Raw genomic sequence first — 72,089 nt, 5'->3', positions numbered from 1 at the left:
CTCTTTGGGTCTTCCATGGTATAACAATGCTAGAAGATTTTTTAACTGTCTTTTCAGTTGCAACTATGTCAACAGCAGCTCTCACTTTAGTATAAAATTTTTCCACCTTACTATTTACATTATCCTCGCTATTATAGTTGACACTATAAATGGACTAATTGCTTAGACTGTTTGAAAGTTTTAAAGCTGCTGATGAGTCAAAGAAGCGTTTTTTAACAATATACTTCTCATGAATGTTTTCTATCATTATTTGTATATTAAATAGTAGATGAAAATGGTCTGATAGACCAATATCAATGATCTGCTTCACATCAGCTTTTAGTTCTTTGATAATTACTAAGTCTAACGTATGAGCTGCTTTATGTGTAGGGTGATTAACTAGCTGTTTCAAATCAAAACAGTCTAGGAGGTTCATGAATTCCTTTACTTTTAGGTCACACTGATTATCGATATGAAAGTTAAAGTCGCCGACTATTAAGAGTGCGTCATAGTTCTTAGATGAAGTAAAAGAAATGTAATCTTTAGTGTTTATTAGGCCACCAAGCAGGACACTAACAGATTAACCAAACCTGGACTTAGCCTGTGTTATTGCATGCAGCAAAATTGTAACTCATTAGTATTTCACAAATCTGTTACCATTTATTCATGGCTATTTAAGCCTTATTTTTTAAGGATCTAAATAAATAAAGATCCTTTCTGGAACCTTTCAAGTAAATAGGTCTTTTGGGAACCAAACATGGGTCCCCTATGGCATCGCTTTAAAGAACCACTCTGGCACCTTTATTTTAAAAAGTGCAGATGGTAAAAATGCACCTCTTGCCCTGAATGTCTGATTCTCCTGCCTGCCCCCAAAGCTCACTTGCATGCACAGATCCTCGTGTGCATACATAGACCCAAGTAGCTGCCACTCCCTTGCATTTCCTGAACTCACATCAGCATAAACCCACCAGTAAACCAAATTATACCATTCTTCTGTGTTACCAAATACTTTTACATGTCACTCACAACAAAGGAATAAATCACTAAAACCAGGGCACTTCTCCTTCAAAGACTCTTCAGAATTAAAAATGTTAGCTATTAACCTGGAAAACAGTTATAGTATTAACAACCTGCTTGTAGTATTTATAAAATGAATCTAAGAAATTGGCAATTAAATGTACATGTTACCAACCAACACAGTTTCAATAAAGAATATCAAAACAGAATTAAACACAGCACTTTGCATTAAGTTCTTTGTGTGCTTCTTTTATATACAGTGTACAGAATGTGTTTAATGCATTTATGCCATGAACACAAATTTAATGAGAATGACTGTGAATTAAAAAGGAGTTTGCAACTAATTTTTTCTTGCCAGACAAAATAATTCACACTGACTTGCAAAATGGGTTGTTATGATAGTTGTGAGCAAAGAGGAAACTTGTGAAATAACTAGCAAAATGAATACATACTGCAGTTGTGGTTATTAATTTGAACTCTAAAACCAATTTAAAAATCTCATGTTATAAGCAGTACTGTAAATAAAATGGTGTAAAAATCTTTTTTTTTTTTTTTTTGAGTTGCAGGGAATCTTTACCTGGAAACAAAACAGTGATTTGGCAAAACATTAATATGGTTAGTATTTATGGGAATAGGAGACAAAGGAAAAACGTAATAGCTGATATGTAACAATGAAAATATTCAATTTTTTTCTCATCATTCTACTTTATAAATAATAAAACTAACACTTTAAATAGCTATTTGTCTATTTATGGTTAATAGCAATAGCACAAAATATTTAAATTTGAATCTGTTTTTTGTCAGATGGCGTAGTGTTTAGGGCTCCTAGCGAGTAGTTTAAGAGGAATTTTTTGAAGTGGTGCAAAAATGTCTTCAAGACCCCTTTCCTGCTTTATTAGATATTATTCATCCACTATGGTTTTAAACACATGGTCAAAAAAGGTATAAAAGGTGAGATAGGAGTGAAAAGTTGCACTTTATTTATCTTTTGCATTTGAGGCCTTATCACTAGAATCCCTGAAGCCTATGAAAAAAATCACCTTAAATCCGTTTCCACCTCTCCATCAGCGTCATTTGTTTTGTAAATGTTTTGATCAGCACAAGCAGCAAGCAGCCTGCTATACCCATTTTGAGTAGAAGCTGCTCTTATTGTTACTATTGTACAATTAAAATATACATTTGATTTGAGTCTGTAACAGCCAGTGTAAATTTATGGTGCTTGTAAACGTTAGCTTTTTTTTTTTTTATTATTTAGTTTTATTCTCTCAGTCACGTTCATGCTCGCCCCGATCTAACACTGCTGTTATCAAATAAAGACGTGCTATAATAAGGTGACCATCTGTCACCATTTTCTGGGGACAGTCCCCTTTTTCAGACGACTGTCCCCACTCAGAAACATGTCCCTGTTTTGTCCCCGGTTTAAGATTTTGTCCCTGGTTTGAGCTGGTTCACGTGCATGGTGTTTGGACGGAGGTTATGCTTTGCCGCCTCCTGGAACTTTGGCGAGAAATCACGTGATAAGCTTTCACTTTGTACTCTGTAGTGCTTAGAGTCCCTACTCGTGCTCTGTAGATTCTAAGAGAGGCACGCCGTGCTCTGCCTCTGCCTGTGGCTGTGTCTACGCGTGGCTTGCTTCTGGAGCTGCGTGGCGGCTCTTTTCTTCCCTGTGTTGTTTCTGCATTTTAGCACAGTGATCCCTGTGATTCAACATGAGTGCTAAAAGGAAGTGTCAGTTCAATGATGGGCTTCAGCGTGAATTTTCATATTTGCGTCTGACCCCAGATGCTTGTTATGATCTGCAGCATGTGTGCGACTCAAAGTTTACTATCAGTAGTGGTGGGAGAACTTCAATCACGGAACACAAGGGGAGAGAAAAGGATAAAGTAGCTTTGCAAAGTTGAGCATCTTCAAAAGCAGTGACTCAATTTTTTCGAAGAGTAGAACCGTTAGATGCAGAGTAGCAGCTGGCAATTCATGAAGCTACGTTCGCGTTCCACGCGGTGAACCATAATCACAGTTTCCGATCCACAGGCTGTACAAGTAGTTTGCAAAAAAAAATTTGTGACAAAAGATTCGCTTGTGCCAGAACAAAATGTGAGGCTATAATTACAAACGTTTTTTCTCCATGTGCACAAGAAGAACTTTTGGCCAAAGTTAAGGATGTGAACTACATAAGCATTTGTGTTGATGTTTCGAACCATAAAAACACTAAAGTTTTGCCAATCATGATCAGATACTTTAAATACGACTCACCTGAAATTGTGAAAAACAAGTTACTAGACTTTGTCGAGTTGCCGGGGGTAACTGCAGAAATTATTTGAGAAAGTGTGATGGGAGTGCTTAAAAAATATGAACTGCTAAACAAAGTTGTTGCCCTTTCTGTGGACAATACAAACGCAAATTTCGGCGGACTTTTGAGAAGAGGCAAAGAAAATGTATTCACAAAAATGAAGTCTCACTTGCAGAGAAAAATTATTGGAGTGGGCTGCAATGCCCATATCATTCACAATTGTGCACAATCTGCCTTAGACATATTGCCCATAGACGTTGAAGGTCTGGTCCAGACAACTTTTAGGTATTTCCCCATTTACACCGTACGTGTGGAGAGACTGAAGGAGCTTTGTGATTTTGTTAACAAAGAGTATCACAAAATTTTGGGATACTCAAACATGCGTTGGTTGTCTTTAATGCCACCACTGCAGATTTTCCAATCATTAAAATCATTCTTTCTGTCAGAGAACCAATGCCCACGATTCTTCGAGGATTTGTTAGAGAATCCATTAGCAGAACTGTGGCTCTTGTTTGTGCACTGTCAAATGAGCCTGTTTCATGACACCATACTTCGTGTAGAAGGCAACCACAAAAGCGCAATTGAGGCATGCGCTATTTTGAAAGATTTGACCCAAAAGCATACAGCCAGGAAAGAAGACAAATTTATTCCTATGCTGGTTCGAGGTCCCCTTCATAAACTTGAAGATGATGGCCACATTACAAGGGAAGCGTATTTTAGAACATCAGATACGTTCTTTGGCATAGCAATTGAATACATTAATGCATGGGGCAAACACTTGGATAACCTTCACGAGTTAAATTGCCTGCTGCTGAGAACAATTCATGGAAGAAATGACATTGAGAGGGCAGTGGAAACACTGCAAACCAAATGCCCTATTCTCAACGTAAATACTGACTTAATGTTTGATGAATTTACGTACATAAAAGACTACCTGGCCATGAAGTTCAGTGACTGGACAAACCAAGACATAACAATGTTGCAGAAGTGGAAAGAAATATTCCAACACTTGAAAGAACAAGTTTTACCACATAGCAACATAGAAAACGTAATTCAACTTGCATTTTGTTTACCAGCCAACAATGCGACAGTGGAAAGAACTTTCAGTCACATTAACTTTTTCTGGACGCCACAGAAATCGCAAATGAAAGTGCATATAATGCGGTCCTTGCTGACAGTTAAATTAAACTTCTCAATGTCTTATGAAGAATTCTTCCAGAAGCTCTGTCACCCGGAAAACAAGGGGATACTGAAAAAGATTCATTCCTCTGAAAAATACATTGCAGAAGGACAATCCAATCAGAATACATAATAAAAGGATGAGCCTGTACTGCGTGGGAAGGTAAGACGTGGATTTCTATCCACTTTAATAAACAATGCTATGGTTTAATTAACAGTATTAATTAAAGGATGCTTACGTGTAACAAATTATTATTTTACAGTTTTGGACACATCACAGTGTCAATTTTGACATTTTTGAAGATGCCAAGAAAACAACCGGAATTGTAAGTTTAATGTCCATACAAAAAATTTAGTTTCTTGAACTGATGCAGACTATACAGAATGTATTTATGATTTACAAAACTGTCCACATTTCCAGTCCTTGCACGATCTTGCGTTAAGTTTTGCTTGTTCGTGTACGCTAGCACGTTGTAATGAAACTGCATTTTCACAACCAGGCATGAATTCTTATCGAGACGTATGTAGTCTCTAGAGCTTTCTTTGCTTTACCTGTAAGTGTGAGTGTTAATTAAGCCAGTTAGGAAACAGTGTTACTGTTAGCATGGACTGTTAAATATGTTTCCGAACAGGAGATGGCAAACAGTTCTCTGATCGTGCTTAAAGTGCATAACGTGCCTAATGTACGACAGTATGACCAAAATAGAGAAACATGAAACAAAATAAATTATCCTCAAACAGAACCTTTCTTAAACAAGAACTTTTCTTTTCTTCAATTCAACTTTTTTTTCTATTTTAATGTGAACTGTTTTGCTTTGAAATTTCACTAAAACTTTTAAAAATGAAGACATTTGGTCTGTGGAATTATTTGGAATATGCATCATTCCCTGAATCATCCTATGAAGCAAACTATAAACTACACAGCTTTGGTAAATTGGCACAAACACACCTGTATATTCATTTATGCTACATATTCTATAATGCAGAATTATAAATCAAAAGTAAAAAATAGGCTTGGTGTATACCTAAAAATTAGCTATTTCTTGCTCTTTTTTTATTAAATATATCTAATGACAGTATTCAAATTAAATGTTCTGGCAATATTTGATTGCTATATTCACAAGACATTTTTGAGACATTCTGGACCTTCAAAAATTCTTAATCAGATTCGTTTTGCTAATGCTTTCTCTGCAGAAGTTACTGTTACTGGAATTGTTAAAAGTATTTGTATGCTGACACAAACATTTGAAAACAGGTCACAAAGTCTGTAATTCTGTTAATATGTTTAATTGAGCTAATAGTTTTAACTGTGCATTTCCTAAATGTGCCTTATATACTGAGGACAAACCTTATAATTCTGTTACAAAGTCCTTATCAATAAGGTAATTCGGCATTTCCATTCAAGTCACTTTCAGACATGGTAAGATATTTTGAAATGAAATCGCACTTTTTTCACTGCATTGAATCTTACACTTAATTCCTGTTATGTGAGGATGTCACTCAGTAGTGGCGACATCCTCTGTGTTCACATCCAGTTGTCTTCTTTGTGTATATAGCAGTCATCACCAAAAATCCAGATTTTATATAAAAATTTTTATTGTCATCCTCTTCACTGTACCTTCATGTTGACATTGACATATAAGCTTTCTAAAGTTTGCCATTTATCGCTCATTTTATAAGAGCTGTCAAGTGCACACAATGAACAGTATCCAATACTGAAAAAAAACTAGCAACAAACATTTAGCCGAGTGATTTGTTATCATCTCACTGTACAAAATGGTGTATTTGGTGCTGACACATTATGTCAGCCTGAGAACGAGTCGCCAAAAGAATGAGCTGGCTTTCCACCATTCAAGTGAGTAGCAGTAGAGCTACCTGCAGAAGAAGGAATAGGCACATAAGAATTCAAACTATTGTGCCAATAGCAAGCAATTCTTCTGAAGACAGCAAACTGCCTAAAAGAGCAATGGAAAGAGTGAGAATCCACTGACATTTAACGCTGGCACACACCATGGCGACGGCACTACAATATTAAAAGAGCCAGTTATAATGATTGTGCTTATTGATGATGCTTTAAAGCATTATGTTGTATTAGGATTACTGAACAATTTAACAAACAAATGAGCTGCATATAATTTAAATACGTAGAACGACAGCATAAAGGACATAATAAAATAGTAAATCCTTCCATTTTTTTTGACCAATACCAAGATGACCATAAGCAATAGAAAAAGTCACTTTTGTTTTCTTCTCCATTTATCTTTATTCACTTATTAATTCATCTATTTACTTATTTTTACTAGCTTTAAGTTTAATTCTGCTGCCCATGCTCTCTTTCACTGGGCTGGGGGTTAATTTGTTTTCAATCCTATTTTTGTAAAATTGATCTATTGGTATGGAATGTTGTGTAATTTCAATAAAATCAATAAAATTATCCATCCATCATCCAACCCACTATATCCTAACTACAGGGTCACGGGGGTCTGCTGGAGCCAATCCCTGCCAACACAGGGCACAAGGCAGGACACAAACCCCAGGCAGGGCACATACAGCAAACACACACTAGGGACAATTTAGGATTGCCAATGCACCTAACCTGCATGTCTTTGGACTGTGGAAGGAAACCAGAGCACCCGGAGGAAACCCACCCAGACACGGGGAAAACATGCAAACTCCATGCAGGGAGGACCTGGGAAGCGAACACAGGTCTCCTAACTGTGATGCAGCAGTGCTACCCACTGCACCACCGTGCCGCCCCAATAAAATTATAAAAAAAAAAGAAAAAGTCACTTTGCACCACAAACAACATACATTTGTACTGTTTTCTCTATCTATATTCTTTCACTTCATAGCTCTGGCTTTTAGTCCAATCAGTTTGTTTATTCTGTCGATCATGTTCGCGTTTGTTCGTTGTGTGATTTGTTGTAATGTAAGCAGAACGCACATACACTTACATCTTGATTGACAGGCACAAACAACCAGTTGTGTTCATGTATTACATATAGAGAAAGGTACAGTGTACATAGCCATAGTTTTTAAATATTGATTTCTAAGGTTGCTGTCTTTCACGTAATTTTTTTAACAGAGTTTAAACATTTTTTTTTACAGACGGTTAGCAACCCCAGTTGTGTCCCCCCTCACACAGGGCCTGACTGCTAGCTTAGGACTACATTGGACAGATTTTGATTCTTGGCATAGTTAACATATTATTCACTAACTCTTCCTGTAGTTTTATATCTGAATTTCCCCTTGGGATTAATAAAGTACCTATCTATCTATCTATCTATCTATCTATCTATCTATCTATCTATCTATCTATCTATCTATCTATCTATCTATCTATCTATCTATCTATATTGTGTCTATAAGGTTAATTAGCAATACAAAATGTGTCCATTAAAAATAAACGTGGAAATATCTGTTGTCTGTGGTGGACTGGCACCCTGCCCGGGGTTTGTTTCCTGCCTTGCACCCTATGTTGGCTGGGATTGGTTCCAGTAGACCCCCGTGACCCTGTAGTTAGTATATAGTGTTGGATAATGGATGGACGGATGGATGGATATCTGTTGTGATAGAGAGTCATCTACTTTCAAGTCATTTTAAAAATCTGAGAGAAATATAGTTATATGCATCAAATTTTTCACCATTTACTCACCAGAAGATTGTTTTGAAGCTTTTTAAATTACATATAAAGTCTTCAAACTCATATCAATATCTACAGGAATAGAAGACCACTATACAAAGAATCACCAATTTGTTTTGTTTTAAAACACATTCTCTTTAGTATACACTTTAAAGATCTGTTCAGGGTTAGTAGGGGGCGAGGAGTCATTAGTCATGAGCAGACCTTGGCCATATATTTTGGTGTTGCACTCAACATGAATTGCTTGCAGATAGAACACCGTTTTAATTGTCATGCTTTAACAATATTTGCAAGGGTCATTTTCAGTCTTCACCAAGACCAATTCAAAGAGATTGCTACACTTCTAGTTACAAATGTTCTTGGTTCCACTCAAGAAAGTTTCAATTTTGTTCTTATCCTTCTAAAACTTTCTTCACCTTTCAAATTAGTTAATATTCCATTGCTTATTTCTTCACTTCATATAGTATGAAACACAGTATTTGAATTGAACTTCTTTTCAGACCCTTGTCTATCATTGTCTGTTTCAATGTTCTTTCTTCTGAAGCTCTTCATGGGTATACCTAAATCAATTCTGGGTCCTCTACTTTCTATAAATAAGTTTCTTAGACATTCTTATTTCATCGCATGGCTTCTCATGCTACCAATGATTCACAGATCTGTACTTATGAAAGGAATTAGTGCAGTTAATCGGGACACTTACCTTAAAATGAGTTCAACAAGAACATGGGAAAGAGCTGAAAACTTGGTAAGGGTACAGTTCACACAACAATTAGGAAGGTTTTCGTCACACAAGTCATAATTATTTAAAACCACACAAAGACTTTAGAATGGCCCTGTATTTTTATTTTAGGACAGGCCCTCATTTTTTATCTATTGTTGAAATTAAGGCAAACTACCGCAACGGCACTTACACAATAAGTGTGACAGCAGGTTGTAAATTTTTAAAATGTTAAATCTCGAACACAACACTTTGAACCATAAAATTAATTTTATAATTGTTTAGGTGGTTATATCCATATTCTACTGTACTTTAATATGTAAATGGTAGTTTCAATATATATATATCAACAAATAACAAGCAACCAGTTCAAATATACTTTAAAGTAACAACAAAATATGTAAACATAAACCATATAATTAATTTAAACATTCACATGAAATATGTATTTTCTGAGAAGTTATTTTTTTTTTACAAGTGCATATGTTGGATTGTTGTGTCCCTTGAGTCCCTAATGAAGATGGCGTTTATCTTTCAGTTGTTAAAAAAAACAGAAAAACAACAATATTATAGCCTGTGCTTTTATACTTCAAACATTTAAAGCAGATGGTTTAATTTCAGAAATCACTGCTTGTATGTGTATATAATTAGTTCCTCTGCTGCTTGTTAATGGTGAGTGATGAGAATTGCTGGAGTTGATATAGCAGAAAATATTATAAGTACTGCAAATTAATGCAATCTTTAGTAAGTTTTGGGTGAGTGCTAAAGTGTCATTATCACTTATTACCCATTATTTCCCAACTGAATCTGACATTTCAGAAAAATCTATTGAGAAATAAAAGAAAAAACTTTACTTAAACAATTAAATCTGCCCTCATAATGTTGGAAATTTGAAATATTTTTTGTAAACTAATGTAGCTGTCCAAACAGCTGCTATTCTTGATGAAATATAAAGTAAAAGATTTCAGTTTTTAGCATGTAGAATAAAGTCTTCAAACTAGCTGCTTCTTGTTAGGTTTTAACCCCAACATTGTTGTCCACAGCGTGCATGGAGATAATCTATGAATTCAATGGTTCCCAACCATATCTGTGCACTGCACCCCTAGAAAATGTTTCAAAAGTAATATCTAATTTGAAGATGAAGAAGTCAAATTTCGAAATTTTGAACCACAAATTTAACCACATACACTTCTGCTTGTCAAAACAATCGTACTTAAAAAAATAAGCTGTTAACTCAATGCATAAAATTTAAATATAAATTGAGCAATTTACCTTTATAAATCTCAATAATCTTGTAAATGTACCCTTAAGCACTTGACGATCTGGGGGTTGTGGTATCCCTCAAAGCATTAAGCCCCATGAGGAAATGACACACAATCAATGATTGGGTTTTGAGGATTGGGGACTCCCATGAAGCAACAGGCTCTGGCACACTGCTAAGCAGTGAAACACAGTTGACAAACTTTCTCCCCTGATAACACCTGCATTCCGATCCAAAAACAGACATGTCATACAGTCAAAATTGCTGTGCTACAGCCTGGACCGCCAGCAGGTGAGGTGGGCTGAGTGTAAGCAGAAGGTGTTTAATCCAATTAAGTCCTATTTATTCTCTCTGGTAAAATGTCAATCAAACCTTGAAATCTTTGACGCTTCATGATCAGGGATCGCACAGAAATGAATACTAGACCTTGCCCTTCTCTTTGGATTATTGCAAGGTCTAAATTCTATTCTCCCTTATCAATCGGGGTCATTTTTGCTAAATCGCTTGTAATTCGACCTCTCCAAATTAGAATCATTGCTGTTATTGAACTATCTAGAGTATAAACACATGTTTGGTCTCTTTGTAAAGGTAACATTCTCTAGTTTCACCCTTAGTAGTCAGAATCACTGTAGGTGTGACTGATCAAAAGTTATGCTCATTAGAACTCACAAAAAAAACAAATTTTTTTGTTCTCGCCTAAGTTTTTTTATGAAAATAAAGGAAAATAAAGCTGCAGTAGGTAGGTGGGGACAGAAACACACTATGTACCAACAGAATAACTTGTTGACTACTCAAATTTCAAATTTGAAAAGAATACCTGTAAAAATGACATTTTTTACACCAGTTTTTATGTGGGCATGCCCAGGGGCTTTTTAGAGGGACCATTATCCACATTTTGCAACATATGGGAAAAGTGTAATAACTTTTGAATGCTTCAACCCACATATATCAATGAGGGCTCTACTGAAAGCTTACACCTAAAGGAATCTATATCTACATACAGTGTCACTCTATTAGTTATAAAAATAATAAAAACAATAAAAAATACACATTTCTATGTAAAAATAGTCAATACAAGTTATGGGCCAAAAATATATTTATATTTTTATTTTTACTTTTTTTTATAAAATGCACACAAACTATATATATTTCTTTTACAAACTGTTACAACAGAGCTCAGCGTTTTTCCATGTGCCACTTGATGGCAGCAATCACTAGCAAGCAGAAAGCACAAGGGCGTGGCACATGTCGCTCTCTGCCATTACACGCCTCCTGGGCTGGTTGAATACTTTCGCAACGCGTACATGCATCTATTATTTAATCGAGCGTTTATTTACGTTTAAACTTCTACTTTTATTCATATTTAAAATGCGAAAAAACTTGGAGAAATCACAATAAACAACCACGCACCAACTCTGCAGACTGGCACAAATGCCACCTTCACGCAGCTCCGATCGTTTTGTTTACAAGTTAGTATGGCAAGTTACATATCAAAATGCTCGGCTGCTCATTGGCTGTAAGTTTTGAGTGTCAGTCACAGTGTCCAATCAAACTGGTAGATTCTACCAGAGTTTAGAGCTATACGTCATCCTCCAAACTTTCTGTGACACTGGTTGGCTATACGAGGTGCCAGTCAACCCCAGACCCGTCGTAATTGGCCAACTTAGGTGTCTTTCGGAAGCTAACACTTTCGTGTTTCATGCGGTAGCATGGTTATCGCCGACAGAAACAAATTACGTCTAATATGAGCAATATAAATGAAAAAAAAATACATAGGTGGTCTCAAGTTATGAAACGTTTTCTGGAGTTTTTGTCCCTTTGAGAATATATTGTGTGTTTTGGACCTAAATCGTATTACTGGATTATATTCGCTGGAGCCTTACGGACACAATGGGATCAATACTGCTCAGAAATATTGATGTTTGACTTGCAGGGGGTCTTCAAAGGTAGGGACAGTCAACTCTTAAAAGTATGTACTTCTCTGTAAAAAAGGCTTTAGTGTCAGTGCTGTGGTTGTTGTATGTCAAAATGGTTTATATCATCGGAAAGACGAGACTTTGAAGTTTCATTTGATGGGTAGGGTGTCGAGATGCATGGCAGATGGGCATGCACACATTACTGTAACGTTTTTAAAACGCTTAATTGTCCCGGGACCGGCACCTGTGCGCGTTTAAGTTATTTACTTTTACAAACTCTTCTCCCGCAGCAAGGAAATCCAAATTCTATTCTCTTAAAAGAAGTTATTCACTTTTACAAACTCTTCTCCCGCAGCAAGGAAATCCAAATTCCATTCTCTTAATAAAAGTTATTCACTTTTACAAACTCTTCACTCTTCACAGTTGTGCACATTTGCCCAACGACCCCCAAACTGAAACACTGTAAAAAATGGTCTTTCTTCAAACTTCCCTCGTACTGTTTTTTGCTGTTTTTGTTTTTTGTGGTTTTCAGTGATACCTTTTCCTTATTGCTCGTCAACATTTGAAAAACATCCATCAGAATTTAACTCATTGTCACCCTTCTATAGAACTGGCAGACATGAAAAAACAATAACAGTGTTAATGTTTGTGATGAGTAATCTGTTGGAATGAGAAATGCAATGCATATGTCTTTGTTATATGCAAAAAAAGAAGAAAAATCGCGGGTTGCAAACGTATGCGAACTGCTGCATTTGAAGACGTCGAAAAAGCCGTTTTTATGTGGTTCAGTGATGCTCATTCAAGAAACATTCCTATTAATGCGGCACTCTTTCAAGAAAATATGAAGTTTTTAAACTCTCTTGGGACCCGGACAAACAATCTCACACAGACGCGGCAATAGCGCTTCAGGACGCACTTCAGCGTGTCATTCCCGTTGGGTTGGGGGGAATCCCAGATCCCAAAAGAGTTCAGAAACCTCACAATATGAAGAAGAAGAAGAAAAAGATGATTTGGCTTCTGATTGATGACTGTGCTGCCCACAACATGCTTCCGCATTCAGATAATGTTCACGTTGAATTCCTCCCACCCAATTGCACGGCAGTGCCTCAGCCACTGGATTTAGGCATCATTTGCACCCTGAAAGTGTATTATCGCAAGGAAATGCTGAGAAAAATTCTCTTCAGCATAACTTGTAGACAGGAGGAGATTAAAATAACGCAAAAGAAGCTATCGAAGCTGCTTCCGTTTACAACATCCTGTCCTCCTGAGGCAGCGTTTTCTGCAGTGACAGCAACCAAAACGAGATTACGGAGTAGACTGAACATAAACAACACACTTCGCTTGTCACTATCTTACATCGACCCCAGATGGGATCGTCTGGTTGTAGGAAAACAATTTAGGGCTCTCAATTATTCTGCATTATGGTAAGCTGTATAATTTATATTACTAAATTATAACATAATAATAATAGAAATGTAATGTAAATTGTGCATAAAACTGCCCTACGAACCCGCCCATAATCACCCCACAAACTCCAAGCTACAGTAACTTTGTATAATAGTATTTGTTACAGTGCAGCCCGCTGACACACGTATGGCAGTCGAAGCGGCCCACCAATGGTAGTGAGTTTGACATACCTGATCTAAGGAGTTTGGTATTGTGGACCAGGATATACTGTACAAATACAAGAAGAGGACAATGGAAGTTAACCAATGTTCACAATTTTTGTTGGAAATCTGATAAACTGAAAGTACAAAAGTAAATCCTGTATTTTCTAACCTTTTTCCAGTTTCAATAACACAAAAATGTTTAAAACCTCTGTTAAATCCAAATAATGTACTCCATTTCAATTCATTTTATTTTTGTATGGCACTCTTCACTGAGTAAAGGTTCAGAGCATGGTAACAAATTGACAGGTAAAATATAAATGTTACAGATTACATAATATACACATGTAAAAATACAAATCTGGTTTAACATGCTCCAAAAAAAGTTTCAAACTGATTAATATAAATGCATCCCTAATATTATGGGGTAAATATGAGGGCCATGTATAAAAAGTGTTGTTATTTCTACATGACCAAAATGCATGTAAATACCATTAAATTAAATTCTGCACTATGCAGTTTACTCATGTCTGAATTGTTTAATTTGTAATTTTAAACTATGAAGCAGAGGGGTAACTAAAGGAAAAATGTGTCTTTATTGTAAACATGAATAAGGACACCATATGTTTGTAATATGTTGTGGGAAGCCATCATGACGCTTGTGCATTTTTTTGTTTTTTTTTGCCCTGAGATTGTGCTTTCCCTATTTTGGGTAATACAGATCTCATTATTTTGTTTTTTACATTAAGTCATATTTCTTAACACAGGGTGAAGTTTGCCATTATTCATCTGTAGTAATGATTAGTCTGAAGGTATAGTGAAAGTTTAAATAGCATCGTAACATATACTATTGTGGCTTTCAAGGTAATATGGCCAGTGAAGTGATATTATCCACTGGCTAAATTATTTTACATATACTGTGCCGTGGTTGTGCATAGTCAAGGATATTGCCAGTGTGACTTGTAATTAGTTTTTTCAGAGCAATTTATCATCATGATGAGTTTTAATGAGCAATAAGGTTATTCAGACATGCAACAGTATTTTGATAAACTGCCTTTCAGTGTTTTCTTAAAGAACACAACTTTGACTTGCAGAATCAAAGGCAACAAACAGGAAACATATTTGAATGCTTGAGGTGGAGTAGCTGATCTGCCAATTATTATTATTATTATTATTATTAAGGAACATTCATTAATTTTCCACCACTTATCTTAATCATTGAGATCCATACATCCCTTTTCCAAGCCATACTTGCCAACTCATACTGTAGGATCCCAATGTCTTCCCAGGCCATCTGGGAGATTTAATCCTCTCAGAAAGCCCTGGGTCTTACCCTACACCTCCCAGCCTACACAGGGAGATGTCATGGATGTATCTATATAAGATATATCTCTATCAGATGCCCATATCACTTCAATTGTCTCCTCTCGGTGCAAAGAGTTAGCGACTCTACTCCTAGTAGAAAGCCCAGCCACTCAGGCGAAAGCTCATTTCAGCTACTTATACCCACGATCCTGTCCTTTCGGTCATTACTGAAAGCTCTTGAGTCTAGGTGAGGGTAGGGATTTAAATCAACTGATAAACTGAGAGCTTTGCCTTCTGGCTCAGGTCCTTCTTCACTACTATGTATCAGAAAAGCAACTGTATAACTGAGCTTGCCACCCCAAGATAATCTTCATATCTATATACATATATACATATCTATATATACACATATATATATATATACAGTATACATACCTATCTACATCATATATACACACACATACTTGCATACACACACACAAATTATATATATGTGTGTGTGTGCGTGTGTATGTATGTGTGTGTATATATATACAATGTAGATAGGTGTATGTGTGTGTGTGTATATATATATATATATATATATATGCATGCAGTGGTGTGAAAAACTATTTGCCCCCTTCCTGATTTCTTATTCTTTTGCATGTTTGTCACACAAAATGTTTCTGATCATTAAACACATTTAACCATTAGTCAAATATAACACAAGTAAACACAAAATGCAGTTTTTAAATGATGGTTTTTATTATTTAGGGATAAAAAAAATCCAAACCTACATGGCCCTGTGTGAAAAAGTAATTGCCCCCTTGTTAAAAAAATAACCTAACTGTGGTGTATCACACCTGAGTTTAATTTCCGTAGCCACCCCCAGGCCTGATTACTGCCACACCTGTTTCAATCAAGAAATCACTTAAAAAAGAGACTGGGCAAAAACGGCCTGCATGGCAGATTTCCAAGACGCAAACCACTGTTAAGCAAAAAGAACATTAGGGCTCGTCTCAATTTTGCTAAGAAACATCTCAATGATTGCCAACAGACTTTTGGGAAAATACCTTGTGGACTGATGAGACAAAAGTTGAACTTTTTGGAAGGCAAATGTCCGTTACATCTGGCGTAAAAGGAACACAGCATTTCAGAAAAAGAACATCATACCAACAGTAAAATATGGTGGTGGTAGTGTGATGGTCTGGGGTTGTTTTGCTGCTTCAGGACCTGGAAGGCTTGCTGTGATAGATGGAACCATGAATTCTACTGTCTACCAAAAAATCCTGAAGGAGAATGTCTGGCCATCTGTTCGTCAACTCAAGCTGAAGCGATCTTGGGTGCTGCAACAGGACAATGTCCCAAAACACACCAGCAAATCCACCTCTGAATGGCTGAAGAAAAACAAAATGAAGACTTTGGAGTGGCCTAGTCAAAGTCCTGACCTGAATCCAATTGAGATGTTATGGCATGACCTTAAAAAGGCGGTTCATGCTAGAAAACCCTCAAATAAAGCTGAATTCCAACAATTCTGCAAAGATGAGTGGGACAAAATTCCTCCAGAGCGCTGTAAAAGACTCATCGCAAGTTATCACAAACGCTTGATTGCAGTTATTGCTGCTAAGTGTGGCCCAACCAGTTATTAGGTTCAGGGGGCAATTACTTTTTCACACAGGGCCATGTAGGTTTGGATTTTTTTCTCCCTAAATAATAAAACCATCATTTAAAAAATGCATTTTGTGTTTACTTGTGTTATATTTGACTAATGGTTAAATGTGTTTGATGATCAGAAACATTTTGTGTGACAAACATGCAAAAGAATAAGAAATCAGGAAAGGGGCAAATAGTTTTTCACACCACTGTATATATATATATATATATATATATATATATATATATATATATATATATATACAAACATACACACAGGTATATATATGTGTATATATATGTATGTGTCTATATGTGTGTGTATAGCTTTGGTCACTGAGTGCAAGGGAAAAATAATAAAATGTAGTCTATAAGTTATTAATCAGTAAAACATTAATGTTTTAAGAAGTACAGGTACATTGAGCACTACTGGAGTGGTTGCGGGTAAACTACATTTTAAAGACGGTGTAACAGAACAGGTAAGTAGTACTAACAGCAGCTAAAATGTATATGGATCATCTCTCGGTAGTTGATCCCTTTTGAAAGGCGCTACACGGCGGCTGTGGTATAGAAATTACATTTTCTATGTGAACGTCCAAATTTCTGTCTCTGGTAATGTGCCTTACCGGCATTTAAAGAAAATTAGTTTTGTGTCCTCTGCAGTGTTAAGAGAGAAAGGCTTTGGTTTGGGAAAAAAGGAAAAAAGGTGTAAAGAAAGGAAATTTGCCTTTTTCTTTTATATAGTATAGAGAGATGTGTTCGCTGATGATATGAGTGCCTTTTGGGGACAGTCGCAGTGGGTCTTGTGTAGACTGGTGAGACGTCCCTGCCATTAATCGGCTGTGATGGCACTGTCCGTCCTCCACTCCTGTGCGTGTCTTCATAATCCGAGCTAACGACCTCATAATTGTATACGTGCAAAAGAAAGTGCGAATCACCTTAATATTAGTTTGCCGCAGTGTAGAAAAGGGGTCCCGTGTTTGCACTTGTCTGGGTTATAGCTCAGGGGGAGGATGAAAAAAATTAAAAGTGCTCACTTTGACTTAAGGCAGAAGTGCAGTCAGCGTCTCAAAGGCCGGCACACCTATGCGCACGCGCCGGCTGTTCGACTTTTGCTGGGCAGGAGACCCCATTTTTTACAGACTTGTTCACGTGATCAAAAGTCTCAGCACTCTTTGGAGTTTATTCATATATATATATATATATATACATATATATATATATATATATATATATATATATATATATATATATATATATATATATAGAGCAAAATACCTGCGCCTACGCAGCGGAGAAGTAGTGTGTTAAAGAAGTAAAGAAAAGAAAAGGAAACATTTTAATAATAACGTAACATGATTGACATTGTCATGAGTGTTGCTGTCATATATATGCCTGCCTGAATAAGTCACCCTCGCTTCGCTCTTACTTTTTTACTGTTCATTTAATCATGGCTCGTGGTGGAAAAATTCTAAAATGAAAGGAGGATTACTCTGAGTATGGCTTTACCAAAACAATTATTGATGGCAAATTGATTATTCATAAAGCTTGAATTGGTGATCTGTTTTTCTGTGTTAACCTCATATTTTTTCATACTTCTTCTCAAACCAAGGGGGTGCGAGGGTAAAATGAATCGAGAAGAAAAGGAAACATTTTAAAAATAACGTAACACGATTGTCAATGTAACCTTTTGTAAGTAGTGCCTGGAGGATTCAGTGTGGAGAAACTCTAGAGACAGCGTGTGTATTAACTGGTGTGTTTTTCTGTGAGTATTTGGTGGCAGTGTGACGAAGTTGCTTCGGAAGACGGCGTTAGCCGCGGAGCTCAGCTCAGAGCGAAATGAGGTGAATGGGAGGGGAGAGGATAACGTCACTCCTCCACCCGCCTTAACTGTCAATACCCCCACAAACACAGTCTCTCAGAATTTGCATAAGCACAGCCTTTGACCAGCAATTTGAACTTAGTTAGAAAGTGATCAAAAGTGTCGTTTATACCCTGCGTCCTCTCATTAAACTTGTATCCCGCATTACCCGTGGGCATGACAAACACCAGCGGCAGCCTGTCTATGAACTTAATTTAAACTTTAGGTTTACACCGTGCTTTGTTTCTGAAGTAGCTGCAGGCATGAATATGGTTGTATATGTCACTCGCTCGCTTCTTATTGTTTCGCTGCCTTCTCAATTGTATAATACATGTTTTCTTCAGCGCTTTTTGGAGCTCTTCCTGGTTTTCTACGTAATGCGTTGACAGTCAGTTCACGTGATTACGTGGGGGCGGAGCTTCATGTGACATCATCACGCCTCCCACGTAATCACTGCCATCGAGCTCAACTCCATTACATTATATGGAGAAAAATAGCTTCCATTTATGACCATTCTGTGTAGAATTTTGAAATGAAACTTGCCCAACTTTTGTAAGTAAGCTGTAAGGAATGAGCTTACCTACACGGGAAGTTGGAGAATTAGTGATGAGTCAGTCAGTCAGTCAGTCAGTGAGGGCTTTGCCTTTTATTAGTATAGATGACAAATATTCTGTTGTCCAGTTCTGCCAGTACCATTTTCAAACTAGATACTCAACCTCATCTACATGTTTTACATTTCTGTATCACTTTTAGATACCATTCTTTTGATATTCGAAAAGCTATCATCAGTGAACCAGTGAATATTTAAGGATATATTTCCTGAAATTCTGACTAATTCAAGGTAGATTATTTTGTTTGTGTCATTGTGACATAAATCAGTTTTTATTATATTTGTCCTAGCATTTATTTTTTCATTTCTCCAAGTAAATGCATGTCAACACTGATGTTTATTCTGATACAGACTGTTCATCTTTTGAATTATCTAAGATGTAAGACATACATTGTATTATAGTGGTAATTTCTTTTTGTTTTCAGCAATGGTGCTGTTTCAAGCTAATGTTTAATAAAAGTATGTTTGTCTACGTACCTTCAGATTTATGTTTTGTGCTCCAAACTACTTATAACATTTCATGTCATCATTCTATTTTACATAGTTAATGTAAAAAATGTAACTGAATTTGCTGATGTGCAGAAAATGAACTTTAAATGTTTCACATTAATGGGAAAATATGATATATGCCATTACTTATTAGCTTGATGTATACTATACAGTATATTATATTTTTTGTGATAAGTAAAAAAAATCTAAATTAACTTGCATATGCAACCTTTCCTACAGTGCTTATTTTCTCATTGCAATCCATTTATTTTATGTTACACAGCTTCTGATCAGCCGCAGAGCTTTTATTTTTTAGAATAGTAAGTTAAAGACTCTACAATTTAACTGTATTTAATGAGGATGAGTTTTCACCAGTTGACAACTAAAAAATGCTAACTTTATAGTCAGGGTGTAGTTTTCTTGAAATAACTTCTTCAAATATAGAGTTTTTCAGAAAGAAAAAAAGTCACTTTTGATTAATTTTTCATCTTATTTCACCTTCCACATTTTTATAACACAAATGTGAGACAGCCAAGGTTAAAAACACACTCCATTAAATATTGCACAGCTGGCTTTTAAAGGCTGACATGTAAAAGCAAATTGTGAGGAAAAAACTTATATACTGACTGCTTTCACAAATTGTGAGATATAATTATTGAAGATTGATAAGACTGCTTTTAGAATTTGCTTGCAACTTTCTAGTTATTACATTGTGTTTTATTGTCTTTACATTGTACCATCCTTAATTAGCCCACTAAATCATTTACATATCTATGCAGCTTTCTATAAACCTTTGAAGGTTTAACAGATAGTAAATATGGAAGAAATCACAGATATTGTGGGAATGAAGCACAAGTGGTGTTATTAGTATATACTGTAACTCCACATTTTTCAGATGGTTTAATAATGCAAGATATTGTTTCTAAGTCCTTAATGTTTTTTATAAAGAAACAGCACATTATGGAATGAGATAAAAGCACTATACAATTGAAAGTGATTTTCCTAAAATAACATTGAATGAAATTTAATGTTAAGGGTGATAGGAGACTGTCATTTTCATTACTGCTCCTACTGTGTTAAAAGATAAGTGTCAGGTTTAATAGCACATTTCCTAATCATAGCATATCCTATTTCTACTTCATCTCTCACTCTCACTGCAACATATTATATACAGTGGTGTGAAAAACTATTTGCCCCCTTCCTGATTTCTTATTCTTTTGCATGTTTGTCACACAAAATGTTTCTGATCATCAAACACATTTAACCATTAGTCAAATATAACACAAGTAAACACAAAATGCAGTTTTTAAATGATGGTTTTTATTATTTAGGGAGAAAAAAAATCTAAACCTACATGGCCCTGTGTGAAAAGTAATTGCCCCTGAACCTAATAACTGGTTGGGCCACCCTTAGCAGCAATAACTGCAATCAAGCGTTTGCGATAACTTGCAATGAGTCTTTTACAGTGCTCTGGAGGAATTTTGGCCCACTCATCTTTGCAGAATTGTAATTCAGCTTTATTTGAGGGTTTTCTAGCATGAACCGCCTTTTTAAGGTCATGCCATAGCATCTCAATTGGATTCAGGTCAGGACTTTGACTAGGCCACTCCAAAGTCTTCATTTTGTTTTTCTTCAGCCATTCAGAGGTGGATTTGCTGGTGTGTTTTGGGTCATTGTCCTGTTGCAGCACCCAAGATCGCTTCAGCTTGAGTTGACGAACAGATGGCCAGACATTCTCCTTCAGGATTTTTTGGTAGACAGTAGAATTCATGGTTCCATCTATCACAGCAAGCCTTCCAGGTCCTGAAGCAGCAAAACAACCGCAGACCATCACACTACCACCACCATATTTTACTGTTGGTATGATGTTCTTTTTCTGAAATGCTGTGTTCCTTTTACGCCAGATGTAACGGGACATTTGCCTTCCAAAAAGTTCAAACTTTTGTCTCATCAGTCCACAAGGTATTTTCCCAAAAGTCTTGGCAATCATTGAGATGTTTCTTAGCAAAATTGAGACGAGCCCTAATGTTCTTTTGCTTAACAGTGGTTTGCATCTTGGAAATCTGCCATGCAGGCCGTTTTTGCCCAGTCTCTTTCTTATGGTGGAGTCGTGAACACTGACCTTAATTGAGGCAAGTGAGGCCTGCAGTTCTTTAGACATTGTCCTGGGGTCTTTTGTGACCTCTCGGATGAGTCGTCTCTGCGCTCTTGGGGTAATTTTGGTCGGCCGGCCACTCCTGGGAAGGTTCACCACTGTTCCATGTTTTTGCCATTTGTGGATAATGGCTCTCACTGTGGTTCGCTGGAGTCCCAAAGCTTTAGAAATGGCTTTATAACCTTTACCAGACTGATAGATCTCAGTTACTTCTGTTCTCATTTGTTCCTGAATTTCTTTGGATCTTGGCATGATGTCTAGCTTTTGAGGTGCTTTTGGTCTACTTCTCTGTGTCAGGCAGCTCCTATTTAAGTGATTTCTTGATTGAAACAGGTGTGGCAGTAATCAGGCCTGGGGGTGGCTACAGAAATTGAACTCAGGTGTGATATACCACAGTTAGGTTATTTTTTTAACAAGGGGGCAATCACTTTTTCACACAGGGCCAGTGTAGGTTTGGATTTTTTTATCCCTAAATAATAAATACCATCATTTAAAAACTGCATTTTGTGTTTACTTGTGTTATATTTGACTAATGGTTAAATGTGTTTGATGATCAGAAACATTTTGTGTGACAAACATGCAAAAGAATAAGAAATCAGGAAGGGGGCAAATAGTTTTTCACACCACTGTATAATATACATAATTATATAAGATTATTTTATGTTTGGTTAGTGCAGAATATTACTTTTTTTAGGATCAGAATGAAAAATATTCTGATACGATTGTGTTTACTGAGATGTTCTTGTAAAAATCTTAAAGAAAATATATAACATCCAAGTTAGATTTAAAATGTAATTGGGAATAATTAACACTCACAGTTCCTGGAGTCTGATTTTGATATCTTTTTTAGGTCATTTATATGTCTGGAGTGGTATGCAAAAATTAATTTGTTTCTCACCATTATGAACAACTGGCTTCCCTCTCCAGATGACCGATGACTTATCATGAGAAACTCCACTCCTTGTCACAGCATAACAACTGAGACCGAATATCCAGGAATTGAGTAAGGTAGAGAAAATGTAGAAAAATTGGATTGTACAGCAAAGAAAATGAATGTATCATGAACTAAATTTATTACAAAAATAATAACTAGAATGATAATTCATGGATCTTTACAGTAAATAAGGACACATTAAAATAAACTAGCTACAGTATGTGTTTACACTAAAATGGAAAGAACATTTTTTATTAAAATAGGGGTTTTAGAAGTTATTTTAATGGTAGAAGAATTCACCCTCATCCTTAAAATGCACAATATTGTACTTAGAGACACTGGTTTTAAACAACATGAAAATAAATGAATGACCCCTTTAGTTGCTTCAAGCTTTCATTTTCCATGTTTTGTGGCAGAGGAGGAGGCATTACAGAGGTTTTTGTTGAGTTTGGGGAAGTGAAACTGGAGTTTTATTGGAAGGTACATCCTTAGAATAGCATGGAGAAGGGAGTTCTGTTGGAGGGTAGCTGGCATTTCAGAGCGAGTTTTGAAGGATTGTGGATTCTATTGACATATCAGTGAGGGTGGAGTGTTGTTAGAGTAGGTAGGATGTCCTAAAATTAACATTGTTCTGGTAGAAAAAAATCAGAATAATAATGCAAATGTATAACATTCTTTCTTTACTTCACCAGTAAGAAAACATTTCAGAAATAGGAGCAAGGTCAAGGATTAGTGCTGGTGATTTGTTCTATTTCACAATAAAAAGGTTATTTTGATAAATGTGTACAACACAGGTTTGTTGTACTTATAAATGGCATTAACTTCGATAGATCAGCAGATAGATGAGATTAAAATGCCAATAGAGGGACTGCAATCATATTAAAATGTTGATGTTAAAAGTTCTTTGATTTACTTCAATTGATTTTTTTAGGTAAAATTAGTTTTGTGTTTGATTTATTCTCATATTGTTTTGGTGATTATTCTCATGTCACCATTTAGTTTGACTCTTTTTCCACAAGTGCTGCCATTCTAGGCGTTGGCTGCATGAGTACTACCATATTGTTTTTAGCAATGACCCTAATTGCTAGTCACTAAAAAAACATGTATCATCACCTTTTGCATATAAAGAATTGCAGCATGTACAGTATAACTTCCTAAGATTAAAATTAGTACAAGAATGGCTGAAAGTATCGCTTCAAGTAGGTACTTTTTGCACACTGGAAGTAAAAGTAGACTTTTACTACAGTAGGAGTTGAAACTAGAAAGTTTCCCTTGGGCACCTGTGAGTGGGGAACAACTAGTAATACACTGTCTAACAGAAGAGAGTAGTATAACACTTTATGCTCTTTTACCTTCAGGACAGGACCTGCCCTGAAGCAGTTACGTCAGTCTCTTCATTTGTTCAACTGAAGTCCACCCTTTCCACCGAGCGGTTTATTTAAAGATCAGTGGCACCAGAAGTGACTATTTTGATCATCACAACTCACCCTAATCCTCCTTTATATTTTTAGTGCTGTAATTTACTTTTTTTTTCTTCCTTATCATCAGGTACCCCAACCATTCTTTTTGTGTTCTTCATCTTATTATTATGTCCATATATATATCCTGTTCAGCCTATATACATCGGATTTCCAATACAACTCAGAGTTCTGCCACATGCAAAAGTTCACGGACAACACTGCTATGGGCTGCATCAGGAGTGGGCAGGAGGAGGAGTATAGGAACCTAATCAAGGAATTTGTTAAATGGTGCAACTCAAACCACCTACACCTGAACACCAGCAAAACCAAGGAGCTGGTGTTGGATTTTAGGAGACCCAGACCCCTCATGTACCCCGTGATCATCAGAGGTGACCTTGTGCAGAAGTTACAGACCTATAAATGCCTGGGAGTGCAGCTGGATGATAAATTGGACTGGACTGCAAATACTGATGCTGTGTGCAAGAGAGGACAGAGCCAGCTATACTTCCTTAGAAGGCTGGTGTCCTTCAATATCTGCAATAAGATGCTGCAGATGTTCTATCAGACGGTTGTGGTGAGCGCTCTCTTGTATGTGATGGTGAGCTGGGGAGGCAGCATAAAGAAGAGAGACACCTCACTCCTGGAGAAACTGGTGAGGAAGGCAGGCTCTATTGTAGGCACGGAGCTGGACAGTTTGACATCTGTGGTAGAGCAATGGACGCTGGGCAGGCTCCTGTCAATCATGGAGAACCCACTGCATCCATACTGTGAACAGTATCATTTCCAGACAGAGGAGCAGCTTCAGCAACAGATTGCTGTCACTGTCTTGCTCCACTGACAGACTGAGGAGACTGTTCCTCCCCCACACTATGCGACTCTACAGTTCCACCTGGGGTTAAACGTTAACACTACAAAATTATAGGCTGTTATACCTGCCTCACACCTCCACCTTGCATTTTTTAACTTGCACTGCACTTTTATTGCTCTTTAATTAATATTGTTTTTATCAGTATGCTGCTGCTGGAGTATGTGGATTTCCCCTTGGGAATTAATAAAGTATCTATCTATCTATCTATCTATCTATCTATCTATCTATCTAAATCGTTTATATATATTAAAAACAGCAGCAGCCCTAGCACTGACCCCTGTGGAACACCACACTTCACATTGGCCAGTTCTGATGAGGTTCCTCACACTATCACCCTCTGTTTCCTGTGTCTGAGCCAATTCTGCACTCATCTAAAAAATCACCCTAAACTCAAACTTATTTTTCTTTGATACCCAACCTTTCATGTGGCACCTTATCAAATGCTTTCTGAAAGTCAAGATAAATAATATCGCATGCTCCATTTTGATCATGTTCTTTTGTTGCTTCCTCACAAAATTTGAGTATGTTAGTAAAACATGACCTCCTTTTTCTGAACCCAGGCTGACTGTTCAGTAAAACTCCTGTACTTACCATGTACTGCTCAATCTTATCCTTAATAATTCCTTCCATTAATTTTCCTGTGATTTTCATTAACTTTCCTGTGAAAATTATTAGCATGAGGTACCTGCAGCCAATTCAGGTTGCACAGGTAGGCCAGCTCCTCCAGGATGGTATATCTATACATGCTGATGCAAGAAGGCATTGTCTTAAGAGCATGGAGGAAATACCAGGAGATGAGACGAGCTGTTACACGAGGAGAGCTGGACAAGGCCATAGAAGGGCATCAACCCAGCAACAGGACTGGATTCTTCTCCTTTTTCGAGGAGGAACTGGAGGAGTACTGCCAGAGCCCTGCAAAATAACCTCCATCTACTGGCTACTAGTGTGCATGTTTCTGACCAAATTGTCAGGCACTGTTAAACAAATATTTCTGAAAAAGTCAGTACACATCATAAACAGGTACAGCATGCACATAATACTGTACATTTCTTAGTCATTAGATTAAGTAATATATAAATTTGTAATTTGGTACGTGGAGTCACATGTAATGTATTCAAAACAGTGACAATATTTTTGTGTTCAGCCAATAAGGAAAATGATTTTAATACCTAGCAGTAGAATATCGATTTTAGAGGTAAGGTGTTGAGGTGTTGGGCTCCAAAGCATTGGGCAAGCTCATGGTTGTCATTAGTAAAGTAGACAGTTGTGTATAAAATACATGCTTAGTGATAGCTCTCCCTCCAGATTTCCAGGTATTGGTTGTCACTGCACTTCTGTATAATGGATGTGATTTCATCTATAACTGTTGCTGTTTGAGTTTGAGCTGCTTCGCTCACATGGCACAATGTTGCTGAAGAATTTGATATCACATTTACTTCTTCTGGCTTTTTAGATTCAATAATATCTTTACTAGACTCAAAGTTGTATGGATGAACATACTAAGAAATAATATTCTTAATTATTAAGCCTTATTTCATTTATGTGGTAATTGTTTGTCACTATTTTGTTTGTGAGTGACACCTTAACTGAGGAGGCCTGACTTAATGATATTGCATGTTAAAACTTTTAAGCACATGTGGCAGCAGACAAACAGCAGGTGGTCTCATTTCTTGTCAACCAGCATGGAAAATGACTACCATATGTCTGATTTTCCTTTGATTATTTTAATGGCTTTAGCATCTTCATTTTTAAGAGCCCTTATAAAACTCTTGAAATTCATTTTAGCTTCCTCACCTACAGTAACATGCAGTTTCAGAGTAATCTAAGTGAAGCCGTGACATGAATATTTACTGCTGCCTGCGTCTGCATTCTAATTGGCTGTTCTCTGGTGGTACCTATCATATTAATCATTTGGGTCATATTTATTATAATTTTTTGCATCTATTTAGAAAATGATGAATGCTTTTAAAGACTCAATTTGTTTTAGTCTCATATTTAAGTTCCTTGACCACCTATTTCTACTTGCCATCAGACACTTACTATCCTACTTGCATTACTAAAACTACAAAAACATTCTGCAAAGGTTTAAGTGAACTCCTGTGTGTTACACCTGCAACTATGCAGAAGTCTACCACAAGTCTTATTAGTGGATACTTCATCACAAGGACATGCTCACTCTGAGCAGGAACAATTGATCACACATGCAAAGCAGCGTCTGGGACACCCTTCCAAACATTTTTAAACCACTTTGATATGGTGAGAACAGAGTCTTTCATCATAGTGGAAGCTCTGTTAACAACAATAAACAGTCCATAACCCTGAGGATTTTTAGTATGCTGTGCAAAAGGTTCTGAGGTGCAGTATAAGCAGATAAAAAAAAATGCTAGGTTATAAGAATCTCACAGTTAAAGGCAATTTTCTGAAACAAATGATGATTGAATGAGGGACAAACATATAGAGTAGGAGCTAGGTGTATAGCACATTTGAAAAGTTTACAGATATATGTTCAAGTTTCACTTCTTGTGAAGTGTCTGACTGCAAGAAAATGCAACTAACGTGTGGTTCATCCAAGGTAGAGGAAACTTCCTCACAGGTAAGTAACCCCACTATATCTCAAAATACTATGTGTATGTATGTGACTGTGTACCATGCATTATGACTGAAAAGCCATAATGATCTACTGCTTAGTGATACTATGAACTATTTCATGCATTTTTAATGCTCTACATTTTAACTATCGTATACTACAGTATAAATAAATGCTTTAAATCTGTTACTTAAACAAGCAAGGCCCTTAACCTTCAATTGCTCCAGGGGCGCTGTACAATGGCTCACCCTACGTTCTGACCCCAAGGGGTATGCAAAAAAACAAGTAATTTCCTTCGGGATTAATAAAGTATAATAAAAATAATAAAAGAAAATCAGCATTTCACAGCATTTTTGCAGATTTTTCTGTGCTTGCTAGCACCTTGCATATTGTTTCTGCTATATACTTTGTAGAGGTGGCTAAGAAAATTTTTTAGCCTCATGTTTTCACGCAGAGCACAGATAAAACAGTTTATGAGATTGACACTTATAATAGCAGCCTACGTATTATTCCAAAAGCCAAGCCTAAAAGAAGAGGTGAGGCAACCTTTTGGAAAATCTGGAATACTTTACCAACAGAGATCCGCAAGGCTAACACTGTGCATCATTTTAAAATACTCCTAAAAACCCACTTTTCTAATTTAGATTTTTCATAGCTGCATTTTAGTTCTACTCTTAATAAACTAGATATACATAAAATTATGAAACTCTTTAATGAATTTGCAACATTTATTACTTTCCTCTATTTTCTCTTCCAGTTCTTCTATGGTAGCGTCCTGTGTTGCCACACCCTGATCAAAGTCCTGTGCAGCTGCTTGTAATATTCGAATGAAGGCAGATACCCCAGAGGTGACTTAGGGGTGTGCCAGGCCTAGGGCTGACCAACCCCACGCAGGCCGGTTATGTCAAACGCTGTTACCGGTATGTGTGGACTGTATAAACTTGCATACGAATTTAATAAAAATAATGTTAACATACACCAGATTTTCTCATTACAGTATTCAGCTAAATTTTTGCAAGATAACACGTGGAATTTATCAAAATATGACGATATAATCTATTAAAAAAGTGCAATTCATAATTCATGACAATACTACGACAGTGCAAAATGAGATACAGTGTCAGGCGGAAATTAGCTGGATTCTTCTTGAAAAGTACCCAAATTACAAGTATACTCTGAGTCTCAATATGCAGTATGTCATAGTCATAACTCATGATGATGTCATGTCAGCTGCCTATCATTAGCGATGCATGTTTTTGTGCATTAATATTCAGACATGTTTACAGCCTACAAATAAAATGTGAGTTTCAGTGTTTTGACAGGAAGTGTGGCAGTAACATAGAGGTATCATCATGAAATCTCTTACCGGTTTCCAGGTTCACAGACGAAAACCCACTTTTCTTGCCTTCCAGCTGGAAAAGTTGATGACATCTGCGTAGTCTAATCTGGATGCAATGTCTTTTTCTACAGATAGGAGAAGCCAACTCAGTGACTAATGGGCTAAACCTATTTTAGGAAGGGATTATACTGGCGACACTTTTCAGGTGATGAAGGTAGACTATGGAATGTTTTCAAAGACATACATGTATGGAATTTGACCTTGAAGAGGGATTTTAAAAGGTTTCCTCTTAGAAGCATCTCTAATATATATATACTGGAGAATCTAACTTGACAGATCTGCTCGAATGGGACATGCGGACCTCAAAAGTGCTCTCCCCTTAGGTGTGGGGCCTGGGGCGGTCGCCCCACTTGCCAACCCACTTGCCACCTCCAAACACCGCTCTTGAGATACCTCAACTTCCTACGAGAGCACTGAAAAAAAAACCCAATAAGGAACTAAAAAACATTTAGGTTAGGTAGAATTTCCAGTGAGGAATGGATGGTCTTTTAGTCTTAGAACCACTGCAGATTTTGTTTTTCTCCAGTTTAATTATTTCATTTTCTGTTTTTCCTGGTCATCTGATCTTATCATTGGACTCATCTTTAAAGGCTGATTCTGTATATAACAGCTCTACTTCTCAATTAATTATATATCTGTTATATGTGTGTTTGTGTGTTATTTATTCACTAGCAAAATACCCACGATTCACAGCAGAGAAGTAGTGTGTTAAAGAAGTTATGAAAAAGAAAAGAAAACATTTTAAAAATAACATAACATGATTGTCAATGTAATTGTTTTGTGACTGTTATGAGTGTTGCTGTCATCAAGGATTTAATTATTATTTCTTTCAATCAGGTTCGTATTTGGAGGATGTGTTGTGTTCAAATTACATTCCGTGTTTGCCAACCATTGTAAAGATAACAGTAGGAATGGGAATTGATAAGATTTTCACGATTCCGATTCCATTTTTGATTCTGTTTAACAATTCGATTCTTTATCGATTCTCCTATCGATTCTTATTTTTAAAAAAGGAGAACACACAGGTCGATTAGCTTAGAACTTTGTTTTATATATTATCTTTGAACAAGATTGAAATTTAGGAGTAGCATGACCTTACAAACCCAACAGTGAGATCTGAAGAGATCCACAGCCTACTGCTCCTCGATGGGGTGCCACGGGGTCCCCAGAAAAAAATTTGTAAATGTAAAATAATAATAAAATAAATATTCTTCTGTAGCAATAACAAAGTATAACATAAATTATTCTGTGGCAATTATACAAGAATGTCCAGTAACATTTACACTCTCCTTTTTAAAAGTATATATGAGCTGAGCACTCAAAAATAAAACTACATCAGCCAGCAACAAATACAATCAACTCAAGTCCAATGAAACTGTGCACTGTGCAATTCTGCAACCATCAACTATGGAGAATTAACAATTCTTTTGCAGAAATATAAGCATACTGTATCTGCTTTTTCAGGAAGGATACGTGATCTTTCTGGACTTATGGTCTCTCCAGCTGTGGAGAACACCCTCTCAAACGGGGTGGAGGATGCCTGCACACACTCTGTGAAAGGAGAAGCTACTGATAGACTGCAGCAAGAACTGCCAGCATCTGAGCCAGCCAGACTCTGTCTGTCTCTCTCGTCATGGTCATCTAAATGCAATGCACAGTAATAGCAGGTTTTGCAATAACGCAAATCGCGCTAACATAATATGCAATGTTAGTTGATTAGTTACCTGCCGTATTAACGGGAGAGGACGTGCAAACGTTACGGTGATGAGTTGAGATTCATTAGTCCGGAGCGGATCAAAAACACGACATTCATTTAAGGTTATCGCGTGTTTTGTGAGGAAATGCTTTTGCATATTCGTAGTGTTTCCTCCCTTTGATGAAATATCTACTTTGCAAGTATTGCAAGTTGCCCTGTTGTCATCCTTTCTCGTAGAGTATAACCAAACTTTTGAGCGTTTGTGCCGCTTAGACGCCATGTTTCCTGCTGGGTAAATGACGCTATGCAACATGGTGACGTCACTCGAGGCGACTGGAATCGATAGGGGAATCGTTTGCAAAAATGGCAAACAAGTCCAAGGAATTGAAACAGTGGGCTCAACAAGAATCGGTTTTCGATTCCCATCCTCAGATAACAGGTTTCATTCATTGATGTGTTTACTACCTAAATCGGTACTCGTGAACCTAAGATGTTTAACAGGCATTCTCGGTATTAAGTTGTGGATTTGCCTGCAAATATTTAGCGGCAGCATGTCCATGAACTTAATTTAAACTTAAGCTTTACACCTTGCTTTCCTATTGATATATGATGTCCTCTTTATCTGAGACATCACACACTGCATGCACGGGTTTACCTTTCCTAGTCCTGCAAACTTTGGTGAAGTGGTTCAATTTACCACATTTTTTACACTGTCTTCCTTTAGCTGGACATTGACTTTTTCCACCGTGTGCTTTGTTTCCGCAGTAGCTGCACTTGTGAATATGCTTGTATGCGTCACTCGCTTCATATTCGTTTGCTGCCTTCTCAATTGTGTAATCGTTCAGCACTCTTTGGAGCTCTTGCTTGTTGTCTGCGTACTGCGATCTTGCGTTGTCCACGGCTTTATTTAATGTTTGCTCAGACCCGGTACTTAAAAGTTTCTGTCGCACTTTCGCTGAGTTTGTGCCAAACACTATTCAATCCATTTCTTCTTTGTTTGCATAAGCACAGTCCTTCACCAGCAATTTTAACTCCATTACAAAGTGATCAAAAGTCTTGTTTATACCCTGCGTCTTCTCATTAAACTTGTATCTCGCGAATATCGTATTCGTCTTAGGCATGACAAACGCCTCAAAACGGTCATAATAAGTTTTCAGTACCTTGGCTTCCTCCTGGGTGAGAGTCCATGTGTTAAAAATGTCTCTTCCTTTTTCCCCAGTGCACAGGAGCAGGTAGCTGCATTTCTCACTCTTGTCTTTGCCTTTTATCGGGCCAGAAAACATGAGCTCCACGTGCTGTTGGAACTTTTCCATTCTCCCGGCAGGTTAAGAGAATCCCAGCCAATTCGTGGCGTGGGAATTCCAACAAAATCCATGACGGTCCTCTATTCTGACACCATGTCTTGTTTTCACAAATTGTGAAAAATGAAATGATGGCAAGACTTTCTTTTAAAGTATGCAGGGGAACTTTATTTATTACAGCTCTTACATTCACGGCATCCGTGCTCTAAATTAACTTCCATAATAGTAACCTTGAGGTCCCTTTTTCTGGTGCTTTCCTGATGACATACTGTAGGTGCCTAAACCATGCCTGATAATAATACATTTCAATGACATATAAATATTACAGTGATCACCTCGATAGACATCTCACCACCCAAATCGCTACTGATGAATCTAAGATGTTTAACAGGCATTGCCGGTATTAACTTTTTGATTTGCCTGTGAACGTTTAGCGGCAGCATGTTTATTGGATTGCTGCTGATGGACGGCCTTATATGGTCAGGCACTCCATTACGAGGGAGGCGTGGGTATGGGGGACGCAATATAGGCAGGCAGCCAACTACGTGTGAGGTATGGTGATGGGGGACACAACTCCGCTTCACATGGAAACCGAGCTGCAGGCTATGGCCGTATATATGTACGTAAGTAGGATTCAGTTATGACCGTTATGCGTAGGATTTTGAAATGAAACTTTTGTTAGTAAGCTGTAAGGAATGAGCCTGCCAAATTTCAGCATTCTACCTACACGGGAAGTTGAATTAGTGATGAGTGAATCAGTGAGTCAGTCAGTGAGGGCTTTGCCTTTTATTAGTATAGATTGGCACCAACATGAAACTTTCATCACAAATACATAAAAGAGGCTTTATGTTTTGAAAGAGCTTTGACCAATTGTTTCATTAATCCCAACTTTATATGGACCAGTGGCAGCAGTACTTTACCTTGCTCCACCAAGCCTGGTCTGATGATATTTTTGGCACCAAGCCGTAGCTTTTTTCTAGCTGACCATTCCTTCTGAACCAAATGTCAGCTGTTGACTGTACCGTCATGAGGCCCCTTTAACCTTCTTTGATCACACAATACTCCTGATAAGTTCTTCAAATTATTCCATCCACACTGCACTCTATGGGTTATCTCTATCTATTTTTCCATTATGGATTAGCACTGATATTTAAAATTTTCCACTCTTTTCAATAGCTCTCCCTGCAGACTAACTTTTAAATCCTGATCATCCTTAAACCCTAGATATTCTACCTTTTTCCTATTTATCTTTTATCCACTGTCTTCCATATCTCTTCTTTATCCTACAAGGTTCCACCCACTTCCTCTTTTCTGATGATAAACAACACAATGCACCTGGAGGATTGGTCTTTTATCCCATGGCCCAACACATCCATATCCAGATCAAAGAGGTAAGGAATTAAAGAAGATCAACTTTCTTTATCACCAGAATCAAATCAATTATATTCTATTTTAACTGTTTTGCAGCTAGACTATATAGGTTGTAGCTGAATAGATAAGTACTATTTGGCAAAAGATTGTTAAGTACAGGAATTAATCTAAAGTTGTATTTATTTGGACTAGATATTTTTCTCTTACATCATTTTAGTTCATGCTAATTATTTCTTGATTGCACAGTAAAAATTTCAGTCTTATAATTGATCGAGATTTTCTTTTTACTATAGCCTCTCTGGAGAATGAATTTAACATGTTTACTGATGTGCATAGCAGACTGAATAAGAGCCCTAATTAGCATCTATGAAATAACCACAAGTCTATCTGGAGTCATAATGAATGCATTAATGCCAGTTTACTAAGTGTCATGAACATCTGTGTACGCCTAATTAGTCTTCCTCAAGGTAGAAAAGCAAGAATGATGTGTAACATCTCATTCTGATGCAAAATTAGGAAAGTAACTTCCGTTACATACTACACATCAGTTTTAACTCTCTATGCTCTAAAGTGATTAATCTTTGAAATTACATTCACTACTAAATTGCATAAAAATAAGCATAAGTATAATGTAAAAATGTCTACATTTTCCTTTTTGTTTGCATTTGCAATAAGACACCATTTCAATTAATGAAGAAAAGTTCAGTTTCCTAGAAATGCCCTAGTATTGGCTGGATTTGCATCCCTTTCTAATGTTTAGTGAAATGACTGTTGTAATTTACTTTGTGTTTTTTAATAATTTACCAATTCTTTTAAAAATAGCCAGCTTTTTGCATAAAGCCCCAGTTTTATGAAGAGTTGGCTAACATTCAATATATTTCAGCAGAGGTTAATCGCTAGGATTTATTTACACCTATTTACATTATTTTACATATGTTGTTTTTATGCAGCTGTACAGTCCTAAGGAAGCTTAACTTTCCAGACAAATATTTATTCTGCATAATATACAGGATGTTTAATGTACAAGAGTAAAACAGTCACAAAATTCATTGTAAGGAAACTATGATTTTTTCAAAGCCGTGAGACTTTAGTCTATATTCTTTATCTGACTTACAGTTCCCCTTAATTTATTATGAAGTAGCAGTCATCCTTGTGGGCAAGCTTAGCGCACTGAACAAACATAGATATGCACAACAGTCTGCCTCATATACTGTAAGTACCTGTATATAGAACATATCAAAACACAGAAACATTGCCATTCTATTTCTGTGGCGCAATCTTATCATGAAGTTTTAATATTATTCTTAGTGCACTGCAGTATTTTTCTAAGCACATAATGGAATATAAAATTATGAAAAGACACTACATGCACAAATTATTATAGACATATTCTCTTCAGAAATGCTCCTTTGTACTAACAATGATTAATTTGTGGATATAAGCTAGTAATATTATTTTTATAAATATCCATTTTAAAAAGATCAGGTATTCTGAATATATGTACTAGCTGTCCCCTGTGGCTCCGCCCATGTACTAATGAAACAGGATAAACTTTAAAAATCAATAAATAATTAGGTATCGCTAGCTAAGCGGAAGGCAAGGTATGGTCCAAAACATGGCCAGAGGTAGACTGATTCAAATGAAGGCTGGCATGTGAGTGAGGAGGGCCCTGCCTGGCTCCCCACTCCTGATGTCACGCTTCCCCCTCCTCTTGGCCCACAGCATCCGTCTCAGATTAGTATGAATATATTGCTCCTTTAAGCGAACTATCATACTTAGCACGATGACAGAAGTTTCAAAATCAACTGGAATGTTCAAGCAAATTATAGAAAAAAACCCAATCTAAATCCATTAAGTAGTTCTCTTGTGAAATGCTGACAGACAGGCAAATGTTGGATTTTATATAGAGAGAGAGACACAATCCTGGATTAACACTTAACAGGGGTGTTATTAAACAATAATCAATATATTAACAAATCTGCCTGCAAGGTTTGTGTGCAAGTACATGGCAACCTACTGTACACTTGGTATCTTGTAGGTGGTTCTGCCAAGGGATAGGAAGCCAAGAGTACTGCTACATTAATTTTGTGTCTGTATTTGCTGAGTAAGAGTTGTGTTTGCATACTTGCCATTAAGTGAGCTTCATATAATCTGAGCATCGGACTCTGTCAAGGGTGTGAATTGTCTCTTTTCGCTGTTGAATTTTTCATGTTCTGGCTATCTAGGGACAACCAAGGCTCAGAATGTCTAATTTGCTGTTTGTAGATATATTGTTGATTTAGTCTGATATGGCTGCGAACTTCGGATTGGACTTTAGCAGTTGTCAGCCAACTATCACTCATTTGGGATGTCAAAAACAGCCTGCATTCTGTAGGCAAGGGTAGAGGGACCAATACCCCAAGGGGGAGGAATTTAAATACGTCCATTACTTGCTGACGCGTGACATGTTAAAGGACGTTTGACCAACAGATCAGTTTAGCAGCAGTACTGAAGGCTCTGTATCAGAGTAGTAATTAAGTGGAAGACAAGTCTTCAAACAAAATATTCAATTTTTCTGTGTATCTACATCCCTCTTAATCTAAGTAACTCGATCTAGGATTCCTGATTTTAGATAGGAAAAACAACATGTTTTGATACAAAACTGAAACAGTATAAAGTACCCACAAGGGGTTTATGTTTTCATATCATATTAAAGAAGCTCAAAGTTTAAAACTGCTGAAAACACAACAGACAATACATAGTAGTGCTTGAAGCTGTGCATAGGAGAGTAACCAGGTGTATCCCAGGACTTAAGGATGTACCGTACTGGCAGAGGATCAGAGAATTAAACTTGTTTAATTCTGAGCAGAGCAGTCCACATGAGGACCTAATCCAGGTCTTCAAAATTCTCAAACACATTGATAAAGGAGATCCAGCTAAATTCTTAAGACTAATCATATGAATCTCGTACATGAGGACGCCAGTGGATTGAAGCCAGGAGAGCTTAGATTCTAGCTAAACAAACAAGCTTTATGAACTAAGTGGTCTCCTCTCGTTTATCAGATTCCTGTATTCTAACAAGTGCATTCTTCCTTTTTTGTGTACTATTTGTGTATCAGAGCAGTGAGTACTGAGAAGCCAAAGTGGTGATCTTGAGGGTGAAAATGGCATTCTAACCTGATTTAGTATTTGTTTTTTTACACTTTTTGCAGCATGCATAACCATACAGGCTAAAGGAAATTATGAAAAAAAGCAATGAATATCTGGTTAGGTTACGTACAGGATAGGAATGGGTGACATACAAAAAATGTACTGATGATGAGAATAAGAACCTATTACTGAGCTCATTTTGCTCATTTGGGTTGCTTGATCAAAGTTTTCTCCTCCTGTGTGCAGTTGTCACCTTAAAAATTTATGGCACCCAATTCCTAATCGTGCTATCCAGTCACGTGCTTCCGCTTTGTCCTGCTGTCGCTTATCATTCAAAAGAAAAGCAGCATACCAGGTATGAGACAACACGAGCGCTTATGCTGAACTCCAGTCAGTCAGGGATGAGTCGAATATAAATGAAGATAAGCTGCTATCTAAATAACATAACACACTAATCAGCATTTTTCTGAACAAACAGAAGTCAAATGTAAACTACCAAAAAGCCATTGCTATGAACAAACAAGCAAGCAACTTGTTTCTTTACTTGAAAACACAACCAAAAGTGTAAATCCAAAATAGATAAAAGACAAAACTGACACTAGTACTCAAGGTTTCCTAAAAGAAGCATTCACTAATACCACTCAGTAAGCAGAAGATTCATGTGGAATCTGCAACATACATAACGGTACTGCATGCTTTGTTTTGGAAGTTCACAAGGGATGTTAATTTTTTTTTTTTTCGATTGCAATTCAGGAAACTTTAACTTGACTTTTGTTGTAAAACAATTTAAAATCATGAACTCCCTTCACAAAATGTATATTATTTGTAGCATAATATTTTTGAAAATGCATAAGTTGTGAGTGTTTAGAGGAATGAAAAATTCAGTATAAAAAGAAAATAAAAAAATAAGAATAATTTCACTTTGTACATGTGACAGTAATGGCCCTATAAACATACACATAAATTTAGTTTGCATTTCAGGAATATTCAGTCTATTAAATATTCAACATTTTAAGTGGAATAAAGTTAAAAAGAAGAAAAGCTTTTGATGTCACAGTCACAGCAAAGCACTATGCAGACTTATTTCAGTTGGTATAAAGGAAGCTCCGTTATGTTACTTGACACACTTTATCAGAATAATTTATTGGCTGAAAGTTCTCCGTGTTAATGCGTCAGCGAGAAGATGTTTAGCTTTGTTCATAATGACACTTAGTACCAAAGGAGAGAATTAAAACAAAACTACCTCCGAGGGTCCGGAGTGCGTCCTATAACTGAGTCTGTCCTTTTAATCACCCCATGTCCAATACGTCTCTTACAGGGACTGATTTAATAGAGACACTGCGAGAATATTTGAGAGTAACACCTCAACTCACTCATTTCCCTTGTGTGTTTTCAGACAAGAAGATACCTCAAAGATGGCTTAGCCTCTGACCCTGCCTTTTGCAGCACCCTTCTGAGAGGAAGGTATTCTGCTGTTACCAGATTCAATTTTTAAAGGGAAATCATCTGTTGTTGTTGGTTTTTATCAAACTTACAATTGGCAATTTAAACAGGGCTTTCCACTCAAACCCCCAAAACCTTTCTCACGTTATTTTGGTTTTATTTTACAACGTGTATGTGCTCACTGCCAATGATATGTGTGATATGTTTAACCTTGCATTGCTGTACACTTTGATGACACTATTTTGCTTTTGTATGTGTTCTAACTTGAACTCATGTCAACGTTTGTTTTCTTAAATTACTTCTATCTTTTCCAATTTGGCCACAAAGATTTATAGAAGTTGTATCATTCTTTTTCTGAATTTATTTCTTGTTTCTCTAGTTTTTTATTTCATTTAAAGAACTGGTTAAATATTAAGTCTTTAGTATCTTACTGTTCTCAGCAACATTTTTACTAATTGTGTAATCATTGTTAAGAGCTCCAAGAGATCACTCTATTTGAAATGGCACTGAAGTATCATTAGTATCCACTCAGACTACTTTTCATGTTTTTATCTATAATTCAGTATCATTCTTCTGTCTCATTGACCCCTTTATTCATTTTAAGGTCAACTGTAATTTTAGTATAAGCTTGATTGAGAGGTTCTTGCATAATTTCAACACGGACTCTTTAAATAATTACTTCAATTCTCTGACCAATTTCAAAACACTAAAAACATTGTGTTCCATCTGCTACATATCAGACGACTGAAGTATTTCAAGCAAATCCCTGAGGGGTTTGAAGGCGTATAGTGTTTGTGTTTGTGTGTGCTTGGATGCTGATTTTCTTTTTCTGGACCAAGCTTCAAAGAAACTTGCATGCCACCATTTTGTAAAAGAATTACCTCAATTCTCTGACCAATTTCAAAACACTTAAAACATTGTGTTCCATCTGCCACATTTCAGATGATTTAAGTATTTAAAGCAAATCCCCAAGGGGTTTGTATGCATGTAATGTTCATACATCCGTGTCTTAAGGCTGACTTTTCTTTTCTGGATTTAACTTCATATAAATTAGTACACCACCATTTTGTAAAATAAGTATAAAATGTTTAAAATTACAATGACATGGTTTCAATTTACAAATTATATTTGAAAATAGTTATATACAACATAAATTTGGCACATAAAAATTAGTTAAGAATTAAGTACATACATTTGTTTAGCATGTTTTATAATTTCCTACTCATGATACTACTACTACTAATAATAATAATAAAAATACATTTTATTTACATAGCACCTTTCCCATGCTCAAGAAAGTGAATTTGTGTTGCACTAAAAATTACACTGAAACCTTTTAATTATAAATAACGTTTTAAAAAATTAAGAACATAATAATTAAATGCTGTGAGATAAAGTTCCTTTGAGATGAGTCACTTAAATAAGGAAAGCTCAATGGGTGCTTTCACAAAACCAGGTATATTTCATGGCACAATAAAACTAGGATTATTAAAATCACGGGGCCCAGCCGGGCTCAGCCTGAAGGAGCAACGTGGTTCTATTCTATTGTGGGCTCACCACCTGCAAGAGAGGCCATTGGGGTCAGGTGCAATGTGATATGGGTGGTAGTAGAAGGCGGTAGCTCTGGCATTCTGACCCTCGGTTGCTGAAACTGGTTTTTGGGACATGGAATGTTACCTCTCCGGTGGGGAAGGAGCCTGAACTGGTGCGAGAGGCCGAGAGGTACCAGATAGATATAGTCGGGTTCACCACTACACATGTTCTGGGCTCTGGAACCATTCCTCTTGAGAGAGGCCGGACTTTGTTCCACTCTGGAGTTGCTGTGGGTGAGAGGCGTTGGGCAGGGCTGGGCTTGCTTATGGCTCCTCCGGCTCGAGGTCTGTACGTTGCGGTTGTCCCCTTTGGACGAGAGGGTTGTTTCCCTACAACTTCGAGTTGGGGGAAGGACTCTGACTGTTGTTTGCGCTTATGTGCCGAACAGCAACTCAGAGTATCCAGCCTTCTTGGAGTCCCTGGAAGAGAAGCTGTGAGGTGCAGCTCCTGGGGACTCTATCGTCCTGCAGGGAGACTTAAACGCTCACGTCGGCAACGACAGCGAAACCTGGAGAGGCGTGATTGGGAGGAACAGCCTCCCTGATCTAAACTAAAGTGGTGTTCAGTTGTTGGACTTCTGTGCTGGTCATGGATTGTCCATAACGAACACCATGTTCGAGCATAAGGGTGTCCATAAGTGCACTTGGCGCCAGGATGGCCAAGGTCGCAGCTCGATGATCGACTTTGTAATCATGTCATCAGATCTGCGACCTTATGTCTTGGACACTCGGGTGAAGAGAGGGGCTGAGCTGTCAACTGATCACCACCTGGTGGTAAGTTGGATCAGATGGCGGGAGAGGCTGCTGGACAGACCAGGCAGACCCAAACGAATAATGAGGGTCTGCTGGGAATGTCTAGCGGAGGAACCGGTCAGAAAGATCTTTAACTGCCACCTCCAGCAGAACTTTAACCTCATTCCGAGGGAGGCAAAGGACATTGATTCTGAATGGGCCATGTTCCGAACCTCCATTGTCAAAGCAGCAGAATGGAGCTGTGGCTGCAAGGTTGTCGGTGCCTCTCGTGGCGGCAATCCACAAACCCGGTGGTGGACAGCTAAGGTTCAAGAGGCTGTCAAGCTGAAGAAAGAGTCCTATCGGGTCTGGTTGACCAGTGGGACTTCAGTGACAGCTGAGGGGTACCGGCGGGCCAAGCGTGTGGCGGCAGAAGCAAAAACTCGGGCATGGGAGGAGTTTGGGGAAGCCATGGAAAACGACTTTCGGTCAGTACCGAGAAGGTTCTGGCAAATCGTCAGGTGCCTCAGGAGGGGAAAGCGGTGCTCCACCAACACTATGTACAGTGGAGATGGGGCCCTGCTGACTTCAACTGTAGACGTTATTGACCAGTGGAAGGAATACTTTGAGGATCTTCTCAATCCCACCTTAGAGGAAGCAGAGCTGGAGGACTCCAGTGGGGGGGCCCATCCATACCGGGGCTGAGGTCGCCGAGGTAGTTAAAAAGCTCCGAGGTGGTGTGGCCCCTGGAGTGGACGAGGTTCACCCTGGGTTCCTCAAGGCACTGGATGTTGTGGGGCTGTCCTGGTTGACACATCTCTGCAACATCGCATGGACGTAAAGGGCAGTGCCTCTGGATTAGCAAACCGGGGTGGTGGTTCCCCTTTTTAAGAAAGGTGACCGGAGGATGTGCTCCAACTATAGGGGGATCACATTCCTCAGCCTTCCCGGTAAGGTCTATTCAGGGGTGGTGGAAAAGAGAGTTCGGTCGATGGTCGAATCTCAGATTCAAGACGAACAATGTGAATTCCATCCTAGCCATGGAACACTGGACCAGCTCTACACCCTGGCCAGGATCCTGGAGGGGGCATGGGAGTTTGCCCAACCAGTCCACATGTGTTTTGTGGATTTGGAGAAGGCATTTGACCGTGTCCCTTGAAGCATCCTATGGGGTGTGCTCCAAGAGTACGGGGTACAAGGCTTGTTGTTACGAACCATCCAGTCCCTGTACAGGAGGTGCAGGAGCTTGGTCCACATTGCCGGTAATAAGTCGGACTCATTTCCTGTTGAGGTTGGACTCCGCCAGGGGGGCCCTATGTCACCGATTCTGTTCATAAGTTATATGGACAGAATTTTTAGGCACAGCCAAGGAGGGGAGGGGGTCTTGTTCGGTGACCTCAGAATCTCGTCTCTGCTATTTGTGGATGACGTGGTTCTGTTGGCTTCATCGGACAGTGACCTCCAGCTCTCACTGGAGTGGTTCACAGCCGAGTGCGAAGCAGCGGGGATGAGAGTCAGCACCTCTAAATCTGACCCTGCCTGTTTTTGATAATGATTCTCTTTTTCTACTAGTCCTAAATGAAAGAAGAACCTTCTTCTCTGCCCAGATACAAAATAACCTATTAAAGAATCTTTAAAACCCCTTAAATGATAATCTGGAATCAGAAACCAAAACCAGGAAAGGTGGAGAAAAATCAGACTAATGTAAAAGTATCAAAACACTAAACCAGGAAGCAACAAAAGACTTCAAAGAAAAAGCACAATGCAAAAATAGCAAAAGCCCTTTATAAATTCCAAGCACACACAATGTTAAGAAAAATGGCAGACAAACAATTGAGTTGCAACACTTTTTTATACAATTAACATGCCTCTAGGTTCAATTTTAACAAAAAGAGGGGAAATAAGAAATTAAAAGGGGCTTATTGGGAAAACCTCTAAAAAGACCAAAAGGGGAGAGCCAGGAAAAAAAAACTCGTACAAAACCATAACATCACAGGTAAACAGCTCTTGTAAATGAAAGTAAGCAGAGAGGCTAAAGATAGAATCAAGACAAGCAATGGCTGCCTAAAAGAGACAATAAAACAGTCTAGTTGTGGCAGTTATGGTCATTGAAAGTCCTTAATAGGTTAACAGGAAGAAAAGATAATACACTCATATACGAAGAAGGGAGTAAAGTAAGAATTTCATGGCAGACAAATGAGCAGCAGCCAGCTTTCTCTTGGATCAAGAAGGGGATAGTTACTCCAATACCATTTGCCCGAAGGATAATTAAATTACACTTTCTCCTGAAGACACTGCCAGAATTGGAACACAAAGTTTAGGGACTTTCTTTCTTAGACTTTTAGAAAATAATCTGTATTACTGACCTTGTACCTGAAAATTCAAATTAACACTAAAATTACCAAAGCCTACGAAAAAACTCATAATCCCGGCCCACCTTAAATCCCTTGCACCTGTCCGTCAGTGTCTTTTGTGCTGTAAATGTGTCGATCAGCAAAAGCAGCAAGCAGCCTGCTATTTGACCCCGCCCCCAACACAGAAACAGCAGAAAGTTCTCTCAGCTCAAGTCTGTTTACTTGCATTGGAGTTGCCTAACATTGTATAGGTTAAATAATATACCGTTATTTGGAATACATGCATTTCATGTGTATTCCGTGTCTACAACAATCTATGTAAACACATAATTAAAACAGAAACATTTTTCATGTTTTAGTAATAATTGACAAAATGTAGACATGAAGTGTATAATGTGTGAAGCCTGAAGTCCAAAACAACATAGCTGCACCAGGCGTAAAGGCGAAAGATGACACTATTTGGATGCAGCAACAGGTCAGGCATCATCCTGCCAATCAGTGTGCCCAAAACCTGTCCTTCAAAGAAAAAGCACGGCTTGCAGAGCTCGCCAAGGTATCATGCAAAGTCCTGTTTGTGATTATGTTTTGTGATGGTGTTTATGTAAACGTCTGATCGAATGGTATCTTCCTACTGCGTAAAGTCACAAGTAGACTGCAGAGCTTCCTCTGTTTGATTGACACAGGCATCCTCACAAAGTACATGTGTACTGAAGTGACTTTAGCTGCAGGTGGAAGTTCCATACAACTGCTGTTACGGTTCTGCCTTTGTCCAGAAATGGTTTCATAAGCTTTATGACTTTAGTCTCGGAAAGCCTAACTCCCATGGGGTGACTGGGATCTTTCATGAATAAGATCAAACACAGTAGGGTACAACAGAAGCTTCCACCAAACTTTAAACCAGCTGTTACAGACTGAAATCAAAGGCTTCTTCTTTTTGGGCGCATACACCATCAGCATGGCGCTATCAGATCTAAACACTAGCGTGTTGAATTGCTCGAGTACTGAAGTGACTTTAGGTGTTGGCGGAAGTCCTATTTAACTTATGGTGCCAAAAAGAGTTGTGTTGCATTACAGCAGTCTATTTAGCCAGCGAAATCGCTATGAAAAAGCTGTCTGTTGCTATGGTCCTGCCTTTGTCCAGTCTTATAGCAGTCACGGGACATTGTCTCTTTGATTGCCGTTTGTTACGACCTACTTTATACTTTTGTTTTTATATTCTAACTAGCAGAATACCCGCGCTTCGCAGCAGAGAAGTAGTGTGTTAAAAAAAGTTATGAAAAAGAAAAGGAAAAATTTAAAAAATAATGTAACATGATTGTTAATGTAATTGTTTTGTCATTGACATGAGTGTTGCTGTCATATATATATATATATCTATATATCTAATATATATATATATATATATATATATGTATATACATAGTAAAATTGTACAGCTGGAGATGTAGTGTGTTAAGTAATGAAAAGAAAAATTTTAATAATAACATAACATGATTGACATTGTCATTGTCATGTGTTGCTGTCATATATATATATATATATATATATATATATACACACACACACACATAAACATATATATACATATACACACATATATACAGTATATATACATATACATCCACATATATATACATATATATATGTGTGCAAAACCACTCTTTTATCAAGGCTTCCGTAGGGTAGTCTTTTGAAATGAAATTTTCCTCAAATCAGTCCTAGCAACGCAGTTTCTTCCGACTCTAACATTTTTGTAGCTCTGATGTGTGCATCAATGTAATCGGTGTACCAGGAAATCATGCATTGACAGAAGTTCCCCTTTGCTTGGAATGCAAAGTGTGATTAAATGCGTTATTTTTTAAAGCGTTATGGAGCACATGCATCGAAGCTTCTCAGCTGTGCTTGTTCTAAGAAAAGGAAACATTTTAAAAATAACGTAGCACGATTGTCAATGTAACCTTTTGTAAGTAGTGCCTGGAGGATTCAGAGTGTGGAGAAACTCTAGAGACAAGGTGTGTATTAACTTGTGGATTTTTCTGTGAGTATTTGGTGGTAGCGTCACAAAGTTGCTTCCGCAAGACTGCGTTAGCTGCGGAGCTCAGCTCAGAGCGAAATGAGGTGAATGAGAGGGGAGATGATGACGTGACTTCCCCACCTGCCTTAACTGTCAATCCCCTGTCAAGGATGCCAGGGACAATGTCCCGGCCGGGACACCTTGAGGGACCGGAAGTGGGCGTGCGCCCATCTGGGATCACGTGGGGGCCGCCACCCTTGTTACTTTGGGGGCCACGGGTTGGGGGCTTGGAAGCCCAACCCTGTAGGGGCCCATGGTCACCGCCAGGGGGTGCCCCGGTGCCTTGGGAGCCCTGGACCTCAGCACTTCCGCCACACCATCCGGGCGTGCATAAAAGGGGCCGCCTCCCTCCAGTCAATAGCAAGAGTCGGGTGGAAGTGGATGGAGCTCGGAGGAGAGGAGTGGAGGCGGTCTGAGGACTGAGCAAGGCATTGTTGTGCGGCCAGGACTTTAAGGGGTGTTTGGTGCTGTGGCACTGGGTTTGTGCACTTTACCACTTGTAAATAGTTGTAAATAAACCCGTGTGTGGAGAAAGAACATGTCTACCTGTCTGTGTCCGGGCTGTACCCCACAATGGCATCCCAGATGGGACTTCCTGTCTGAGATAAGGCAGGGACCCCAAAAAAATAATTTTGTGGGCAGTCTGGAACAGCAGGTTAGCCCACACGCGCTGCGGGAGCAGCGCACGCACGACCCCGCAGGAGCGATTCGCCTCACGGACCGCCACCGGTCACCATGGGGCCCTTTATAAGTCCAGAAATTCTATGTAAGTGCTGAATATGATTTGTTTTGGGGGCCCTAAGCTATAGCTTGTGTAGCTTATACGTAAATCCTGCACTGGGTAAGTGCCCTGCCCCATGGCGAACACTTACTTTTTATGTTGCAGGCAGGGACTGCTCAGATCCGCGTACCCCACACCCCACACAAACACAGTCTCTCGGAATTTGCATAAGCACAACCCTTCACCAGCAATTTTAACTTAGTTACAAAGTGATCAAAACTTTTGTTTATATCCTGCATCTTCTCATTAAACTTGTATCCCACATTAGCCATGGGCATGACAAACGCCAGCGGCAGCCTGTCTATGAACTTAATTTAAACTTTAGGTTTACACCGTGCTTTGTTTCCGAAGTAGCTGCACTCATGAATATGGTTGTATGTGTTACTCTCTCGCTTCTTATTGTTTCGCTGCCTTCTCAATTGTGTAATGCATGTTTTCTTCAGCGCTTTTTGGAGCTCTTCCTTGTTTTCTACGTACTGCATTGACAGTCAGTTCACGTGATTACGTGGGAGGCGTGATGATGTCACATGAAACTCCGCCCCCCCACGGCCATCGAGCTCAACTCCATTACAGTCTATGGAGAAAAATAGCTTCCAGTTATGACCATTACGCGTAGAATTTCGAAATGAAACCCGCCCAACTTTTGTAAGTAAGCTGTAAGGAATGAGCCTGCCAAATTTCAACAACAACAACAACATTTATTTATATAGCACATTTTCATACAAAAAAAATGTAACTCAAAGTGCTTTACAAAATGAAGAATAGAAAATTAGAAGACACAATAAAAAATAAAAATAAGTCAACATTAATTAACATAGAATAAGTAAGGTCTGATGGCCAGGGTGGACAGAAAAAACAAAAAAAAACTCCAGAGGCTAGAGAAAAAAATAAAATCTGTAGGGATTCCAGACCAAGAGACTGCCCAGTCCCTCTGGGCAATCTACCTAACATAAATCAAACAGTCCTCTTTGTATTTAGGGTTCTCATGGAAGGACCTGATGATGATGGTCATGTAGACTTCTGGCTTTCAGTCCATCAACGTTGGAGCATCATGATGCTTTGAGTAGGTGGTGGTGGTGCAGGCCGCCACCACAAAGAAACTGGAAAAAGAAACAGAAGAGAGAGTAGGGGTCAGTACGGGTTTTGGAGCCACTATGAATAGTTATTATGATGAATTGAACATACAGAGTATCAGGATTCAGTTAAAGAGAAGTTAGGAGAAAGCCATGTTAAAGTAATGTGTTTTCAGCAGTTTTTTAAAGTGCTCTACTGTATTAGCCTGGCGAATTCCTATAGGCCTATAATTATTTAGTATGTGTGGGTCTAGGTCTGACTTTTTAAGTAAAGGTTTAATGACTGACACTTTTAGTGCATCAGGTACTGTGCCATGCAGTAATGAACTATTGATAACGGTTAGAATAGGCGCTGCAAGAACATCCATTGCACTTTTTACTAGTTTTGTTGGCACTGGATCTAGGGAACAAGTAGTGGGCTTCATTTTAGTAATTAAAGTTAAGACTTCCTGGTGAGTTACAGGATTAAAATTACTAAGGTGCTGAATGCAATGTGCGGCAGGGTCTGCTAAGCTAGTATTTGGTTTGTACTGTGATGCTGAGATCTGGGATCTTATATTTTTAATTTTCTCATTGAAGAAGTTCATAAAGTCTGTACTGCTAATATCTGTTGGTATTTTGCACTGTTGATCTGAATTGCCATTTGTTAATTTAGCCACTGTTCTAAACAGTACCCAGGATTTTTATTATTGCTATCTATTAATGTAGAATAGTATTCTGAGCGAGCTTTAAAGAGGGCTTTTTTATATTTTTTAACACTCTCTGTCCATGCAATTTGAAAGACATGTAGCTTTGTTGTTCTCCATCTGTGCTCCAGTTTTCGACAATCTAATTTAAGAGCTCGAGTATTTTCATTAAACCAGGGAGAGTTTCTATGTGCTTTGATCACTTTTGTTTTAAGGGGAGCCACTGTGTCCAGAGCATCTCTCAAGGTCACATTATAATGTGATATTAGCTGATCTAAATTGTATTCCATGTTTACATTTGATGTTAACTGATCTAAATGGTTTTCCACAATTACGCTCGACTTACTCAAGGTATCTATAAATTTTGAAGCAGAATTACAATCTAGATGTCGCACTGTCTTTGTTTTAATCTGTGAGTGCGTTGGCAAGGGCAGGACTAAATCAAATGTAATTAAGAAGTGATCGGAAATAACACTACATTTAATGGAGTAATATTTAAATTTTGAATTTCAACTTTGTAAGTTATAATTAAGTCTAATGTGTGGTTATGATTATGAGTTGGACCTTTGACAATCTGACAAAATCCTACTGAATTTAACAAATAATTAAAACATTTGCTAAAAGTGTCAGTTTCCACATCAATGTGTACATTAAAATCCCCCATCAGAACTACGTGATCATAATGTATAGCCAAATCAGATAGAAGGTTGCTAAATTCAGTCATGAACAATGAATATGGCCCTGGTGGTCTGTAGACTAGCACTATAATTGTGTTGGAATCTGTTTTAATATTTAAAATGAATGCCTCAAAGGATGTAAAGTTGCCTACATTTTTAGAAGTGATTTGCATTTTGTTACAATGAATTATTCCAAGGCCTCCTCCTCGACCAGAATCTCTAGACTTATGAAGGAACGAGTATCCATCTGGTGACGCCTCAGCTAGGGAACAGTGTCACATTTACTAAGCCAGGTTTCAGTAAGAAGACACAGATCAGATTTTGTACTTAATATAATATCATTTACCAAAACAGCTTTACTACCAAGAGAGCAAATGTTCAATAAGCAGCATTTAAAACTGCATGCTTCTTTCTGAACTGATGATATATTTTTTATTTTAATTTGAAGTAAATTTCTATTACAGATGCCCCTGGTGGAGGGTCTGGTTTTATCCCTTGGTCTAATTATACACCTTATTTTTTGGTTTTCAATTCAGTTACCCCTAGGTTTTTTACTTCCGTCTTAACCTTTAATCCTAATGCATCAAGTTTATTTCTGATAACCTCATTGAATCCATTATTGCCAATTACTAAAATTTCAGTTTTCTCTTTATTTAGTTTGAGAAAATTACTATTCATCCATTCAGAAATACCAGTCAGACATTGTCTTAGTGAATCGAGAGAGTCAGAGTCATCAGGTGGTATTGATAAGTACAGCTGTGTGTCATCAGCATAGCTGTGATAGCTCATGTTGTAACCTGAGATAATCTGACCTAACGGAAGCATATAGATTGAGAACAGCAGCGGACCCAGGATACAGCCTTGTGGAACACCATATCGGATATCATGTATCTTTGAGATGTGATTACCACAACTCACAAAGAATTTTCTACCTGCCAGATAGGATTCAAACCAATTTAAGACACTGCCAGAGAGGCGATTTCTAAGAATATTGTGATCAATGGTGTCAAATGCGGCACTCAGATCTAAGAGGATGAGAACAGATAAATGGCTTCTGTCTGCATTTACCCGCAAGTCATTTACTACTTTAACGAGTGCAGTTTCTGTGCTGTGATTTCAGCACATTTCAGCCTTCCACCTACAGTACAGTATAAGTAAAGTATAGTATAGTATAGTACTGGGAGTGGAGAGGACTCTGGCGTTGAATGTTCGCCGCTTCTCCCTTTGAATTTTTTGAGTTTTATGAGTTTTATATTACTAATTCACTAGTTTTGCTGTCTACTCACCTGATGCCCGGATTTTCTGCTTTATTGTCTGCTTTGGATTTTACGGCGCTGTCTGGATAGCATCTCTCCTTTCTTCCTCAGTCAGAATGGCGCTCAGTTATTCCAGCTCACAACTCCTCCGACTTAATCCCGCAACCACTCCTGAAAATAACATCTCCATCATTAAAGAACTTGGACTCCTTCGCCGTCCTCAATACACTCATAGAGGCTCCGGTCGAAAGTTCATCTTCCATAACCAGCCAAAGTGCTCTGCTCCCAATATTCCATCTTTCTGGTCACCTGTCGCACGTTTGACACGTCATCAGTGCACCGTCATTCCAACTACTATCAGCTCTGAAAGTATCGTGAGATCTTTGCACTCCAGCATCGGAAACATCAGAGCTAATGAGAGGAACACCGTGAGATTTTCACATTCCCGCCTGGATTTATTTTGTGGAGTTGATTCTAAGCTGCATGGAGTGGATTTTAATGTTTTGCGACCAGTACAGAGATTGACCTCACAGTTATTAGTCAAATTTGAACTGTTTAACTCTCAATCCATCTGCAATAAAGCCACACTGATTGAAGAACACATCAGGGAGAAAGGACTTGACTTCATGTGTCTGACAGAAACATGGCACCAGTCAGAGGTTTACTCTGCCCTAAATGAAGCCTGTCCTCCTGGCTACAGTTACTTGGAAGCAGCTCGCAGCACTGGGCGTGGTGGTGGCTTAGCTATCATCCACCGTCAGGATTTGGGGTTGTCCCGTATCTTGATACCTGCAACATCCTCCTGCGAGTGCCTTGCATTTAAATGTAAGCCTCCTTTTCCCATGACTGTTCTCCTTATCTACCGACCTCCAAAACCCAACTCTGCCAACTGATCTTCTCACAACACTCTGTGCTACCTCTGCCAACATCATAATTCTGGGAGATATAAATATTCATGTTGACAATCCCACAGGTTATCTCACTGCTGATTTCCTTGAGCTACTGGATTCTCTCAATCTACAACAACATGTTGATGTCCCCACACATTCCAGGGGTCACACACTTGACCTGGTCATTTCAAATTCTGCCTTAATCAGTAACTTACAGGTATATGATCTTGGTATTTCAGACCACAAAGTAGTGTCAATGGAGCTGCCCTTTCTTTCCCCCCATATCAAAGTAAAATGACAGATCCATTTCAGAAATCTGAAGAACATCAATGTGGATGCCTTGGCCCTGGACCTTAAACTTCTCTCCTCTGACCCTACCAGCTCCCTCTCTGTTGCTGACCTTGTGGACTTTTACAACCAGTCCCTGAGCAGTCTCCTGGACTTGCACGCCCCCTTAACATCCAGGTCCGTCTCATTCTTGTGCTCAGCACCTTGGTACACCTGCGAACTGCGAAAAATGAAGACGGCTGGCCGTGTCCTTGAGCGGCAGTTCAAGGCCTCTGGGCTGACTGTCCACAAACAGGCTTATAGGGAACACAAGAGGGTGTATGCAGAAGCTCTGAAGGTTGCACGGTCCAGGTTCTATTCCACCATCATCAGCAACAGTTCCAGGAACCCCAAAAAACTTTTTTCAACTATAAATCACCTTCTCAAACCTCCTTCACCTGCCCACTCTGAGGCCACCGATGAGAGGTGCAATATGCACATAAATTTCTTCAAACAAAAGTTGATAACATCCGCTTACACCTCTCCACCACGGATATCCTGCCCCCAACTGTCGACCTACTGTCTGAGACTGTCCAGCCCCTTTGCTCCTTCTCTGTTGCCACACGGAAAGAGGTGGAGGATGCCATCAGGAAAATGAAACTGTCTACCAGTTCCCTGGACCCATTCCCCGTCTCTGCCGTCTCTCCACTTATCACTAGGATCATAAACCAGTCCCTTTTGGCTGGCCATATTCCTTTTTCACTAAAAACTGTTGTCATCAGACCCCTACTGAAAAAACCCACCCTGGATTCTGAAGTTTTCTCCAATTATAGACCCATCTCCAATCTTCCATTTCTCTCTAAAGTTCTGGAAAAAATAGTTGCAACTCAACTTCATGACCACCTCAAACTGAATAATCTGTTTGAAAAGTTTCAGTCTGGTTTCCGCCCTGGCCATAGCACCGAAACAGCCCTGGTCAGGGTCACCAATGATCTTCTGATAACAGCAGATACTGGTTCCCCTTCTTTACTCATCCTCCTTGACCTGACAGCTGCTTTTGACACAATAGACCACAACATTCTCCTTCACCGCCTGAAATACACCATTGGACTGTCTGGAAATGTTCACAATTGGTTCACATCTTACCTGACCAGCAGAACTGAGCACGTCGCCCTGGGCAGCGCAAAATCTCATACCCACAATGTCACTTGTGGTGTCCCACAGGGCTCTGTGCTAGGCCCCATCCTTTTTACGATCTACATGCTCCCCCTTGGAAATGTCATTAGCAGACATGGTTTATCTTTTCACTGCTATGCTGATGACACTCAGCTTTACCTCAGGACTACCCCCACCTCTTCTACTGCTCCTCTGCCAATATCTACATTGACTACCTGCCTGGAGGAGATAGAGGCATGGATGAGGCTCAATTTTCTTCAGCTAAACAGATCCAAAACAGAAGCCATCTTAGTTGGCACATCACACCATGTCCACTCTTCTACCATCACCAGTATCACTTTCGCTGGCCAAAACATTCCCCTTTTCACATCTGTCACCAATCTGGGTGTTAAAATGGACCTGCAACTCACCTTTGACGCCCACATCAAACACCTCTGTAAGTCTTCCTTCTGCCACCTCAAGAATATTGCTAAACTCCGACCAACTCTCACCCTGGAAGATGCAGAGAAGCTCGTCCATGCCTTTGTCTCCTCCAGGTTGGATTACTGTAATGCGCTCCTCATCGGGATTCCTGGCAAGAGTATTCAGAGACTCCAGTATATTCAGAATTGCGCTGCCAGGATCCTGATGAGGGTGCGAAAGCATGACCATATCACCCCAATCCTGAAAACCTTTCACTGGCTCCCTGTTCCACTCAGAATTGAGTTCAAGGTTGTTCTCCTCACCCATCAGTGCATCTATGGACATGCCCCCCTTTACTTACAGGAACACCTTACCCCTCATACCTCCTCATGCACTCTCCGCTCTGTACACACTAACACTCTCCAAGTCCCTAGAACCAAGCTTCGCAGTATGGGTGATAGGGCTTTTTCATCTGTGGCCGAGACTGTGGAATGCCCTCCCTGATTACCTGAGAGCCCCACAGTCGACTGATGTTTTTAAACGGAATCTAAAAACTCATCTTTTTAGAAAGATATTTTGTTAAAGTATACATAGATTTTCTTGTTTTATTATTTTTGTTTTTACTCTGTTAGCACTTTGAGATTTCTAAAATATGAAGTGCAATATAAATAAAATTATTACACGGGAAGTTGGAGAATTAGTGATGAGTGAGTGAGTCAGTCAGTCAGTCAGTGAGTGAGGGCTTTTCCTTTTATTAGTATAGATTTTGGGTTTACCTTAATTGGGCCCTGCCCTAATTACCCACTTAAGTTGCTTATTAATTAACTCACCTTGGTTATGGGTGGGGTGTAGGTTTATAAATTAAGCTTCTTTAGGGTTTAGGAGGAAGAGAGAGAGTGTGAGAGGTGAAGGACAGAGCAAGGTATGGTGAGTTAGGGTTGGATGGTCTGGCTTTTGGATTTTTGGTTGCTTATTAAAGAAATAACTGTAAGTTAGCCAGTTAAGTAATGCATGCAAATAGTTTGTATCTATCTGTGAACTTTGAAGTTAGACAGTGCGGAAGATCAAACATTATTATTTAACTCAGATATCAAGGACTGTGTTTTGAGTTGATCATGCTGCACAGAGCTATATGATTTGTTCCTGATTTATGCAGAAAAGGAGTTGGGCTGTGTGCACAGCATTAAGGAACTAACTTTTATCATTTATAAGGAAAGGCTGACCTCTGATACTATCATAAGACCCTGTGAAGAATGTAAGATCTTTATGGACTATAAGAATGTTTAAATAGATTCTAAGTGTGTATAATTAGAAGGGTGTATTCCTTAGGAATGCAAATGGCTATTTGTTTCATGTTTTAGGACATTCCAGTATATCATAAATTAAGATTTAACCTAAGCTATGTATAACCTCCAGAATGAACTGCTAGGGTTTTTTTTTCTTTTCTAGGATATAAAAGAGAGAACGGGTTTACTTTAGATATGCTGCCAAAATCAAAATCAGTTGACTGAGTTGGAAAGAGGCAGTCTCACATTCTCTCTCTACTCACCAAGAATTAAGAATAAAGAAATTATTTTTTTAATTGGGTTTAAGTTTTCCCAACTTCAGCGCTCACAACAGCTGTTAATGTGGTTCTCTGCCTTGTTTGTTACGTATAGTTTTTCCATATTTTGTGTATTGTTTTATTTTGACAATAAATGGAGCCTGGTTTTTTAGTCTCTCTCTCTCTCTCTCTCTCTCTCTCTCTCTCTCTCTCTCTCTCATATTTGTGTACGGCCTATTTATACATCCCTAGACTTTTTGGTAGGCCATAACACCAGTACAACAAACAGATCTCAGCAGGCTGCTCTGTGAAAAGAATGGAGATTAATGCCATCAACTCAGAGAGGGAGAGGCAAGTTTATTGTACCACGTGAACGTCACTCCACCTCTGCACCATTGAAGAATATTTGTAAATACCCTGTCGATTGACATTTGAGCTTGAGTTTTTAACTCATTGACAGCCACAGGTAAATCAAATGGTTTTTTTTTCTTTGGTAATATTCTTGAATAAAGGCGCACATGTTTATTTGATATTTGGACTAAAGTCTTCACACATTATACACTTTTCGTCATTATTTGTATAACATGGAAAAAGTTTCTGCTTTAGGTATGGGTTCAGTATTTCTTGCATTTCTCACATTTCCTTTCATCCTAGACTTGCCAATATCTTTGTAGACATGGGACACACATGAAATGCAAGTGTTCCAAAAAATACTGTATTTACCCTATACAACATCAGGCACATCACACAAAAATAAGGAGCCTTGGTTTGAGCTTGGAAAATTTTGCCCGCGACCTGAGCTCTTTCAAGGCTGGGGATGAGACCGCAGGCTGCTTGCTGCTTGTGCTGATCGACATATTTACAAAACAAAAGGGGATTTAAGGTGGGCCAGGATTACAAGTTTTTTCGTAGGCTTCAGGAATTCTAGTGTTAATAGAATTATGGCACGGGGTTGACCTTTCAATTACAGGGCTCTGAAGCTGTGAAATGATCTTCCTGCTAATATAAGAGATTCCTCTTCACTCCGATTTTAAATCCAGTCTGAAGACTCATTACTTTTAGTCAAGCATACCCTGAGTAGAGCTGCTGAGCAGCTGTGCATAATGTGTCTCTGTTAGACATTTGTTCAGAAATATAAATATCAGAATAGTTTTAAAGTGTTTACTAACCTTTTTCTCTTTTGTTTCTCTTCTCGGTATCTGCATGTGGCATGATGCTCTACTGCCAGGCTGCTCTCCTACATATGGAATTGTCATCTCAGATAAAGGAGCATTGGACCATTGAATAGAAAGATTCACTTATCAGATTGGACAGCCAGCACAGATTCCACCATAGAAAACCCAGGAGGGGGTAGGCAGCTAGTTGGTCATGGGTTATATGACCGTGACTTTATTTTTGACTTTTAATCTAATTTAATTGTCCGTTGGCCATAGTTTATTGATTTATTAATAAATAGTTTTTGTTGGTTTCCATTTTATGTTTAAGTTTCTGCTTTTTTCTTTGTATACTTTAACAAATTTGCATTTATGTGAACCAATTCTGTATTAAATAAACAGTACAACTAAAAATTGTTCACAGCACACTGCGCCTGCACCCAGTGAAGAGTACTATACTAAAAATGTTATATGGTATTGTACTATAACATTGTGCACACTTGTGTTGCGGTCGTCTAATGACAGCTAGAAGAGGAGCGGTTAAGCACATGCACAGCATGAAATGAAGTGATTAGAACTGAACAGATGTCATAGGCATATACTGTACATGCAATCCTGCATGTGCTGAGAAGTACATTTTAATCTACCCCTTTTAGTAACAATGAGCCACTGATTATTACAGCAGTACTGGGTACTAGGCACAAATTACCCGTGGTAGACGGTATGCCACTCCTTGACCGAGCACAATTGCATAACCAATTAGAATAGAGTGTGCTGTGTGCAATCCAGTTACAGAAAAAAGTTGTAATCCAGATATTTGCTATAGATATTTTAAAACTTGTCTGCCAATGTTCATGTGATAAGTCTTTATGGGCTTGAGTTGGGGATGGATAAAGGGAATAGTATTTACTTTACAGCACATGAGGAACTAAATTTAATTTGTGAATTGAGAAGCTTCACTGACACATTTCAAGTATTCCGTGTTAAAGCATGTTATCAAACTCGGTTAAGCAAAATTTGTGCACCAATCAATGCACAAATGCATGGGGGAAAAACCTGCAAATCTAAAGAGCCTGGTACTGTGAGGCAAGAATGCTAGTCTGGGCTACTATTGTGCCTATTTCAAAATATCTGCACGAAACTTCCTAAGCTTTAACTTGATTAAAACTAATGTGTAAATGGAACTTATGTTCATATATTGGCAAAATAACAGAATACTTATTTGACATAACACAATAAATTATTTTTATTTTTATTTTTTTTATTTAAAGCTTGTAACATTCCATACAATCAAGTCAAACTTAACAAAACTAAAATCAAATCGACCCCCCAACCATGAGAAAGAGAGGAAGGCTAACAACCAGAGCAAGACTTTTAAGTAGTTAAAAGAGAAAGGAGTTTTTTTTTTCTCCCCCCAATATAAATGCTTATTGTAAAATGTTGATTTAGATTCTGCCAGGTTTTAAAAAATATTTGAACAAATCCTCTAAGTGAGAATTTGATTTTTTTCCAGTTTCAATCAGTATATAACCTCTGTTACCCACTGACCTGACAAAGGTGGGTTAGAATTCTTCCAGTTGAGCAAGACAAGTCTGTGTGCTAATAGTGAAGTAAAGGCAGTTACAGTTTGTCCTCCTCCACTTTAAGCCCAACTGGGAATACACCAAACACAGCTGTTAGTGGATTAGGAGAGATTGTGACACCAAGGCTGTCTGAAAGGCATTCAAAATTTTTTGTTCACAATGATGTTAATTTGGTACACACCCAAAACGTGTGGCCCAGTGAGGCTGGGGCTCGATTGCAACGTTTGCAGATTGGACCTTGCCCTGGAAACCTCTTGGACAATTTCAAATGAGATAGATGTGCTTGATAAAAGATTTTAAGTTGAATAATTGAATGTTTTGCACATATAGAGCTTGAGTAAATTCTGTGCATGGCTGCCTTCCACTCAGTTTCTGAAATGTTGATTAAGAGATCCTTTTCCCACTCTACCCTAGGATCTTTAAAAGGAAGGGATTTTAAGATGTTTTTATATATTACAGAAATGTAATGAGTCCCCAAGACTGATCAATATCTCTTCTGGAAAAGAAATAGGTGGGAGGTGAGAAACTGGACAGATTTAATTTAACAAAATTTCTAATTTGGAGATAGTGGAAAAATTGTGTTGGTGGGAAATTTAAATTTGGAGTATAATTGTTCAATGGATGCAAAGACATTATTTATATATACATTTGTATATGATTTAATCCCAATTTTTGTGTGACATGAATAAGCTTCTATACTACTGCTTGTTTAGAAACTATATGATGATTTTTCCCTTTTGCTTGGTCATTTGCCTTTTGTTCTTAAAATCTATTCTACATTTAGACCTGCTCATGGCTTACTACTTTAAAAAGATTATATGCCACTTGTTACAAAGGAAAAGAACCATTTTAATTTAAACAGTTTTCATATCACAAGAATCACATTTGACTGGTTCAGAAACCTATTATATTGTCTTTACAGAATTTCCCTGTATCCTTCCTTCAGTTGACTTCATTCAGCATAGTTAAATTTATCCACTAGTGATCTCCCAAATTTTAGGTGAAAAGGAAGAATACCTTTGCCTTAAATTCTCTGTCACATGAGGAAAGCAACTGTTGTTCCTGAATAACTGTTATTTTTATTATTTCTAGCTTTCCTGCCTAAGGGGCCTGAGCCTTAATCTTAGACTCAGTAGTGCTATTTGTGCAGGTCAGTGCATTACTCAAAGAACAAGAGACGTATGCAATCAATACATTATTGACATGACATTTTTATATTTTTGCCCAATTTAATTTAGATCTGATTATTACTGTCTCAATAAAACAAACAAACATTTTGATTTTAATTTGATTAAGCTGAGAATTTAACAGGGTGAATATTGATGCAAAAATGAATTTTTTACTGTACTTTTAATAATGATTTTAGGATAAAAGTGGCAACACATTGGGAAATGGTTTATTTAATGTGTTTGAAGATCATCATATCTGCAAAGTTGTTTTGTTATTTTTAAATGCTAACCATTCTAGGAATTTCCACAGCCCTTAAAAAGCATGTTACATTCAGACACAATATAACGGACTACTTAGTATTTTACAGGATAACCTCAGAAAATGTTCATACAGCAGGTATGCATGTATAAACAGATTCTGGAAATATTCAATATTTATTCGCTTCTTCACAACTTCCCATCTGTTTTTCCCAGAGAGGGACCTCAGCTATAACTTCCAGCTCTTCCTGGGGAATTCCCTGGTGTTCCCAAGCTAGCTGAGAGATATAACCCCACCAGCATGTCCTGGGTCTACGACAGGGTCTTTGCTCATGTTGTGTGCTGAGAGTAACACTAGGTGGACCCATCCAGGGAGCATTCTTATAACATACCCAAACCACCTGAAATGGCTCTACTTGATCCAGAGGAGCAGCGAGTCTACCCTGAAGCAATCCTTAATCACTGAGCTTCTCACCCTGTCACAGAGAGTCAACCCTGCAAAGAAACCTCATTTCTGCTGCTTGTGTTCACACTCTCATCTTTTAGTCATTACCCCACAGCTCATGACCATAGGTGAGGAGAAGGAGGTAGACTGACTGGAAAACAGAGAGCTATGTCTTTAAACTCCACTTCACTACCACAGTACAGTACCCACAACAACTGAAGCCGTTCCATTTTGCTTGTCAATCTCTTGTTCCCTTTCTCTGTTATAAGTGAACAAGATCCCAAGATACTTTAACTCCTACACTAAGACAGATGTTCCCCCTATACCTGGAGAAAGCAATCCACTATTTTCCAAGAAAGAACCATGACTTCAGACTTGGAAGTGCTGATCCTCATCCTAGTCCTTTCATACTCGGCAGTGAATCTCTCAAGTTGTATGCTGAAAGTCACAGTCAGATGAGGCAAAGAGGACACCATCATCTCCATAAACCCCTAGCCTATCCCATCCATGAAAACTACAAACAGAAGTGGTGACAAGATGCAGCCACAGTAAGTGAATCCAACTCAATGCCAAGTATTCAACACAGCTCTAACTGCATTCATACAGGGAAAGATTACCACACAAAAGTTGTCCTGTTTTCCCATATACCTATAGCACCTTCCACAACACATGCCAAAGGGCACGGCCATATGCTTTCTACAAATTTACAAACATATGTAGACTGGGTTACAGCTGATCTACTGTTTCTAGCAGCAACCTTGCAGATGACTTACCCGTGTGGTTAAGGCGTGTGATCCCTCTATAAATGAAGCACACTGTCTGGTCCATTTTTTAAATATGGGGTCCACTGCACCAGTCTGCCGTTCGAAGAGTGTTTTACCCCTCTTCCATACAAAACTGTATAGATGCATTAGCTATGCTATACCAACAATGTCCAGTGTTTTCAGCATCTTTGGTTGGAGTTCATCCATCCTGTCAGCTTTACCACTACAGAGTCCTTGGACCACCATAATGACTTTGTCAACAGCGATGGGATCTCCCCCAATGGATGTGACCAATGCTGCCTCCTGGTAGTAGGACATGTACACTACATAGAGGAGTTCTTCAAAGTGTTCCTTCCACTGCTCTAAAGTTTGCCCTGAAGAGGTCAACACCTGTCCGTTCCTGCTTAACACAGCCTGGACAAGGTCATGCCTTTGAACAGTTTGTTAGAACAACCCTCAAGGCCATCTGATAGTCATTCTCCATGGCCTATCCAAACTCCTCCTATGCTTGAGCTTTTGCTTGCATAGCCACTTTTGAATTAGCCCTCTTAGCTTGTACCTCACAATTCAGTCAGGAGTTACTAAAGAGAGCATTCCCTGAAGGCCACCTTCTTCTGTCTGATAGCTTCCATCACCGCTGGTGTCCAGCATTGGTTCCTAGGGTTGCAGTCATGAGATGTCCCGACCACTTAGGTTTGCTTTGACTCAATGTGCCTACCGCACTCTGCATATGGGAGGAGTTGAATTTATCATGAATGGAAGCCTCATTCAGATGTTCCCAGGAAACCTTAATTGTATGTTTAGGCTTCCCTGTTCTATCTGCCCTATGATCCTCGCTTTGAATCCAACTCACTACCAAGTGGTGATCACTTGACAGCTCTGCCACTCATTTCACCCTAGTGTCTGAAACATATGGCCTCAGGTCAGATGACACAACTACAAAGTCTATCATCAACCTTTGGCCCAAAGTGTCCCAAATATATTTATGATCCTCCTTGTGTTTGACCATGGTGTTTGTTGTAGACAATCCATGACTAGCACAGAAATCACATAACAACTCACCATTCTGGTTCAGATCCGGCAGGCCAATCCTCTATATCATGCCTCTTCAGGTATCTCCGTCATTCCCAATGTGAGAATTGAAGTCACCCAGTAAGACTACTGAGTCAGTGGCTGGCACCCTTTTAAACACCTCACCTACTGTCTCTAAGAAGGCTGAATACTCTGATCAGCTGTTTGGTGCATATGCACAAACAACAGCCAGAGGTTACTCTCTTTGTGGCTCGTAAATGCACTGAGGCAACCCCCTTGACCCCTGGAGAAAATTCCAATTGCACAATCCCCAGTCATGTGCTCATGAGTATTCCTACACCTGGCAGGTCTTTCACACATCACAAAGAGTGAGTGTTAAAGGCTGTTTCTGTCCGTGGGGACACCTCAAGGTCTGCCACATCTTTTTTATGTGTTACACAAATGACTGCAGGAGTTCATACAAGAACAGACATGTCCTGAAATTTACATTTGACTCTGTCATTGTGAGTCTTCTACAAGATAAGGAGGATAGTCAAGGACCTGATGTTGATAAGTTTGTTCAATGTTGTGATCATTCCTTTTTTCAGCTAAATACATGTATCTCTTAGACAGGGTTTCGTAAACTTGTTTTTGTTACATCCCAGCCTGACGCTTTGTAATGTATTTGAGACCCATTCCTTGTTGAATGCCTGGACAATTGTCAGTACAAGGAGGAAATCCACCTTGGAGAATCGTGGGCAATTGTCAGTGCGGGTAAGGGTAATTGAGAACAATCATTGGAACAATGTTGATTGCTTAATCAAGACGTGACAGTCCACTGCAACCCAATTTGCAAACCATCCACAACCCATTAGCATTAAAAACAAGTGTAACTTGCGACCCAACAGTGGCAACCTGCAGCCAAAAAGGTTTAAGAAACCCTCAGGTCATTTCAGCTGAAGTTAGGGAGAATGCACTGGTATAGCACGTTGCCACACCCACCACATAATGAAACATATCGGGATCCTGGTTTTTCACTCAACATAAAGAAGGGTGATGTCAACTTTTTCCTATGGCATAGAGAATTACCATGCAGTGTTAGCCTAAAAATAAGACTTCAAAATACAGTATTATGAAAGAATAAACTGAACAATTATAAGGGACCATTTCTTCACACATGCAAGCAATCATGCTCCTCAACGTGAAAACAAATGATGTCAGTCATCTTAATACCTGTCATGATTGGATTTCATATTTAATTTTTTCCTGTCTGTGTTGTGCCTTTGGGAATATTGAACACTGGAGAATTCATTTCTGAACTTGAATTCCACATTGGATTAATATTTGGCAGCAATGATTTGGGTGTGTGTCTTTTCCAATGTCATTTTGTTTTTTCAAGGAAGCCATCATTTTCTGGAATCCTTGTACAGTAATCCCTCCTCGATCGCAGGGGTTGCGTTCCAGAACCCCCCGTGAAAGATGAAAATCCGCGAAGTAGAAACCATATGTTTGTATGGTTATTTTTATATATTTTAAGCCCTTATAAACTCTCCCACGCTGTTAACATTATTAGAGCCCTCTAGACATGAAATAACACCCTTTAGTCAAAAGTTTAAACTGTGCTCCATGACAAGACAGAGATGACAGTTTTTTCTCACAATTAAAAGAATGGAAACATATCTTCCTCTTCAAAGAATGCATGTCAGGAGCAGAGAATGTCGAGATAGAGAGCGAGATAAAAGCAAACAATCAAAAAAATCAATACGTGCTTTTGGGATTTTAAGTATGCCGAAGCACCGCGATAAAGTGGCATTTTTTAGAGGAGCGTCTGTATCCTCTAGGTAAACAGCCTCTGTGCAAACAGCCCCTCTGCTCACACCCCCTCCTTTAGGCAGAGTGAGTTAGAGAGACAGAGAAAAGCAAACAATCAAGCACCGCGCGGGAAGCAAATCGTATATCATTGAGGAGTTTTATTTAATATGTAATAAGTGCTCTGATTGGGTAGCTTCTAAGCCATCCGCCAATTGCGTCCCTTGTATGAAATCAACTGGGCAAACCAACTGAGGAAGCATGTAGCATAAATTAAAAGACCCATTGTCCGCAGAAATCCGCGAACCAACGAAAAATCCGTGATATATATTTAGATATGATTACATTTAAAATCCGCGATGGAGTGAAGCTGCGAAAGTCGAACCGCGATATAGCGAGGGATCACTGTATACTGTCCCTATGGTGGTTGCCACCATGGGATGACTGAAGTTAGTGAAATGTGATGTCAATGGATAAATGGTATAAAGGTCAATGCTACTTATATCCTGGTATATGAGTTTAGATAAAAACAAAAGTCTTTGTTGGTGTATACTTTAGTGTTTGATATTTTGGGACTAAGAATTCTCACTTAATTTCTGACTAAATTTTTTTAATTATGATTTTTATCTTTGTTGAAAGATTGTATATACTTTCAGTTATTAAATTTAGGTTTGACACTTTTTTACAATTTCATCTTTTTTATTTTTCTCTGTGTCTGTTTCACTGCAGACATAAAAGTATCATAAGGATGCATCCATCTTAGAACCGGTGTGATAACAGGCCATTGTCAACATGCCAAAGAAATATTAAAGAAGTAAGAAATAAATTATCAAAATGGAGAAAAATAAGCTTAAATGGTTGTTCAGCAAGACAAATGGTCATATAAACTTCTACAATGCTAATAGACTGTCTGTGTAGACAAAACAGGGAAATGCAGTTTTCTATTAGTTGTGGCCTGGTAGATGACACCTAAAAGATGGAGATGGAACAGCTGTTGACAAGTTGTGCTGAGTAGCCACTCAGAAAAACAGTGTAAACAATAGACATTTTTAATCTCTTATTTTCATTTAAGATGGAGATAACGTTTCTAAAAGATTGGGCATCTACAGAGACCAATGCTAGACAACAGCAAACAATATCAAAACACCCATATTACTTGTGTTGCGTTTATCCAGATGTCAGCTCATCCAGTTGTATACTTACAACATGTAAAACTTTTTAAAATCTTGTTAACAAAAAACTTCTGGTAAATCAGAGTATTGCTTTTGAATTGAAGACAATGTATAGGAGAAGAGTTAGAACCTCCAACTTAGATGCCCTTTCAAATTTACAGAATTTACACTTTTAGCAGAAGAGTTTTAACTGTTACACTTGGGAGGAGTGTGTGCTGTATCCTGCTTCATCCAGCTCTCTTAATTTCTTTGGACCCTATATGAGCCCCGACAAAACTGCGACGGACAAATGAGCGCCGACAAACCCGCTAACTGGTTTTCGACAAATGCGCACCGACAAAATCACCACGAAAAATCACGAGAGAGGCCAAGAGAGTGGGACGCGTACGTGCGCATTACGTACACATTATGTGCTAGGTTATAACTGTTAAAACTGCTGATGGCATTCCGCGAACAAATAACTCAGTCGAGGGTTGGCATAATGCGTCATATACAAAGCAGAATTACCAGCAGTCAGGCAGCCAGCAAGTCTAAATACACTCAACTATTAAGACGTCTTGCTGCAATTCTTCCTACATATGCAGGGCGTGATCTTAAGGACTATCTGCGTGCCGTGCTGATGGCATGCCGCATCTCATAATATTGACTTCTAAAATAAACATTATTATATATGCTTTAAACTAGTAATTCATATTTAATGAAACTTTCGCGATTTTGTCGGCACGATTTTGTCTGCGTGATTTTGACACCGTGTTTTAATCGGTGTTTTAATCACTTAATACTGATACTCTGTATGTTCAATTCATCATAATAACTATTCATAGTGGCTCTAAAATCTGTACTGACCTCAACTCTCTCTTCTGTTTCTTTTTCCAGTTTCTTTGTGGTGGCGGCCTGCGCCACCATCACCTACTCAAAGCATCATGATGCACCAACATTGATGGACTGAAAGCCAGAAGTCTATGTGACCATCATCATCCGGTCCTTCCATGAAAACCCTAAATACAAAGAGGACTGTTTGACTTATGTTAGGTAGATTGCCCAGAGGGGACTGGGCGGTCTCGTGGTCTGGAACCCCTACAGATTTTATTTTTTTTTCTCCAGCCTTTGGAGTTTTTTTTTTGTTTTATCTGTCCACCCTGGCCATCAGACCTTACTTATTCTATGTTAATTAATGTTGACTTATGTTTATTTTTTATTGTGTCTTCTATTTTTCTATTCATTTTGTAAAGCACTTTGAGCTACATTTTTTTGTATGAATATGTGCTATATAAATAAATGTTTGTTTGTTGATTGATTGATTGATCGGCGCTCATATGTCTATCACGCAAATGTCGGGTCACAATCCACCTGTACTGCATTTACAGCATTTTGAAACCTCACATGATCTTCTTCTGCTGGCACAAAAGAGATCCCTTATATCTCATGATTTGATTTTAAGGGTTAATGATCATATTCTCCTTTCTTTCATAAACCAACCTTTTCTTTTTTAATACTTCAGGCATTTTGCTTTCTCCAGTGAGTCTCAACTGTATGGTACTAGCTGTAAACTCCTAAGGTTTAGGGGTCATAAAATATACCCAAATCACATAGCATTTGAAATCTAGAAATTTTTGAGAACTTACACTGGATGTATTCTCGAGTGCAACCAAGCAAAATTTTATACTGACATTTTGTGTTAGTGGAACTGCTCACTGTGCCATGCTAAGACCTAAATGTGAATCAGCTGGCTTTAAGAAAACTTAAATTGCTTTTTTTTTTCTCAGAACAGCTGATTCATGATTCCATGCTAAACGAGGACACATTAATTTTCTAAAAGAACAGCCAAGCCTTCACTCTGATGGCTGTTGACTGCTTTTTCTTATTACTGATACATCTCAGTTATTAAACTTCATCTTAACTTTATTTGTTATCATTGTTTACTAATTATTGTTCTGCACCATATTGTTTCAAGGATGAGTGATTTGATTTCTAATTTAACAAAGTCTGTTGCCTAATGTAAAATTCCCAAACCTCTCATTTATTTAAAGTACAGCTAGCCTTTGAGTTAATTACGTCAGTCTCTTTCATAAAATGAACACTCTGCCTTAAGTATTCTCCTTTTTACTCATAAAGTCAAAAGCAGACAAGACATAATGATCCATAACTATAAAATATATATGTTTATTTCCTAGTCATTCTAAAGACAGGACAAATTGGTGTTTACCTGAACTCCTACTATTTAACATTGCAAGGATTAAATATGCTACAACATACAGAAGACAGAAAATGAGTTAGCATTGTGACTCCAGCTTGATTAAATGGATTTGACAGTATATGGAGGTATGGTAAGAATATCTGTCTGTTGCAGAATAAGTACAGTTAAAAGTCTCCCATCTATACCAGAATGCTAGTGTCTGAGATATACTGAGAAACAAGCTATACATGTTCATTATGCTACAGACCTCAATTAATCATGCGTATTGTTGAATAGTGAAAGAACAGCTATAAAGGACTCATTTATATATTGTATATTGTTAATGTGGGGTGTGAAGCACATAAATATATTATTTAAGTGTTCAGAATAAAAAGTATAAGAAATACAGCACTCCAACCTCAATAATAACTGAAATGGAAATCAATCCAAGACAAAGTAATAGGCTAGGGACTGCAGAGTTGAATTATGTTTCCTTCTGCATTAAACAGTTACCAAAAATGCATTGAAAAACAGATAGGGAAAAATAATTATTTTTAAATTATTCCATTGAAAAGAAAATCAGAAAAATGTATTTAAGATGAAGGTGGGAAAGAAAGTCATGTTTGAAGAGGAGAAGACGCAAAAAAGTTCTGAAACTCATATGGTCCCACTATGTTTATCTGACTATCATTTCTAGAAATGATACGCACATTAGTTTATAGTAAAAGTTTGCAGTTTCTTCAGAGCACATCCATACGGTTTTTGATCAGTTACAGTTATGCTTTAAAGTGGATGACATACTGACGTTAGTTTGTTTTTTACAGAAATCTGCTTGTATTATACAATGCAAGATTATACTGCTCAAAGGTTGATCTTTGATGGCTCTTGAGTCATAAAAAATTCTCATTTATATTTTATTTTAAAATTAACTTTGCCATAGATGTTTCTCCTTAAATTCCATTTTAGACAAAAAGGAGACATGCAATGCAATTAATCTTTCAAGACTTCATATTTTTTTTTATTATGGAACTGCCTTTATCCAAAGTGGCTTATAATGTTTCTGATACAATCAGATTTATTTCTTTTTACAGCTAGAGCACAGGTAGAGAAAGTGACTTGTAGCTGCATTTATCCAAAATTACCAAAGTTCTGCAGCTTTTACTTGGCTTCATAGAACGATTTAGGCAATAGTGTGACGTGTTCAAATAATTCCACAGACCAAATATCTTCCTTTTAAAAGTTGTAGTAAAATTTCAAAGCAAAACAGTTCACACAAAACTAGAGAAAAAAAATCAGTATTAAAGAGAAGAAAAGTTCTTGTTTAAGAAAAGTTCTGTTTAAGGCTTGTGTATCTTGTTTCATTTCTCCAAGTTTGATCAAACAGTTAAGCATGCTAAGCACGTAAGCACTCTGTGCCATCTCCTATTTTCAAACATATCTAACAGTCCATGCTAGCAGTGAGACTGTTTCCAAACTGACTTAATTAACTCTCTCTTTGACAAAAATAGCTAAGGAAATTTTATTCCTTGTTAACTTCTTCGTCTTCTTTCGGTTACTCCCATTAGGGGGTTGCCAAAGCGGATCATCTTCTTCGATGTCTTTCTGTCCTCTGCATCTTGTTCTGTTACACCCTTCACCTGCATGTCCTCTCTCACCACATCCATAAACTTTCTCTCAGACCTTCCTGTTTTCCACTTCCCTTGCAGCTCTATCCTTATCATCCTTCTCCCAATATACTCCGCATCTCTCCTCTGCACATGTCCAAACCAACACAATCTCGCCACTCTAAATTTGTCTCCCAACTGTCCAACTTGAGCTGACCCTCTAATGTACTCATTTCTAATCCTATCCATCCTCGCCACACCAAATGCAAATCTTAGCATCTTTTAACTCTGCCACCTCCAGCTCTGTCTCCAGCTTTCTGGTCAGTGCCACTGCCTCCAATCCATATAACATATCTGGTCTCACTACTGTCCTGTAGACCTTCCCTTTCACTCTTCCTGCTATCCGTCTGTCACAAATCACTCCTGACACTCTTCTCCACCCACTCCACTCTGCCTGCACTCTCTTTATCAACTCTCTTCCACAATCCCCATTACTCTCTACTGTTGATCCCAAGTATTTAAACTAATCCACCTTCACCAACTCTTGTCCTTGCATCCTCACCATTCCACTGACCTCCCTCTTAATTACACACATGTATTCTTTCTTGTTCCTACTGACCTTCATTCCTCTCCTCTATAGAACATATCTCCACATCTCCAGAGTCTCCTCAACCTGCTCACTAGTATCGCTGTAGATCACAATGTCATCAGCAAACATTATTGTCCACGGAGATTCCTGTCTAATCTCTCCTGTCAACCTCTCCATCACCAATGCAAATAAGAAAGAGCTCATAGCCGATCACTGATATAATCCCACCTCTACCTTGAATGCATCTGTCACTCCTCCCAGACCTCACCACTGTCCCTCGTACATTTCCTGTACAACTCTTACGTACTTCTCTGCCACTCCCGACTTCTTCATGCAATACCACATTACAAGGGGTAAAGGCTATACCATATTCTAGGTATCTATGAGAAAGTGACATTCTATAGGTACTTATAACACTTCCATATATTTAACATCAAATATTAACTTTCTAAGATTGCCTCTTACACTCATGGTCAGTGGTGTCAGTAGTGCGATCTGAACCCACAACTTCAGGGTTTGAAGTCTGCAGTCTCAACCACTGTGCTACACTACCTGCCTTTTCTTCCAGAATAAGCATGATGCAATTGCAGAACAGCAATATGAAATAGAGCAACTAATAGTATTATTATACTATTATAGTATATATCAAGACAGTGCTTGGAAGATTTGAGTCCCTTTAGTGACTTCGCTGAGATATCTGCTGAGAATTTCAGGATGTTTTGTCTCAGGAGAAAAACCTGAGAGGCAGGCAAGAGAAAACGTTTCCATTTTATTTCTTTCTGGTTTCATTTTTATCTAGGAGACACCCAAAAAGATATTAAGGAGAGCACTTGTTTGAGTTTTCATTCCTATGAGAGTGTTCCGAGGCACCTATCCTTGCAGCATTGATTAAAAAGGCAGAAACAAAGCATGGGTAGGTACATTCACACCCATATGTCCATTTATCACCATGCCAAACTGATCTATGCATCTTTGGTAAGTGAGAAAAAACTAGAGCACCTGGGGCTTCATGTATAAACAGTGCATAGGCACAAAAATGTTACGTAAGAATGTTCCCATGCTCAAATCATGATGTATAAAACCTAAACTTGGCGTAAAGCCACGCACATTTCCACAGTAGATCATACCCTGGCGTACACAAGTTATGTGCTCGGTTTTACAGACTGGCGGCACCCAGCGTCAAAGCAGTACTACTGTTCCAGTGTCGTTTTCCTTTCTTTTTTAGATCCACATCCCTGACGCGGCTTTATAAATACGCTGAAATTAACCGCATATAGTTTATTAGTTTAATGCATCTGATTGTAATTACCCTGTAACAATATAATGGTCCACAGAATGGTCAAAGTATTCTAAATACAATAGCTGCTTTAGCATTGTTACTCTCACTGTACCTTCTTCTTCTTTTTTAATCTGTTCCCGTTAGGGGTTGCCCCAGCAGATCATCTTTTTCCATATTACTCTCACTGCACCACTTGGAGTATTTATATCACTGTATCTGAGTGGGGAATTACAGCTGTACAGCAGCTGATCAGAAAGAGAATTATCAGTATACAGCATCAAGCACACGCTGCCTCAGACATGCTGTCTATTGAACTGCTCTCATACGGCAAACGCTTCAGAGCCTTTCCTCACAGTTCAGAAACAGTTTCATCCCAAGAACTATAAACGGACTCAATTAGTCCATCAAGTGCTCCTTTTGAACTGTTAGTACTTAAGTACTAAAGTACAATTACCTCACTGTAAACTTGCAATACAGTTATACTATTGCACAACCTGAGCCACTTTATAAAGCGCGTATTTACATATGATGACGATATTGTTTTTAAGATGAAATGCAGCAAAATAAAACTTGAATTTAATTTAAATAATCTATATTTTTAATAAATAAACATGTGAGGACACTGTGTCGCAGCACTAGCAAGGAGCTGACGATCCGTTCATGGATTGTTACTACCTCGTGCTGTATTCTTGCTGGGACTGGCGCGACACTGGATGGATAGAATAATTTAACATGTGCTACAAAGATATTTCAAAGTCCCTTAAAAGTTTTTAAGAATCGGCGTTCTAAGCTTACAGATGGCTTAATGTCTATTACAGAGCTGATTGTGTGGCGATTGGATATTTGGAGAAAGAAAAGTAAGGACAGGAATTGGGGATTAGTACTTTTGAAAGAGACAGTACTGCTGAAATAAGTTGTTTCATCAAAGGTAGCACATCTTGCGTGAGGCATGAACAATCACTGTGCCACCGTGTTCCCATGTTAAATAACATGCTTCAACTCCTATCATCATGAAAATTATATCAAATATACATCTCAGTATTTTAATTATTCAGAGAGCTGTAATATCACAAATGTAATGGATTCTGTGTCCTGTCGGTGGAAGAGAAAGCCAGTTTAAGAAGCACGTAGTGATTCACACACATAGAGCACATAGAAGATCAAATACAAAACAAAGCATTTAATGTGCTACTTTAGTTACGATGGAATTTGAGAAACTAGTAAATTAAAAGATTTTAAGATGAAGTTTATGATGTTCTACTTTAATGCCAAAATAAACTGCATGATTAAAGTGGAAATTTAGAGATTAAAGTTGACATTTTGTGCTTTTTTCCCCACTGTGTGCCTATTTTTTTTCTCAGTACCCTGATAAGCTTTCATTTGACACTCAGACGGTGGGCTACGACTCGCCTTTTCACAGCGACTTTGATATCTGACAACTTCTTTTTTATTTCGGGCATAGTGCGACTATGTGAACTTGAGCTTTTGAGTTTCTCCGACACTCTGTGTCACTCGATCAACTTTGTTGTTTAGTTGTGTTTTGCCAAACACTCAAAGATGAATAAAAGGAGTAAAGCAAGGGCTCATGATGCCCTGTGAGGTGCTTGTGTATGATGATTGGTTTGGAGGATGTGATACTGTCAATCCACACATGTTGGGTTCCTGCCAGCTGGTTAGTCTAAACTCTAGTTGCAAAGGGTGGTGCTATGTTGTAGAGTGGTAAGCAGCCTTGATGGCATAACATTGTTAAATGCTCAGCTGAAATTTATAAACAGTTCGCTGGCATAACCAGGAACGAGTGAAGTGTAATGGATATGGCATCATCAGTGGACCATCTGTAATGATATGCAAACTAGCAGTGGTCTAGACTCTCTGGAAAATTTCTTTTAATGTGTCCCAGGACCAGTGTTTCATCACAATGGGAAAGAGTGCAATTACTTAGTAATCACTGAGACAGTCAAATTTTAAGATATAATAACTGATGCTTTCTTGAAGCAGGTGGGTACCACAGATTCTCACGCTGAGATATCAAACATTTTATTGAAAATAACAACCAGTTGGTGTCTACAGGTTTTAAAACAAAGCCTGAAATTAGCTCTGGAGCAAGTGACTTATAGATGATTACGTGGTTAAAAATTATTATTGTAGCGACAGAAGGCTTTGACTAATTATAATTTCTTTGATGTTCAGCTTTATTTTTTATTTTTATTAATTTTATTACAATCCATACAAAGCAATCAAGTTTTTACAAAAAGAAAAATTGAGTTAAGAGCAGATTGATCCCCACCCCTGAGAGAGAGAGCAAGCCAAACGGCGTAAAATTTAAGGCTTGTAAACATACCTAAATTAATAAATTCTCTGTGCTTTATGAACTTATTTTAAAATATTACTGATTAGATCCTGCCATGTTTTGAAAAATGTCTGTACGGATCCTCTAACTGAGTATTTGATTTTTTCCAATTTCAAATAATATAACACATCGGTTTCCCACTGACTTAAAAGAGGAGAGTTTGGGTTCTTCCAGTTTATCAGAATGAGTCTGCGTGCCAAGAGTGTAGTGAATGCAATCACAATTTGTTTGTCTTTCTCCACTTTAAGCCCCTCTGGAAGAACCCCAAACATAGCTGTTAATGGGTTAGGAGGGATTGTGAGTCCAAGATGTTCAGCTTTAAATAGTGTGTTGTGTTATTTTTTGAAATTTTTGGTAATGAGAGTTTTCTTTTCATGTTTTTGGGGGAGGTTGGGTTTCCCAACCACCTCTAACTGAAGCTGCCTGGTGTATGCATCATCCTGATATCGGGACAAATTAAAATAGCTTAATTTGAATAATTACCATTTGTAGTGATTGTGAGCATTAGTTGTAGGTTTCAATGCTACACTATTTTGCCAAAAGTGTTGGGACACCCCTCAAAATCATTGAGTTCTGGTGTCCCATTCACTTCCATGGTCACAGGTGTATAAAATGAAGCACCTAGGTATGCAGACTGCTTCTACAAACATTTGTGAAAGAATGGGTCGCTCTCAGGAGCTCAGTGAATTCAATGTGGTACCGTGATAGGATGCCACCTGTGCATTAAGTCCATTCATAAAATTTTCTTGCTACTAAATATTCCACGGTCAACTGTTAGTGGTATTATAACAAAGTGGAAGCAATTGGGAACAATAGCAACTCAACCACAAAGTCATAGGTCACATAAAATCACAGAGTGGTGACAGTGCATGCTGAGGCACACAGTTTGTAGAAGTTGCCAACTTTCTGCAGTGTCAATAGCTACAGACCCTAAAAGCTCAAGAACAGTGCGTAGAGAGCTTCATGGAATGGGATTCCATGGCCGAGAAGCTGCGTCCAAGCCTTACATCACCCAGTACAATGCAAGTGTCAGATGCAGTGGTGTAAAGCACACCGCCACTGGACTCTAGAGCAGTGGAGACGAGTCCTCTGGAGTGACAAATCACACTTCTCTGTCTGGCAATCTGATAGATGAGTTTGGGTTTGGTGGTTGCCAAGAGACCTGTACTTGCCTGACTGCATTGTGCCAAGTGTAAAGTTTGGTGGACGGGGGATTATGGTGAGGGGTTGTTTTTTAGGGGTTGTGCTTAGCCCATTAATTCCAGTGAAAGGAACTCTTAATGCTACAGCATACAAAGCCATTTTGGACAATTTCATGCTCCCAGCTTTGTGGGAACAGTTTGGGGATGGCCCCTTTCTGTTCCAACATGTCT

General features: G+C 38.4%; 1 long non-coding RNA gene across 1 annotated transcript; it reads left to right on the top strand.

Moving 5' to 3' along the window:
* The first annotated feature begins 52,708 nt into the window (after nt 1-52,708).
* Nucleotides 52,709-54,766, top strand: LOC120517871. Its single transcript, XR_005631127.1, has 3 exons — nt 52,709-52,732; nt 53,606-53,819; nt 54,582-54,766. It is a non-coding gene; the product is annotated as an uncharacterized LOC120517871 (long non-coding RNA).
* The last annotated feature ends 17,323 nt before the right edge of the window (nt 54,767-72,089 follow it).

This window comes from Polypterus senegalus, chromosome 1 (genome assembly GCF_016835505.1).
Source record: "Polypterus senegalus isolate Bchr_013 chromosome 1, ASM1683550v1, whole genome shotgun sequence".
In the NCBI taxonomy this organism is placed as follows: domain Eukaryota; kingdom Metazoa; phylum Chordata; class Cladistia; order Polypteriformes; family Polypteridae; genus Polypterus; species Polypterus senegalus.
This window is presented reverse-complemented; position numbering and strand designations above follow the sequence as displayed.